The sequence below is a fragment of the Dermacentor albipictus genome, chromosome 10 (assembly GCF_038994185.2).
Source record: "Dermacentor albipictus isolate Rhodes 1998 colony chromosome 10, USDA_Dalb.pri_finalv2, whole genome shotgun sequence".
Classification (NCBI taxonomy): Eukaryota; Metazoa; Arthropoda; class Arachnida; order Ixodida; family Ixodidae; genus Dermacentor; species Dermacentor albipictus.
In genome coordinates, this window is record NC_091830.1 from 50283864 (window position 1) to 50350716 (window position 66853).

The 66853-nt window shown below is 46.0% G+C and overlaps 2 protein-coding genes and 1 pseudogene across 6 annotated transcripts; all 3 read left to right on the top strand.

Moving 5' to 3' along the window:
* The first annotated feature begins 5288 nt into the window (after nt 1-5288).
* LOC139050948 (zinc finger and SCAN domain-containing protein 22-like) lies at nt 5289-36748 on the top strand. Of its 2 annotated transcripts, none has more exons than XM_070527837.1 (8): nt 5289-5446; nt 7551-7658; nt 12693-12797; nt 24171-24229; nt 25053-25103; nt 26199-26244; nt 29522-29684; nt 34326-36748. In XM_070527837.1, exons 1-8 carry the CDS (start codon nt 5398-5400, stop codon nt 34789-34791), a joined length of 1047 nt encoding a protein of 348 aa, XP_070383938.1. In that variant the 5' UTR covers nt 5289-5397; the 3' UTR covers nt 34792-36748. The 2 variants fall into 2 exon arrangements, with proteins under 2 accessions (XP_070383938.1, XP_070383939.1); XM_070527838.1 differs by lacking the exon at nt 5289-5446 and adding an exon at nt 5550-6035.
* On the top strand, nt 14839-22698 carry LOC139050803 (uncharacterized; annotated as a pseudogene).
* Nucleotides 36749-44273: 7525 nt separating the features above from the next.
* Nucleotides 44274-62535, top strand: LOC139050386 (uncharacterized). 4 transcript variants are annotated; one of them, XM_070526646.1, is made up of 7 exons: nt 44274-44817; nt 53205-53309; nt 56605-56645; nt 58466-58519; nt 59129-59182; nt 61667-61775; nt 62395-62535. In XM_070526646.1, the coding sequence occupies exons 1-7, from the start codon at nt 44508-44510 to the stop codon at nt 62517-62519; spliced, it is 798 nt and encodes a 265-aa protein (XP_070382747.1). In that variant the 5' UTR covers nt 44274-44507; the 3' UTR covers nt 62520-62535. The 4 variants fall into 4 exon arrangements, with proteins under 4 accessions (XP_070382747.1, XP_070382750.1, XP_070382748.1 ...); XM_070526649.1 differs by lacking the exon at nt 44274-44817 and adding an exon at nt 45553-45913; XM_070526647.1 differs by lacking the exon at nt 44274-44817 and adding an exon at nt 47134-47534.
* Nucleotides 62536-66853: the final 4318 nt, after the last annotated feature.

Consider the following 66853-nt stretch of genomic DNA (forward strand, 5'->3'; position numbering starts at 1 on the left):
ATAAAACAAACAAACATTTTTTTTTAGCTCAGTTCGTTTTTCAGTTCATTTTGGAACCACTTAATAGAAACATTAGCTTAATAGAGACTTCTAGCGTCTCAAGACTGAGTAGCGTAGCCAGAAATGACAGATGATCGGACATTACTTAGCCATATGACTGCTCAAAGTGCGCGCACGCTTGATGTTCCATCTGTTGTGAACTTGTGCAAGAAACACAGATTGAAAAATGGAGTGTTAAGTGAAGAAAACAGCACACTTACTTACAGAAAAGAAAAACGCGCAAATTTGCAACTCAGATGCATATGTTCAAAACTCCATACATGTAACAAGCAAGTGTAAAAAATTTGACATAGAAAAGAAAGGCATTCTAGTCAAAACCGGCTTCCACACTCACAAATATTTTGTCAAAGATTTAGTCAAGTTTTCTAGCATGCTGCACCACAAATGAAACGCCACATTGTAAAGTGATGCATAGTACTGCTCTTGTAGCTCTTGTACCATAATTCCTTCTAAGTACGGACAACTCAAGAATGGAAATCTGTGGTCCAATAGCGTTTGAGTTGGCGTGAGTGAACTTTTATACATAATGAGGCAGTGAAAGTGCTTTTATTTTTCAGTTTCTTGTCAGTTTCCTTTTTTCGTCTTTCTAGTTGCATGCAAACGTTTTCTTCTTAAAATACTCATTCTAATTGTTATGCACCGCGTAGCCTGTTCTCACGTGTATGTATAATCTACATCTATGCATTGCTTTATGATGTGTGCCCGTGTTTTTCAACGAATACATGGCATAGGCAGTCTTACAGTTGCGTGCAGCATGCACAAAAGATGTAAACAGCTTCAAATGTCTTTTGCCAACATTTCTGTGCTTGTGATATAAGGAAATGGATGTATTCAAAATATAAACACTACAGAGAAGGGCTGTCGGCTGCTGTGCATGCAATATTTGAAGGTCTTTTTTTTTTGTTACAACTTTTTTTGTTATTCAGTGCTGGACACAAGTTTCCTGGCTGAATGAGAGTGCTTTCATTGTCCTCATGTGAATAGATTTATGCTGTAGCAATTTGTATGTTTTTACTTCAAATGAATTGCATATATTTGCTGACACAATGAAAACAGAGTACCAGTTGCTTCTTCTTGAATAAATTAATAATCTTCAAGTCGTGTTGAAGTCATGGATTGATTGTGGTGGGTAGATTAGTCTCCTATATGTCCAAAGCATGACTTCTGCTTAAAGTCGTCGCAAGCTAGAAAAGAAGGGACATGTAGGACAGGGTCCGCACACCTGTCATGGAAATACATGCCAGCTCCCATGACATGTCTCGTTTATAATTGGCTAGTTGCAGGCAACCCCCATTAATGGCAAAAAAAAAAAAGATATGTCGTATTTCAAATTGAAAGAAAATTTAGTTTTGGCATGTTTAAATGTAGGCATAACAGCCAGCAGAGCATGACCTGGAATTGTCACGCTTGCATCCAGATATGTGGGAGCCATAGGGTCCTCGTAACAGGGGCAACTATGCCATAATCTTGACCGGTATGGTGTAATAATCTTTTTACTCAATTCCTTTCTGGTCACGATCAGCTGAACCACTAAAGTGCGAAGAGGTACGGTCCCCATTCGAGTAAAATATTTACATTATTCTAGCCTTGGTCACACGTGTGGTGCATCATACGGTTTGTTGGTGCTTTTAACCTATTTCCTCTGTTGCTAAATTTGAAGCACCTTGAAGTGTTCATATCTTTCTTTTTTTTCTTCTTCTTCTTTTTAAAGATCAAAGCCACTGCAAATGATCTTGACAAGATGAACACCTAATTCTTTCAGTGATTCAAAGCTCTGACATAACCAAATTTTGACATGGCAACGTTCAACTGACTAAAGTACCGAGATACTTGATGCTTGTCTCCACTCCCCGGCTACATGGGCAGCATGATTCCTCATTTAAGGATGTAATTTTGTTATTAATGTTCTCAGGCAATCCTAGCAAATGAGTACTATTTAATGCAACGAAGTGGGAGCCAAGTTACACATTGTGTTGCTTGTCCTTAACACAAAATTGTCAGCGTAAACTTGGGATCAGTACCGTCCATCAAAACAAGGCAACGTGGGCTGAATTCTCAGCACGCTTGCAATTTGGCATTTTGCGGTTGCATGAATATTGGGGACAGCATGAGCACAAATTGTACCTACTGCCTGTATTTCCTGAAGGTGATTGAACAATGACCACTGTTGTTGCACTGAACCCGTAGTGGCACCCAGGTGCATACAAACTAATAAATTTTACATCTAGTTTTACCCACGGCTGCTTGACTAAAGCGCAACTGAGCAGTCATGCTAGTGGATGGCATATTTAAAATAAATAAATGCATGAATATGTGGTTGGCATAGGCTTCCTGCAGCAGCTAGGACTACTTTTCAGTGAATTCTTGTATGAAAAAGAAATGGGGCAAGAGGAACCAGGATTGAAACGATTCACCTTGACAGCCTAAAAATTAAAAGAAGGCATTGATAAAAGCAGTGCCTATGATTATTGCACTTATTGCCTGTGCCTATATGTTTCAACACACCCATTCTGCTTGCTTTCCTATTGTCGCTCTGTTTGTTTTTCCTAGTGACAGCATGGTGGCACTAGCCTATTACCCTCTCCATACAGTTTGGACGGACAAGACACCCTATCGCTCGCCTCGATAATGACTACGGCACCCTGCAACCACTCGTTACCCATTCCTTTTTATGCGATTGGTATTCTCAGGGTACTTCACGCACTTTCCTGGGTCTGACTGTCTGTCAGTCTGTTGCACGTGTAATGCGAAGACGTGAGATCATTCCCCACCTGCGGCAAGTTGTTTATTCATTCACTTTCATTTCCATTAATTTATTGTTTCCTTAATTCAGTTAGTAAGTACAAGTAATCTCCCCTGTGTTGTCCTTCGTGTTATTGTTGGCCCCTTATGTGTCTGTCTGTGTCTTGAACTGTTTTCTCACTAACTTGGGTTGCGGTCTAATGGGTAGTGCATTGGGCTGCTGCGCTGAGGGAATGAGATTTTAAACCAGCCATCGGACCAACTTGGGTCACTGGGTTTGGAAACTTGGAACACTAGGGTGTCAAAATTAATCCAGAGTCCACCACACAGCGTGCCTCATATTCCGATTATGGTTTTGGCACATACAGCTCCATAATTACCGTTCAACACTCCTGCCATGATGCAGTCTGAGGCAATGACAAAGCTCAATCCTCTCGGAGATTATGAATGATGGTGCACAACAACACCTTAAACAAACGCGTCTCCCTGAGTGCTCTGCGTACTATGCAGACACACAGCAGTGGTCCACAGTAGCGCAATTCACAATGCGTAATGCAAAGACTTGTGTTCCTGCCCCACCTGCTGGATGTTTATTTGTCATATCATAAGAAGCCAACAAGCAAAGACACCAAGGACGGCATAGAAGAAATTACTAGTACTTATTAATTGAATTAAAGAAATGATCAATTAATTGAAATCAATATGGATGGAAAAACAACTGACTGCAGGTGGGGTGGTCAATATATATATATATATATATATATATATATATATATATATATATATATAGAGAGAGAGAGAGAGAGAGAGAGAGAGGCAAAAGTGAAGGCGGGGGAGGAGTGGTAGTTGTCGGCGAAAGCAGGGCCATGAGAACTTTACGGCGTCGTAAGAAGTGTGGGAAGGAACTTGTGTTGCTTCATGCCGGAGAGTCCGACGTAAAGTGCTCTGCTGACAGCAAAAGCCCGACCTGAAATTCAGTTGAAATACAGGCTGAAGTGACAAAGCAAAACATGACAATATTGACAAGAGTTTGCATAAGCCATGGCTCAAATCAAACGAGTACATAGTTACTGAGAAACTCCAAACGTCTATGTTAAATAAAGGCATAAAGAAACAAACTAATACATATCAGCTGGAGCATAATCGCTTCAAAAAGTTTTCAGTTTCCCAGTGACCAACTTTCCATGCCGGGGAGCTGCATCAGGCACATTAGCTTCTCTGCTGATTGTAGAAACACGCTCTGATGGCAGTTGCATGGTGATGGGCTCAGTCATCTGATCAGGTGTGTTACGTGAGCTTCCAAAGCACTTGATGCCGATACAGGGTACGAATATAGTTCATTATCATGTGAAGGTAGACTAGCCAGAGGAGCTGTTGAAGAATTGTGTTTCCTCTCCTCTGTGCTGCTGAAACTCCTCATCTTGGCTGTGCCTTCGGTCGGATAGGAGACAAAGCTTGGTAAACTGCCCTTACATGAGCATGTGCATGTTGCGGATCCTGACAAAAGTTGATTTGAAGAAAATGAGGGCTTCACTGGGCTGAGTAACTTGAAATTGAGTTCAGCTATTTGTTGTTGCAACAGCTTCTAGCCATTGCTCCTGTAGCTGTCGGTGGTTATGTCATGAATTAAGGACCCTCCTGGTTCTTTGCTTCACTGGCTAGAGGAACAAAATGGCATACAGAAGCATGTATATTGGCCAGTAAAAAGTAAGGAGTCATCACTGTTGCAGCAAAGAGATGGACCTTCAACTGCCACCATGAGCAACATGCAGATAAACTTATCTGCAAGTTGAATGAGGTGTGAATTACGGGCCAGGCAAAGAGACATACAATGACAACTTCTCTCACCATTAATTTTTTATTGCACATGATAGCTAATTATTATTGTATTGTTGCAAGAACACCAGACACCTTTCGTGGTTATGTAGGGTCCGTGCATCTATGTTCCAACATTTTCAAGTTCGCATTATGGCAGGAGAATATACTTCATTGAAATAAAGCATGTGCAAACTTCATACTTATTTTGTTATATCCGATAATTCGTTATATCCGTGTTGTGTTCGTTATACCGAGATTCGACTGTTTTCAAGTTTTCCAGGTTATAGCTGGCGCTCCGTTGTTCTCCAACCTAGTTTTAATTGCTTGCGGAGCAATGCGCAAATGTGTTGACGACCTCTGTGAATGTGGCTCCAAGTAGGAGACTGTGTTAACACAGCAACTTCCACTAGAATGTTATTTAATCTTCAGCGCAGTGAGTACATATTTTGGTGGAGCTTAGAAATAAATGTAACCTATTGGATGTGCAGCTATTTCCATAATACAGAATTTCATTTCTACAGATTCCCAATCTGAACAGCGCCATTGGCGCTGACTTGACAAGAACTAGGAGGAGGAGTACATTTTAATGAAGAAAAAGGGGGAGAGGTCGGCAAGAACTAGGGAAATCTAGGGAAAGGCCGTTACTAGGCGCATGACCGTGTACGCGCGTGTCCGAAGGTGGTGGCTATGGTGGTGGGCTAGTGGATTTCGCTTCGGAGGTTGGCAGCACTGCGCGGTAGGGAAATAAATAAAGAATCATGAAAGAATAGAGAAGGCATGGACGAGGCAGACTATAACAGAGGTGACGAAGAATATGATGGTGACTGTAAGTCATTTTACGTTCTGTGACCCACTTCATATGTCTGACACATAGCTTCCTACCTACCAGCAGGTGTTGCGTTTACAGTCATGAGCACTCGGCGTGCTCAATTTGCGTGCGCGCGCGCTCTGTCGTCTGTGCTCTTGTCGCAACGGTTTGATTTACTCTTTAGCTAAACGTAATGTATTCATCAAGTGACGCAAGCAGACAGATAAAGCGACTGATAAGAGCTTCGCTGTCTGCGACTGGGAGTGCTTTGTGGGCACAAGAGAAGACAGCTTCTGCAGTCGCTTCTCGTAGTGCATACATCATGTTAGTGGCAATCCGCTTGAGCATGTTTGGGGAGGCCGTCGTGCTCGTAATTGTTTCCGAACACGGCAAGATTCTTCAATCTAGTAGGCAAACGTGAAGCTGTGTCGGTATTGTTCGCTGGACTTCATTCTGCGAGACTTCGGTACACGGTGCTGCTGCCTGGCCAGTGCGCGGAAACGTCACGTGAAAAAAAAAGTACAGCGGTGCAGTTCGTTTCAAACGGTGCAGCCCTGCCCTGCACGACCGACGATGACGGATGGTCAAAGCACGGCCGCGGTCAAATGTAGGGAAACTCGGGCGCCTTGGCTAGTGATCACGATGACGTATGCGCGATGCGTGCTCCTTATTGGACCCGCCGTAGTGCTCTGTGCACAGAATTTGAAACCGAGACGAAATCTCGCATGATAGCGGGTGTCAATGTTGCGGAGCGGGATCCACGTCTCTTGAGAGACAGTGCATTTGTTTCAGAAGAACTTCACATTGGCCTAGTTGGTATTTGCTGCATATCATATTGACCGCAAGTAAGACGGGGACAGAGGGAGAAAACACATAAACGGCACCGCCCGTGCTGTTTATGTGTTTTCTCCCTCTGTCCCCGTCTTATTTGCAGTCAATATGATATGCAGTGCATTTGTAGCCACAGGGAGTCTGCTTTCCGGAAAGCATTATTTTCTACGAGGATGTCGCTTGAAAACCACCTTTGCGATTGTCCATTGGGGCTGCAGCGTCAGAGCGCTGCGTCACGTCATGCTTGGTGAGGACCATGATGATGAAAGGGTTGTTGTTTAAATCGAATATTCAAAGGTCATCGACCGTGCTGGAATCCACTGCAGTTTCACAGTAATGCGTGGAGCATGAGATGACAATATGGACGTGCTAGGATGTACAGCTTATTGCAAGAAAAAAAAAATGTTGCAAAGGTGAGCCAGCTATGGCAGGCTGGCCTTGGCTTTCTTGTGATAAGCTGTTATGACAAGAGGAGACAAAGCAATACTGTGACGCGATTTCAGTTGTTCAAAGCTTCTGAAAAGGAGCATGGGCAATCTATCCCTGCATGCTGCAAAGTTGTCATCACAGGGTTGGAAGAAGACTGTTAAAATTGTTAAACAAAAGGGTAGCTAGCTTCTCGAGAATATACCCTCTCTGATAACTCTGAAAATTGTTAAGAAGCTTGACAGGGAAAACAAGAAAATTGAGATATAACGCAACAAAGCAAGTTTCTGATATGTCTAATATACACACTTTCCCATAAAATGAAAAAGGTTTGTAACAGGCACGGTGCGCTAATGGTATGTTCTGCGTTCAAGGAAATGAATGCATGTCAGGCTTAAGAAACTAAGCAAGCATGCAGCGCTGAGCCAGAACAGGCCTGCAGCATATTGTGCATGCAAGTTTGTTGAATGCCATGAGGATTGCTTACAGCAACTCTCTGTCCCCCAGAAGATACTACATATAAGGCAGATAGAGAGATGTACAAATGCAAGATCGAAAAAGCATTACAGTGACTGTGGAAAGAGTTGCAACTGAGAAAATGCGGCTATATGGCTTTTCCATTGTGTCTCTGCTCTGAAGTTAGAGAAAACCACTTATAAAAGATGTAAATGACTCGATGCAATTGATTATCGTTGCGGCTTTGACACTGGCCCCTGCAGGTGAAGGTGAATGTGCGAGTGGACATGTTATTATATACTATTACCAGCAAAAGGAATTGACCTTATGTGACGAATGTCTGGAAGTGGTAGACGTCGATGACAATGTGCTATGACAATGTTGTATGCAAATTTATCCTCTCTTGTAGGTCCTGGCCTGATTACTGGGGTCATCGGGCTCTTGTCACCAAAGCGCGAGCCTGAGGAAATCGTTTGTGCTGTCGACTGCTCAGGCGGCTTTCTGCCAACCCAGATTGGTAAGTACCCACTTAATTCAGTGGTCGTCGTGTTTCAACATCTGTGTTGCCCGAAATTTCTTGATTTTAGACATCTGTTTAATACCGAGCCCGTAGAGAGAAATAGTGTCATTGCCACTGCGTATGCACAAGCTGCAAACCACATGTTGGTTTCTTTTTGGGAGGGGGGGGGGGGGGGGGTCATGCTTTCAGGCCAATGAGGGTTCTAGGCTTCAGTTTGGGGGCAGCAGTGGCACATCGGTGCTTTCGGCAAGCAGGGCATTGTGAATCCCACGTGTTACACATGCAATTTGCTCTAGGGTCTCCAGTGTGCGTCCATACAAAAATGATTTGTACCGGGGGTTACTCTCTGTCGAATGGCCTGAGCTACTCTGTCAACCTCGGGCACACTTGGTGCTGCTCTACGAAAACGTTCATGCGTTGTACAGCCATACTGTATCAAGCTTTCGTCTATATGTTGGGTTTGCAAATTGAGCCCGTGCTGGACTCTGAACTAGTATCCAGGTGGCAGGAACTCTTCTCGGAAGTGCATCGCGAATTCTTTGTACGTTGGAAAGGGAGACTGGAGCTTCCATCAACTTCCTGCACCTTCCTGCAAGACAGCTGGCAGGGGTATCGCTAACCTGGCGTTGAGAATGGCTAAATTTCTTTCTTTTTCTGGCAAATTCCTTGTAGTGGTCTTTGTTTAGAGGCTTTCACAATACATATGAAAGCTAGAAATGTGGCCAGGGCATAATTAGTTTTTCTTTATATAGGTTGTTCATTGCAGAGCTGATCCAGCCCTCATTTCATAGGAAACTCCAGCGGTCTTGATGAACACTGATTGTAGTTGCAATTACCGCCATACTTGTGAAAGTATTGGCTTGCAGCTGCTCTTTAATGTTCTTCAACTCACTTGTCTCGCCTTCTGTTTCAATATCTAACATTCTTTCCTCATTGGTGTGACTTACATGCAAGCAGAAATAGGCAACAGAAATGCTTCTTGTCTGCTTGGTGAGAGAAAATGTCTCAGTACCCTTGTCGTGCTCCCCATGTCGACCAATTATTGGATTCCTGCCTGGCTCCAGTCTTGTGTTGATTTAGTGCAACCACTATAAAAGGCTGTGTAAAATGTTTACACAATAATTCTGTTTATGTAATCTGTCTGTGCTTTTCTTTTTGTCATTTAGTGCGAAGTGTCCATTTTCCTTTTTATTATGCTTTATGTATTTATGTATTCTACTGGTGCTAACATATGTAGCAGAAACTTGGAGACTTACAAAGAAGCTCAAAAACAAGTTAAGGACTGCATAAAGTGCGATTGAACGAAAATGTTAGGCTTAAAATTCATCATCATCACCATCATCCTGTTTTATGTTCACTGCAGGACGAAGGCCTCTCCCTGCAATCCCCAATTACCCCTGTCCTGGCGTAACAATAAGAGATAGGAAGAGAGCGGTGTGGATCAGGTAGCAAATGGGGATAACCGATATTCTAATTCACTCTAAGAGAAAAAACTGGAGCTTGGCAGGTCATGCGATGTGTAGGTTAGATAACCGGTGGACCATTAGGGTTACAGAATGGATGCCAAGAGAAGGGAAGTGCAGTCGGGGACGGCAAAAGACTTAAGTGTGTTGATGAAATTAAGAAATTTGCAGGCGCTAGTTGTAATCGGTTGGCGCTGAACAGGGTAATTGGAAATTGCAGGGAGAGGCCTTCATCCTGCAGTGGACATATTATAAGCTGATGATGACGATGTAAACCACGTGCTTTAATTCAGCTGCTGTGAAACTGTCCTGTGTACTACGTGGCCAGGTTCCCTACAAGCTGCAACCTGCAGCTCTTCTGCTTGGTCATTTCTACAACTTTGGTGTGGAATAAAATTCAGTACACATCATCATCCTGCAACATTTTATTTACTTATAGCATATCTGCTATTATTGAACCCTTTAAAAAAATATTGCAGTGGAATGCAACCTGGCAACATTTAAGATTTTATTGTAAAATACCCAATTATTTCTATAAGTTGCCGATGGTTGTTCTGTTGATGCCAGTAATTTTGACTTTTCATTTGTATTGAATTTAGGCCAAAACTAACCTCTGTAGGAGGCCAATATGCTGTGTTTATTCGTGTCTAAGCCGACCCCATAAATTTGGAAATTCACAGAAAAAATTTTGCTCCAATGCAAGCCACATGAGATGCAGTAAACAGCCACAAAGACAAATAAGCATTTATTACAAGTATATGGCGGCAGCCGCAGAATTGTCCCAGTTCGCTTGCCGTTCGCGTTGCTAAGCTCATCGTTTTCATTGTTATCAATGAGCTCTTCATCGCTGTCTCCTTAAAGGGACACTAAAGGTTACCAGAAACTCAAGTTAAAGTGGTAGAGCAATGTTCTAGAACGTCTAAGGCATCAATATAATCGCGAACAGAGCTTTAGTAACCGAGAAATTGATGTAAATGCATGACACGATTTGAGACCCCTCAGCGACATTCCGGTACTAGCCCGATGACGAAAGCACTCCTCATAATTTTTGTTACTAATACTCAACTATCGTATTAAAAATATCATTTCATTCGATTATAAGATGGAAAAAATGCTACTCGTCTACGTCTATTCGATTCTAAGAAAAAATAACATTTTGACGTTACCCTTCAGTAATATGGGTGTTGGAAAGGTTTCGTTTTCGCTCGACTCTGCGCCGCGCACGCATTGGAGTTTCAGTAGTTTCGTTATCGCGTCGTGCTGTGAGGGTTCTGCTGGCTCGCGAAACTTTCATTTGGAACAAGCAGCGAGAATGCCACGTCCATGTGATGTCGTGGGAAGCCCTCGTTGCTTTACCGCTCCGGAGAGCCGTGGCCGCCGTCGTAGTACGCAACGACGGCGGCAGTGCGAGCCCTCAGCAGCAGGTCGCGCTCGTCTGTGCTCAAATCGCTGAAGTTAAGCCCACCATCGCGAGCCAATCTGTCGGTGTCAGGGTCCATTGCGACGAGCGTCGAAGTTGGCGTCATAGAATGAAGTACCAGCTTATGGGCATCTTGCGCTGGAGTTTCAGGTATAGTAGCGGCGCCTGGTGGCGGTGCGGGAAACGACATCTGGGTCGTGCCAGCTTGGGTCGTATTGAGCCCTGGCTGTGGCGAAGCACGTTTCTAGGCCGCGTTTTGCGTCGATTCGCACTTTTTTTATGCCCTGTTGCGAGTGCGAAAAGGCTCGTCACTTCTCGCAGACCACGCTGCGAGCTCGCCGCAGCCTATAGTTTAACGAAAACGGACTCTCCGTGTGCCGTGGGACGTAATGCTGGGAGCAGAAGGAATCGGTGATGCAAATCCGGAGAGACCTAGCCCAGCCTCGAAAAGGCGTCACCGTCATTACTTCTGCGTCATGGGCTGCCATGAACAAGAAGGCCTGAATCACAACATCAGATTCTACCGTTTTCCTTCAAGGCCTCACGAAGTGGAGCGTCGGGCGCGCTGCATAGCTGCAGTTCGTCGTACTGAGTAAGCGAAACTTCGTGCCATGCTGACTGCTTCGCCTGTCTTGAAGCTTGCTTGATTATCTGCGTTCGAAATTTCGGTCTTTTGCACCTACAGTACCGACAGCAGACCGACATAGCAGCAGGCATGGCTGGTAATTCACGATTCGAGACCCGGCCACAGCGACAATTAACAATTCAACCAATGCGAAGTGGTGAAGTGTGTGCAAATGAGCACAAATGTTCGGGCTCATTCGACGACAATTCACTACTACTCTACGAGCAGCACAGGTTAAGAGAGTTAAATGCGCTCATCCTTGATCTCACGCCAGCACGTTGAAGCAGCGCAGCAAGGCAATATTGATTGCAGCACATCGATATTCGGTGCGCTGTCATTAAAAGCTACATCAAGCGAGCAGCGCACGAGCTCGCGCTGCAGCGCGATTCGCACGTACGCGCGAGCTCACATGCATTGCATCAGTTTAGCGGCATGCAGTCAACAAAGATTGCAGGAGGCCCGCCGTTCGGCGGCATGTCGAAAGACCGCTGCCGTCGCGGCGCGTACGATCGTGCGCTCGAGCAGTTCGTACATCATGAGAACAAGGTTAGGGGACACAAACAAGCGCTTGCGTCTTGCCAACAAGGCCATACATCAACACTTGTCATAGCCACTCGATATCAGACATACTGGCAGCCGTGGCGCTACTAAAATAGCAGCTGAACCTTTTACTGCCATTACTTGAATATTTCATGTAGAACATCTTGAACATTTCCGTTTTTCTATGATGCAAATCATTTTAGCTGTGAATATAGAGCAGCGTGCTTTTTCGCAGCATCTCTACAGAACAAAGTCAGCTGATTCTTTTTCAATAAACAGTGTATGTATGAGTAATAAAACACTTTATAGCATATTTCACCAAATTTAAGTCTTTTATTTTTTTGCTTTAAGAGCAAAATTTTTGATGTTTTAAGATTGGCAGGTCTCCTAATGGTTCCTAGGTTTTGCCTTAACATACAGTGTATGACCTGAATTCTGATGGGGTCTGCTGTGGATTAAGATTATGTATTTTATTCCTGGCCACATTGCGCCTGGGAATTGTGGGTGAAGTTAGTGTGAGCATGTATTAATGCGAAAAAAAAAAATTTGTCATCCTACTTTCACTTTTGAACGCTGGCCCACTGCTCACACCAACGTGCTTATGTGGAAGAGAAATGTAAGGTGACATTGTCGGCAAAATTTCGTGGTTGATCGCAGTTAAAAAATATTGCCTTCTCTCCAGAAGAGTGTTGTATTGCAAGAAAATGTGTATTCAGTGTTTGCAAGACAGTATCTGTATAAAATATGTACCCACCCCATATACAATTCTCCTTTCATTCAGGGTCCTTAAGAGAGTAAAGTAAAATGGCAATAAACAAAAAGGCTCCTGCATGAAACTGACGACCACGAACGGAACAGACACATAGGTAGGGCAATCCAACCTGCATGTGTGTGTTCCTTTTGTGGCCGTCTGCTTTGCTTTAAAAAAAAACCTCCTCGTTTACTGTGATGTGTCTGCAAGTTTGTTTCATTTGTTGGTGCAGACTTGAGCGAGGGTGATGTCGGGCCCTGCTCTCCCAAGTGTAAAATGGAGGAGGTCGACCTTGCAGCCGAGGGCTCCTGCGACCCTTCACTGTTTGCCCCTTCTCGTAAGTACTGCTTGAGCCAAGCCTCAGAAGCCTCATAGCAAAAAAATGGCATGCTAATTGTTTCTGCTAATCACATCGACAAGCCTCTGTCGCAGCAGTTCAACATAGCTGTACCCCCTATGGCTGGGTGTAGCATTTACAAACACTTATTCTTTCCTTCTTGGAATTGCCAATAAATGAATTTGCGGTACTTGTGGGTTTGAAGAAACTATCAAACAACTCTTGTTCACTTGCCCTCAATGTGACATCTAACAGATCTATTTACGGACTGCACTAAGCCGACTGGACTTGGAACATTTTATGGAAAGAAAATACTAGTGCCCTGACCAAACCTGTCAATGGCACAGAAAACTATTTATGTTCTATTGCAGTTTTTTACAGTAAAGGTTAATAAGATGCTTTACAACTAACGACAATGCATGCAATTTCGTTAACTTTCACACTATGCAACATGTAATCTCATGGAATGTTTATGTTTATTCCCACAAAAGTCACAACATTATTGTCAATGCAGTTTGTACGCTTATTTTTATGCGCTACATTGCTCAGGAGCTGTGCTAGAACACAAATTTCAAATTGGACGGTTATATAGTGTGAAACGTGTATGCAATGATGTCGCAAGGATGGACACAATGTATGATGCTTGTCGAGGGAGCAATGGTAATGACAGGTGTATGCGCAGAAAAGTACGACACATATCAAGCAACATTAAGGAATTCTGTACTTACTGGGGGACACGCCTATTCTGCTTGATTGGCCGAGGACAGTCGCACCTCCTTGGCACATACTGAATGGCTAAATTAAAGAAAATGAAATAAATGAAGGAATCTGTCACCTAAAATTCACCATTCCATTAACAGACAGGGTGTCTACCAACCGGGAAAACCGGGAAAACCGGGAATTCTCAGGGAATTTGTATAGTCTGGAAAAACTCAGGGAATTTGTGCCTTTCTCAGGGAAAAGTCGCAGTAATGCTGGCTCGAGTAACAGACAGGACGCACTTTATACGATTCGTACGAAGCGCGTTTTCTCCACAGCCATCACCGGGCTCCCGCACTGTACTTTCTAGAGAACGTGCCAGGAAAGCGGCAAAAAGCGCAGCGCTTCAAATTTCTAAGCGAGTCAAAATTAGGCGGACACTTCCCGGCGCCGCGTACTGCAGAGAACGGGCTTCGTAAGGCTCGCAATCAAGTTTTTCGACGGTCGGCGGCGTCCCCCCCCCCCCTCCGCTTGTTGTTTCCCAGCCGAGAAAGCTCCAGCGAGGCGGCAGAAAGCGTTGCGAGCGAGACTGTAAACTCGCGGACAACTTTCTACGGGGGCGGAGCTTCTGCCCATGTGTTACCGCGCCAACTAGTCCGTCAGCGCTTGACAGTGCTTTCGGTTGCTCGGAGAAGACGCTGAATCGACGCTGCTTCCACGAGCGGCGGTTCCCTTTTGTCCAGACGGGGAAGGGAAAAGCCGCAAAATAAGCAACCTTTTACGTTCAGTGGTGTGTTTTGTTTTATTTAACTGTTTTTAATAAGATGTGTGTTTTCTCTTCCCCAGCTTAAACTAACGTGGATGAAAACGCGGGACTCTTCAGAAGGGCTCACTTGCGCGCGCTTTGCCTCCGTAGCTTTCCCTGCAGAGCCACAGAAAGTTGTCGCTACGCTTCCGCTTTCCAGTATGAGTCTTAAACGGACTTTTCCTGCGCAATGCTTTGATGGAAGCGTCCATTTCTACCTTGAGGGGTGGCACGCGCGGGACGCAGGCGGCAAAGCAGAGGGCGACTATAGCTTCGCGCCCTGCCATAACGCTGCCGCGAGCGGCCGACGCTGGCAGAGATACAAAGTATGGAATCGTGTCGCATTTTTTAAGTTTTAGTGACCCCGTTCTGACCCGACTTGGTTTAGTTACAGCAGTGGTGCAGCGGGCAAGCTTTGTTCGGTATGAGCGCATCCAAGTGTACTTTCGTCCAGGACTGGACGAATCCGAAACATTGTGAGTTTGCCACCTGGGTTAGGCCCGTTGAAAATAACGCGAACGCGGCGTACTGTACGCTATGCAGAAAGCAGCTTTCGCTGAGCAACATGGGAAGAAGAGCGCTGACAAGTCAAGCTGTAAGTAAGAAGCACCGACTTGCTGCAAACGGAGCCAGGACACCTTCTGTAGCTTCGTTTCTTCCGCCGCCAGCAAGTGAACCGTCGGGCGCTGTTGTGACCAAAGCTGGGCCAGTGGCGTCAGGTTCTGCGCTGCCTTCATCTTCTTCAACCACAGCTACGGACATCCAACCCGAGCGTGCGGCAAAGGATATTTTTCAACGTGACACAGAAGTGATAAATGCTGAGGTGATGTGGTGTCTCAATGCTGTCATGACGCACACATCATTCCGTGCTGCCGCGGCATCAGCTTCTCTGTTCCCGTTGATGTTCCCATCATCAGCTACTGCCAAGAAAGTGCAGCTAGGCAAAGATAAGGTGGGATATACTATTGTCTATGGCCTCGCACCTTTCTTTAGAGAGAGCCTCGTGTCGGAATTGAACCAAGCCTCCTACCTCGTCTTAGCGTTTGACGAATCGTTAAACAAAGTTGCACAGAAGGAGCAAATGGACGTGTTGGTTCGCTTTTGGTCGGATGCAGAGGGAAGCGTGAAAACACGCTACCTGACGTCATGCTTTCTTGGGCGCACGCGAGCTGAAGAATTGGTGTCCGCATTTAAAAGTGCCACTGATGGACTCACGTTCGAAAATTCTTCAGATATCAATGGACGGGCCAAACGTCAACATGAAGTTTCTCCGTGAGATCAAGCAAGAACTGTGTGAATCCAATGACGGCCGCCAAATTCTCGACGTTGGAAGCTGTGGCCTTCATGTGGTGAACGGCGCGTTCAAAACCGGACACGCGGCAACAGGATGGCAACTTGTGGAATTTCTCCGGGCTATGTACAATTTATTTAAATGCGTACCTGCCCGACGTGCTGAATACGCACGCATTACCGGGAGCAACGTTTACCCTTTGAAGTTTTGCTCTGTGCGATGGCTTGAAAATGTTCGAGTAATTTCGAGGGCTCTTGAGGTCCTGCCTTACCTAAAGGTGTACGTTGAGTCGTGTCGAAACGAGATTAAGCGACCGACCAGCGCCAGTTACGGCGTCGTCGAAACATCCATCCAAGATCTTCTGTTGTCTGCAAAGCTAACTTTTATGCTTTGTATCGCGGAAGAATTGCAGCCGTTCCTGGCTCAGTTCCAGACGGATTCGCCTATGCTTCCATTTCTTGGTACAGCATTGGAAAATCTTCTGCGATCACTAATGAGTAGAATAGTGAAGAAAGAAGTGATGATGGCAGTGGACAGTCCGTTGAAGTTGATAAAGGTTGACATGGACCAGCATGCGAACGTTCTTGCGACGCCCAAGATCGACCTTGGCTTTGCTACGAAGAATGCGCTCCGAAAGGCCCCCAAACTTTCAGATGGTACTATTTTTGAGTTCAGAAGGGACTGCACCGCTTTCATAAAGAACTGCGCCAAAAAAATCGCGGAAAGGTCGCCGTTGAAATTTAAGCTGACGAGGAGATCGTCCTCTCTGAATCCCGCGTGCGCCCTGATTCCGGAGCTTGGGGAAAGGCGTTTCACTGATGCACTCGAAGTTGCGATGGAACACCAATGGATGACCGGAGCAGAAGCTGATCGGGCAATGCGGTCCTACAAGCATGTGTGCTCCTTAGCCTCGGCGCAAGCAGCGTTGAAAAATTTTAACAGGAGCACGGATCGGCTGGATACCCTTTGGGCAGGCATCTGTGGTTCACACAAGGAACTACTCACTTTTGCCAAGATGATTCTATCTCTTTCGCACGGAAATGCATCTGTGGAGCGGGGGATTTTCTGTTAACAAGGGCTGTCTTGTCGAAAATCAGAAGGAACAATCTCTGGTCGCCCAACGAATCGTCTTTGACTCCGTGTCATCGGCTGGAGGAGTTGCCAGCGTAGAAGTGACTAAGAGAATGCGTCAAATGGTCCGTGGGGCGAACGCACGCTGGAAGGAGGAGCTAGAAAGAACGAAAACAGAAAGGGCCGACGCACTCAAGAACGAACGAGAAAGGAAGCGTGTCGCCGCATCTTTGAAGCAGCTCGAGCTAAAAAAACAGAAAGTGTTGGCTGACGCCGAGATGCAGGTGTCCCTGATTCAAACTGAAATAAACTCTCTAAAACAGTGAAACGCAACACTGGGGCGTTGTGCGCGAGCTGAGCGTATATCAGGACGGTTGACGTTGACTTTGTAGCTGGTGAGAGAGAATCACTTGTGAGAAAGTTCGGGCCTCCAACCAAGATGGTTGCTATCACTTAATAAAAATAGCTCACTTTGAAAAATATTTGCTTCTGTGTGCGCCTCCTTTTTATTCGTATTTGACAATATTCGACTCAATTTGCAAAGGGCTTTACCATTTTTTTATCGAGAATATTTTACTTGCTCTGCATTTTACTAACCCTTCTGTTTTCTTTTTAAATGAAGTAAACATTACACCTTACTATTCAAACTAGATTAAGTGTTTTTATAATTGCAGTAGCAATTATATAGACACTCCAGGTGCGTTTTTACCGTCGCCATCGCCGTGAGTCTCCGTATAAAGTCCAAGGGCGATAAAATCGTCGGCGTGCCCCGCATGCTGTATGTGCGGGTGAAAGCCTACGCGGGTGAGCCGTAGACAGCGGCTCAATCTCGCGCACTCGACGGAGGAAAGCGGCGAGGAAGTGCACCGTCGCGGGCAAGGCACCAGGGGAATGGACGAGACGCTCATTTGAGGGATCGACTTCCGTTTGTGTTCAGGCGCCAGTAAGAGCGGGCGTGAGAGAGAAGGTCTGGGTGCTTCTGCTCCTTGAATATATGACTCTGCCTAGGCACTACGGAGGAGGTTTCTTAGCGCATATGTGTAGGCGTTTGTCCCTAGGCGTGCCGGCATTGCGGAGTCGAGTTTGTTAACGCACGGACGCTGGCTGCCGGCGCGGTAAAATAGGTGTAGCAGCGGGCACTGACGCCCGATGTGGCGACCGCTGTCTCGGACATGCTGTCTCGCGGCTGCGGCGCTCGTGCTCAGTCAGTTGAGCGCAAGTGGCTGAAAGGCCGCCGGTGACGAGGACTGACTCAGCGCCGCAGGCGCGAGAATGTCTGTCCGATGTACCTTCAGAGGCAAAGTTCTGACTGGTGTTGCAAAAGTCGTACGTGGGGCGCGGGTGTGCTCGGGCTTAGCGTCACAAGTTGACGGCTGGAGGTAATTATGTTTATTCAATCGTCTGCTTTACTAATTGTAACAGCGTGTCATTATTTCGCATTATTGGCGACACTTCCAGGATACCAACGCTAGAACCCGGACTGGTCCGTGGGTTGGGGCTCACTGACGCCTGCGCGTACCTGGGGTGTATAACATGGGATGTCCTCTATCGCGGACAGCCACTTTTTTATGCGAACAACCCTTGGCACGCTTCGGCCTCCGCGGCACCAACCCACGGGGCGCCTTGCTTCCAGCTTGGATCCCCCAGCTACCCATTGGGTGCCCTGGAGATCCTACGCTGTCTGCTTTATTATCACCTAAGGAGCTCTCCTGAGTCCTCCGTTTGCCGGTTACATGTGCGCTCCTGGAGAAGTGCTTGTCAAAAAATCCCATCTATCGTCGCGACGAAAAAAGCGACCCGCGACTTATACAACCTTGCCCCTTCAGAAACAGCGATCACCATTGGTATGGGGCGTCCGTGCCCACTGCTTCACCGCGCGGGCAGCCCGCGGACTCCGCACTCCGCAAAGCCGGCATGTCTAGGGACAAACGAATACAACACGCGCCAAGAAACCTCATCCGTAGTGCCTGGGCAGAGTCGTATTTTCTAGGAGCAAAAACCCCCAGATTGTCTCTCTCACGCCCGCTGTTACTCGCGCCTGCGCACAAACGGATGGCGATCCCTCAGTCTCGTGGGTAACGGTGGTGGCGGTGAGGGGAAGGGGGCGTTCTACTTCGGGCGGCTGCGCACGCATGACCGGGCCGCTGTATCTTGAAAGCCATCTGCGACGGGGACAGGGTCCGCCGTGCGCTGTTTACCACGCTTAGTTCGCGTTGAAGCGAGAGGCAGCACGAAAGTCAATTCGCTCATTGCTGCTGCCGCGCTTCCTCACTCCACCGTTGTGACAGCGATTTTCCGTGGTCATCAAGTGAGATGTGCTCACAGTTGCTTCTGCATGCGTGACACCATGCTTGTTAATTTAGTTAGTAAGTAAATGTTACAAACTTATATGGCCAATAAAACTACTAGCCTTACTTCGTATAGCTGTCCACTAGTTTGCTATCGCGATCGATGCTTCGCCTTTCGGGTGAAGCTGCAACTTTCTTTTAACATGCTTATTAGAGAGTGGGTGCAGCGGTGGCGTAGAGGTAGAACACCCGCCTCGCGTGCAAGAGGTCCGTGGTTCGAATCCCGGTGCCGGCAATTTTCCACCGGATTAGAAAAAAAAAAAGAATCCGCGTGTTGATAAAATTGCACAAACAGGCCTGGAGTGTGGCCTGATCCCGGTGACCAGAACCGGTAACGCACTCCCTCACCAGAGCAGGATTGGCCACCCTGGTGCAGTACCTGGCCACAACCTCCTATGAACACAACAATCAAACCCCGGCCCTCAGTCCCCAGCAGCTGCGAAGCAACTGACCACGGTGGCGGTCAGACCTGCGACGCTGCAGAGGGTGCTAAGAATCACTGGCTCCGGACAGGCCGCCATTGGAATATGAACCTGGCAACGTTTAATGCTAGAACGTTATCTAGTGAGGCGAGTCTAGCAGTGCTATTGGAGGAATTAGAGGGCAGTAAATGGGATATAATAGGGCTCAGTGAAGTTAGGAGGCCAAAAGAAGCATATACAGTGCTAAATAGCGGGCATGTCCTTTGCTACCGGGGCTTAGCGGAGAGAGGAGAACTAGGAGTCGGATTCCTGGTTAATAAGAATATAGCTGGTAACATACAGGAATTCTATAGCATTAACGAGAGGGTAGCAGGTCTTGTTGTGAAACTTAATAAGAGGTACAATATGAAGATTGTACAGGTCTACGCTCCTACATCAAGTCATGATGACCAGGAAGTCGAAAGCTTCTATGAAGACGTGGAATCGGCACTGGGTGGAGTGAAAACTAAATACACTATACTAATGGGCGACTTTAATGCCAAGGTAGGCAAGAAGCAGGCTGGAGACAAGGCAGTGGGGGAATATGGCATAGGCATTAGGAATAGCAGGGGAGAGTTATTAGTAGAGTTTGCGGAACAGAATAATATGAGGATAATGAATACCTTCTTCCGCAAGCGGGATAGCCGAAAATGGACGTGGAGGAGCCCGAACGGCGAGACTAGAAATGAAATAGACTTCATACTCTGCGCTAACCCTGGCATCATACAAGATGTGGACGTGCTCGGCAAGGTGCGCTGCAGTGACCACAGGATGGTAAGAACTCGAATTAACCTAGACCTGAGGAGGGAACGGAAGAAACTGGTACATAAGAAGCCGATCAATGAGTTAGCAGTAAGAGGGAAAATAGAGGAATTCCAGATCAAGCTACAGAACAGGTATTCAGCTTTAACTCAGGAAGAGGACCTTAGTGTTGAAGCAATGAACGACAATCTTGTGGACATCATTAAGGAGTGTGCAATGGAAGTCGGTGGTAACTCCGTTAGGCAGGATACCAGCAAACTATCACAGGAGACGAAAGATCTGATCAAGATACGCCAATATATGAAAGCATCTAACCCTACAGCTAGAATAGAACTGGCAGAACTTTCGAAGTTAATCAACAAGCGTAAGACAGCTGACATAAGGAAGTATAATATGGATAGAATTGAACATGCTCTCAGGAACGGAGGAAGCCTAAAAACAGTGAAGAAGAAACTAGGAATTGGCAAGAATTAGATGTATGCGTTAAGAGACAAAGCCGGCAACATCATTACTAATATGGATGAGATAGTTGAAGTGGCTGAGGAGTTCTAAAGAGATTTATACAGTACCAGTGGCACCCACGACGATAATGGAAGAGAAAATAGTCTAGAGGAATTTGAAATCCCGAAGGTAACGCCGGAAGAAGTAAAGAAAGCCTTAGGAGATATACAAAGGGGGAAGGCAGCTGGGGAGGATCAGGTAACAGCAGATTTGTTGAAGGATGGTGGACAGATTGTTCTAGAGAAGCTGGCCACCCTGTATACGCAATGCCTCATGACCTCGAGCGTACCGGAATCTTGGAAGAACGCTAACATAATCCTATTCCATAAGAAAGGGGACGCCAAAGACTTGAAAAATTATAGACCGATCAGCTTACTGTCCGTTGCCTACAAAGTATTTACTAAAGTAATTGCAAATAGAATCAGCAACACCCTAGACTTCTGTCAACCAAAGGACCAGGCAGGATTCCGTAAAGGCTGCTCAACAATAGACCATATTCACACTATCAATCAAGTGATAGAGAAATGTGCAGAATATAACCAACCCTTATATATAGCTTTCATTGATTACGAGAAGGCGTTTGATTCAGTCGAAACCTCAGCAGTCGTGGAGGCATTACGGAATCAGGGTGTAGATGAGCCATATGTAAAAATATTGGAAGATATCTATAGTGGCTCCACAGCCACCGTAGTCCTCCATAAAGCAAGCAACAAAATTACAATAAAGAAAGGCGTCAGGCAGGGAGATACGATATCTCCAATGCTATTCACAGCGTGTTTACAGGAGGTATTCAGAGACCTGGATTGGGAAGAATTGGGGATAAAAGTTGATGGAGAATACCTTAGTAACTTGCGATTCGCTGATGATATTGCCTTGTTTAGTAACTCAGGGGACGAATTGCAATGCATGCTCACTGACCTGGAGAGGCAAAGCAGACGAGTGGGTCTAAAAATTAATCTGCAGAAAACTAAAGTAATGCTTAACAGTCTCGGGAGACAACAGCAATTTACAATAGGCAGCGAGACACTGGAAGTCGTAAGGGAATACATCTACTTAGGACAGGTATTGACGGCGGATCCGGATCATGAGACGGAAATAATCAGAAGAATAAGAATGGGCTGGGGTGCGTTTGGCAGGCATTCCCAAATCATGAACAGCAGGTTGCCATTATCCCTCAAGAGAAAAGTATATAATAGCTGTGTCTTACCAGTACTCACTTATGGGGCAGAAACCTGGAGGCTTACGAAAAGGGTACTACTCAAATTAAGGACGACACAACGAGCTATGGAAAGAAGAATGGTAGGTGTAACGTTAAGGGATAAGAAAAGAGCAGATTGGGTGAGGGAACAAACGCGAGTTAATGACATCTTAGTTGAAATCAAGAAAAAGAAATGGGCATGGGTAGGACATGTAATGAGGAGGGAAGATAACCGATGGTCATTAAGGGTTACGGACTGGATCCCAAGGGAAGGGAAGCGTAGCAGGGGGCGGCAGAAAGTTAGGTGGGCGGATGAGATTAAGAAGTTTGCAGGGACGGCATGGCCACAATTAGTACATGACCGGGGTTGTTGGAGAAATATGGGAGAGGCCTTTGCCCTGCAGTGGGCGTAACCAGGCTGCTGCTGCTGCTGCTGATGATGATGATGATTAGAGAGTGACTGCATCGGGCGACGTGGTGTCAGCCCGTCTCGACATAAAACAAAGTTCAGTGCCACTCAGGGAATTTAGCAAAACCAATCAGGGAAAACCTGGAAAACTCAGGGAATTTGGAAATGTCAACTTGGTAGACACCCTGACAGATCAATGTGCTTTAGAGATGCTTGTGAGCTGACATTATATGTTCAGGCTCTGTGTTTTTTTTTTCCCCTGCAGAACAGGGGTGCACGCATACTTGGTCAGCATACGAGCATATGTAAGCCACTCATGTAGCGTTGCTGCCACCATGTTGTGGCAGACGCACTGATAGAAGAAAACAACAGACAACTGTCCAAGCCCATGAAAGAACATAAAAATACAAAACTTTGCTGCGCTTCACGGCTTTCATGATGATATGAGTACTTTGTTCTTTCACACGTCTTACCTGGTGCCATCATGAGGCACATAATGCAAAAACTAGGCAATGTGAAGAAGTCAGCATCAGAAGCATCATAATGTGAAGGAAGAAGTTAAGGGAACAAAATGGGACCAGTCTGTACATTAAGCGAGCCATTTTGAGCTTACAAGTTCAGTGTATACAATGCAGCTGATGATCGTGTCTGCTAAGCATTACATCCTTACGCAGTGTGGGAAGAGTTTAAATTTCAAACCCAATGGTGTTTGCCCTTCTCCTCGCGGGCACCGCACTCCTATTTGGAGATTTGATGTCAATTGCACTTGCGCCTATGTGCATGGCGGTGCTGGGACGTCACTCATTGTGACACATGTCTTCGAGAGTTGTTCAAGGCGACATCAGTTATTTGCTTAATCTGTTGCTTCACTAAACCAATTAAAGTTTAAAGAAATAATAAACCATACAAAACAAATGCCTGCATGTTTTTGTATTACTTCATACCATAGCAAGGGAGATGCACTTCTGTTTCATCTGCGTGTTCCACGTCGTGCAGTTTGCTCGCCTGGAGAACGAAACTGTGTCATTTGTTGCAGTGTTCCAGTGCCGCAGTCATGCTCGTTCATCTTCTCGTGCCTGCTTCAGTGCTCTTGATTGTGGCGCTGACTTATACTGCTACTAATCAGGTGTTCTCGTGCGGAACGTTCAAAATCATCTGCTGTGTGATATGAGACAAATGCAACAGCTTGTGCATGAGACCTTCACAGGAAGTACACCATTCGTGCAAAATGTGAGAGCAAGAGAGAAATTGAGAAGGTGGAGCCTGTGACGTATTTGTCACATGATCCTCTAGCTCCAGTATGGGAGAACACAGCGAAGGAACTCTGCTTACGGAGGCTAGACGGGGAATGCGGAGAGAATGTCTATGTTGGCAGTGACACTGACCTGAAATCATTGGCTTGCAGTACTTGAAACATCTTCATCTCTCCTATTAATAAGCTAATTAGAAAAAAAAATTTCCAGTAGGAAACTTCTTACAGGGCACGTAACAACTTAACAACCATAACAAGCAAAATTTGCTATATGGCGTAGTGAGGGGCCCTTTAAAGAACTAAGAAGGCTGTACCAATTCCCACATATGATGGGGATCCGCCAGTTTATTTATTTTTACTTTTCTTTTTCCGTATAAAAACACTGAATTTATCAAGTTTTTATTTTATTCACTTATTCTCATATTGCAAAGAAAGTTTTTCTCTGCAATTATTGCTGCAGTTAAAGATCATGCTTTGGTGTAGGTACTGCTTAATGCCTCAGCCATCTTGAGGATGAAAAAGATGAATGATTTTTTTTTTCATGATGCCCTTATCAGTAAACCAATCTCTTTCCAGAAACAACAGCTACAGAAAAGCCACAGAAAACACAGAAAGCGGAGTCCAAGGGATGTCAGGTATGATGGCTATCTCAGGCATCAAACTTTTGCTTGAGTCTCCATATTGCGGTTGACAAAAGCATACTTGTGCCTAACAACTTAGTTGAACATTGCAATGGCTGACCGACATATACAAACTAAACAGAATGTGTGTATGGTTTCAGTGCAGAGTATGTTGCACTCAGAAAAATATTATAATGTATGTGTGCCGTAAGGTATGTTTGCAATGGTACGAATGGCATGCTCTTGCACACAGCTTGTGCATGCTTTCTTTAGTTGTGGTTCCCCTTATTAAATTGCAGTGGAGATAAAAATTGCAATATAGATAAAAAAAACAATAATTGCATTTTACATACTGAAATGTTCTTGGAAAAATTTGTTAGTAATGAGTTAGCAGCCCTGATATTCCGTTTAGATTTCTACAAACCTTTTCAATATTTGGGTTGAAGTTAGTGCTTTCAGAAAAATTGCACCCAAAGCTTTAATCTCTTTTACAAAAATTATTTCATTAACAAGGTACAGCTTTTGCATTGAGCAAAACATAATATAACTTGAAGCAGCGCGAAGAAGACGAGGACAGGAATTGAAAACAAACACTACAGGACGAGCGCTGAAATGCCAACTGATAATTGGCAGTTCAGCGCTCATCCTGTTGTGTTTGTTTTCTATTCCTGTCCTCGTCTTCTTCGCACTGCTTCAAGTTATACTCAAGATAACTCGCCCAAATGAAGTTGTTGCTGCTACAGAACTTAGTAATTGTAGTATGAAAAAAGATAGCCTGAGTTTTTTTGGAATATATTTCTGTGATTGTCTTCTCGCCAATTCTGAAAAATCTTTTCAGGCCAGCATAGCTACAGAAAAACCGCAAAAAACAGAATCCAAGGGATGTCAGGTATGGCGGCTATCTTTCACGCACTAAATTTTTGCTTGTGGTGTCTCTATTGAGGATGTACCTTTCCCTTACGAGAGAACCCCTCACCACTTCGTGGTGTCTTTTCAGCTGTGGTGTCCTGTAAAATGGACACTAAAAAGAAAATTAAAATGAACTATATTACTAAATTAATTTGATATAGTACCAGATAAGTATATTAGAATGTTAGTATTAATTGTATTAGTTCCATTATACCATAAAGGCCCAAATACGCGAAACTACGTACAGTCGACTGATTCTTTAGCAGTACGGCACGAGCGTCGCACACCACGAGCGACCTTCTAACGGTCTGAAGTGACAAGATCAGCAACATCTTGCTGATGTTTTGCTGATCTCTCTGGCCATGCTGATTTCGACTGGCCGGCCAGTCGACGCTCGTGTGGTACTGTTAAATGATCAATCGACTGTATACGGAAATGTGTAATGAAAAGCTGTGGCCGAACTGGGAATGTTGCTGGAACTGGCGTTTAAAGAAGCATACTTTTTTTTTTGTCAGGGTAACAAATGTCTTTCGTAGCAGCCTTTATGTATGCCTAGCTGATGCTTGCGATTGGCTTCCATCATGCCTGAGGGAGCTGTTGCAGAAATGTATGATTTTATTTCTTAAGCAATGTTGCCAGGCTGCTGTATGGTTGATCTGCGATATGTAAGAGCAAAAAAAGTTTACCGTCACTTTAGCCTGCGCTAAAGAAAATGAGGGTGAAAGGCTGCATGCCCATGAGACATGCATTAAATTACTTGACATTCTCATTCGAATGCGTTGTCACTCCCTATTGTTTTTACTCACCAAAGTTTGTGGGTTCGAATGCCTTAATTAAGGCTACCTTAATTAACTGTGCCTTAAGTAACACGAACGGTTGTGGGTTCGTCTCCCAACAGAGGTTGCGAGTTCAACTCCCACCAAAGGTCAGAGGTTCGAGTGCCTTAATTCTGTGTTAATTAACTATGTCTTAATTAACTTGCAACGCATGATTCTTGCAATGCATGATTCAAGCTTGAAAGTGGGTGTCATGCTGCCTTTAAACTGATTAAATTTTTGTTGTTGCCTGTGTGCAGACGAACAGAAGCGCCAAGAAAAGGAAAAAGTCTGCCTCTGACGAAGGTAAGCAGGAGTCCTGTACAATGCAGGAAGTGCGATTCAGTTATAGGCGACTTGCAAAACGGTGCACACTCTCTTCTGTAGCCATGGCCAAACCGCTCACTAGAATATCTGGTTGGAAAAACATGCTTATCTCCGCTTTCAACAGATTTCTTTTCCTGCCTTTTTTCCTCCTCACTCGTCTTAATGCGAAGTATCCTAAGTGCATTCTTAGGGTACTTCGGGGACGCAGACTTTCTGCAAGCTATCTATCTATCTATTATACATGTTTCTATGTATGCTTCTTTGTATCTCAACGCTTTCCCACCTACTTGGGTTACTGCGTAGCCCATGGCCAAATGGGTGGCGCGTCAGGCTGCTGTGCGGAGGGAACAGGGTTCAAAACCAACCATCGGCCCAACTAGGCTGTCTGAGTATGCGGCAATATGTACATATGTGCTACTCTTCAGTGAACCTCTTTCACACCGACGTGGGTCACTGTGGATGCGGAATTGAGTACGTACTGCTGTCCACTGAAACTCTTTGATGCCAACTTGGAGCACTGCGTATGTGCCACTCACTCTGTGCTAGTCTTAAATTAACCTCTTTGATGCCAACTTGGGTCAATGGGTATATGCCAAAAGGTGTGTGCCGCTACACAACGACGAGAAAGATCCCTTAAATTTTGCCGATGCTGAGTATAGTCGAAACCCCATAACAAGGGTTCTTCAAGGATGGCAACCCGATGCTTTAGCAGGCTGCTCGAAAAGTGCACTGGGTATGTACTGCTTTTCAATGCACGCCCTTCACACGTACGCTTAAGCAAGCTACGCCATGAATGCACTGCGTATCTGCTGCCTGTCAGTCAACCTCTCGCCAACTTGGGTCACTCATTATGTGCCACCGGGTCTGCGTCAAGCGAGGGAACGATTCTCGGCGTTAGCATGCACCGGCGGGCCACGCTTCTCGTCTTGGAGGCCATGCGCAAACTTCTCGGCAGCATCACTAGGTGGCACAGGGTATCCAGAAAGAAGCGTGAGAAAGGAACCTGGTGGCTGCATGACGCGTCTCTCAGTGTTTGCACGCACCGGTGCATGCATGCATGCATTTGCATGCACATGCATGCAAATGTGCATGCAAATGTGCATGCAGATGTGCATGCAAATGCATTTCAAAGGCCATGTGCAGGCTTTGTAGCACCGCCGCTAGATGGCAGCGAGTGTCCATAGGGAAGCGTGAAAGAGTTGTCCCTCTACAGTATGTGCCTCACACATAACTCGTTTGGATGGTGGCTATACATTGTGTTGTTATACTGATTCAGTATATCAACACAATCCCACAACCTTTGCATTACGCGAAATGGATGGGGAAACGGCGCCACAGTAGCTCAATTGGTAGAGCATCGCACGCGTAATGTGAAGGTTGTGGTATCGTTCCCCACCTGCGGCAAGTTGTTTTTTCGTCTACTTTCATTTCCATTAATTTATCGTTTCTTTATTTCATTAACTAAGTACAAGTAATTTCCCCTATGTTGGTGTCAGTGTTTGTTGGCTTCTCATGATATGACTAATAAAAATCAGGCCCCTCGGTTAACCCCCTTTCTTCTCATCTCCGTATATAGTCTGACGAGCATCACTGTGTTGGGGATCTGCTATCTCTGTTGCCGGAGATCGCTTTGGAGATCGAGGGAATGAGCCGTGTTTCTTCGCACCACTTGGCTCTCGCGAAGTCGCATGAGGTGATGCTGACCACACAAATGTGAAGCCACTCAAACACACACAAAGATGCAATGTCGTCTCTGAGATGTACCTGCTCTATGGCCACACCACGTGCAAAGAGCAACTGAAACTTTAACATACATAAAGGAATAAAAATGGATCCCGCATTAAGTGATTAAGTAATTATGATGATACCTCTGACTGAAATAAGAAATAAACAAGAAAAAGTGCCATCCCCAGAGCGTTTTGTTAGCCAAGGAAGAGTGGGCATGGCCTTTGAGACTCGAGGATGCCACATTCTCTTTATTGAAAGCATGCGAGTTTCGACCTTAGAGGCTATAGAGCATGCCACTGGAAGCCAAGCCAGCGGAAAATCCAACGTGGTGGCACCAAGATTAGGTATCGTAGCTCGGAACGTGCAATTTAGACCAAAAATAGAATTTTGGGGCCTAAATTCGTCCAAAAGATCTGTCGGAAGAATATGTTAGCTCCATGGGAACCCTGACGGTGCATCTATGAAGTACGGCATATCCATCAAGCCTGAATTGTTTAAGTCCAAAAAATCCATCGGCAACTGTGCGGAACTGTGCAATCAGTGTTGTCACGTGGGATTGGCGTGTTGGTTTGCCAAACGGGGTCTAGCCAAGCCAAGTTCCTGGTAAAGCATGCATGCCACTGGCAGACTTCTCCGACATTGTAAGGACCGCATGTGAATTTGTACTTTGCTACTACGACCGCCAGTCTAGCTGGTGCATCTTGTGTCACGTTCGATCACCAATAAGGTCTACAAGGGCGAACATAAGAACTAGCAGCCGCTGACAGACATTTTAGACATGGAAGACACTGCAAGTGGTGCTCCTCTATTAGAGCCGTCAGTCTAGCTCGTGCATCTCATATCAAGCTCAATTGCTGATAAAGTCTACGGGTGCGAATATATTGACTGAAATAGCTGTCGCGCGCTTCCCTGCTGGTCGCACCACTTAAGCAACTGAGCCAGCTAGGCCTAATCACTGTCGCTTTGTTGAGATTGCAGTTTTGCATTTCCGGCATCGTGCGTACAGTTTATACGTCTGAAACACTAAACACTGTGCGGGGTCCAAAGTTTCAGTTATTGCTGTGATACATTGATGCTACCAGTGGTAGCCACGCGGAAGTCCAAATAAACACACAAATCCAAAATATTAGGTGTCTGTATAGTTGGATGGCAAGTGTACTTGAAGTTTTTGCTACCAGAATATTTTCAGGCATGCACAAATATTTGCGTCACTATAACAAATATTGTGTCAAATTCCACATTCATTATTTCGTTATAGAAAGGGAGTAAGTACTTCATTGAATTAGAGCATGACCAACCAAATTTTATATCTACTTCTTCATACTCAGTAATTCGTTATATATCCGTGCTCATTATATTGTGGTTTGAATATATGCACATTTCGGATTATGCGAATATTCGAGTCCCTGAGAAATTCATTATCGAAATACTGCTGTAGGGTACTTTGTTATTTAGAGCACAGGTTTTAAAACCCTAGTTGCAATCAAAATGTGCTGTTGCATGAACACCGCAGCTTTGTTTGCTGCAGGTAAGGACAGTGTTATCACCGAACGTTTGGTGTTCTGCTGCGAGGAATGCGGTGACACATTCTCGGCAGCCAAGCACCTGCACCAACACCGAGAGACCTCACATCGGCCGAAGCCGGAGGGCAAACACCAATGCTCTTACTGCACCTACAGCAGCAACAATAAGTGAGCCCATCTTCTGTTCCTCTTATTGCGATAGCATTTACAAGCACACTTGTGGGGTGTTCATGCCGTCGTGCTGTCCCGCTATTAACAGCGCATGCGCGGCTCTGATGTGGAGGTTTATGCAATCTCCAGGGACGCAGAGTGCATTTAGATGCAACATTGATGATGCATAAGGTTAAGGGATGTGCCTGCTGCACAGAAACTTTGAAAATTGCTCAGCGTGTCGTGATGAAATGCCAAGATGGTGCCACCTGCAAGAACCGTAGGCAACTTCCACCTTCCAGAAGCGCTGAGTTTGAAAGTAAATGGAAGCATTAGCTGGTTAGCAGTTGAAATAAGCAAGAGGCATTTAGAATATTGGGGGAAAGAAAATTTAGCATGCGCGACTGCAGTCGACATCTGCGCATTTCAAAGCGTTTCGCAAGTAGTTGCAGCACAATGCGCCGACGTTCGTCGAGCCATCCAGGCTGTGGTGGCCTGCGATGCACTTTTGTAATTTTCCTATTGCCTAGTGTTTTAAGACGCCAAATGATTGAGCAGTGGTGGAACAGCTGGACCAATTGTGCCAGGAACCTTCCTTTATGCCATCCTGCTAAAAAGAGCGCTTTAGCGAAACATTTTGCCAAACCTGCGCCAAATGAAGCGTAAGAACGAGAGCCCCCTCTTCTGTTGATGCTGCCTTGGCAGTAAAAATGACGCCAAAATTCAAGAAAGTGGCATAATTATTGTCATGAATAAGGCTGCCGGTTGTTGATTCACTGTTTTCATGCTGCTGTACTCCACGCTTGTCCTGTGTTCTTCACTCATCCTTGTCCGTTCGTGCTTTTCTCAACAGTGAACATTCACCAACTCGCCCAGTTTGCCATTTTAGTGTAATTTTGTTTGTGCTGTTCTAGCTGCAGTTTGGTATTCCTCATACTAGATAGTCACTGAGCTCACTCAAGGAGGACGTTGGATAAAAAAAAAAGCCTCCGATAATGTTCGATCGCTTAGCATAGTTGTTGCCTGTGCAACTTTAAAAAATATCTTGTAGTACACCTGCTCAACTGCTGACATATAGTAACTAGGGGTGTGCGAATATTAGAACTTTCAAATATTAGAGAGTTTTAGCAGTGCCAAGTTATTGTACGGTAAAACCATACTGGCCTAGGACTGTCGGTAAGGCTCGGCTTGCCCCATGTTTTGCGAGCCAAGCTGCACCAAGCCAAAACGTAGTGAGAAACTGGCATCAGCCACAGAGTCCACGCTGTGCATGCCCGCATTTCGTGTGCGTTTTTCACCGTGGTAGGACCGCAGCACAATTTAATTCACCGTCTGCAACTCGACGAAGTGGCAGCAAGTATGACAGTTCTTCTAACGACAAGGTAAACTCGAGCTGAACTTAACTAAACATGTAACTGTACTCTTTGCAACAGGCAAGTAACCTACTGAGGCCAAATGAGGAAAAAAGAATATTAAAGAAAGCAGAAATCATCTAATAAATGCCGAAAAGGAAACGTGCCAAAAAAAAAAACGCTCTTCGGGTTGGTGGCGCCATCTGGTGACATAGAGTTTACTTAGAGGGGCACAGTGCTTTTATTTCAGTAACTACATTTTACTTATCTGCTTGTATATAGGCAGCGGTGCAATTTACAACAAACAGTTCTTTTTATATATATTGCTTAGACAAAAACACCTATGTAACTAAAGAGGGTTTCACATGTAAGACAAAGTGTTACAAGATGTCGCTACTGGCCTTGTGACTGAAGTCTACATTTGCCGTAACTCGGCACTTCCGTAAAGAATAATCTATGTATGGACGAGCTGAAGCTTTCTAGTATTTGCCAAAATGACTCTTTCATGCTCAGCGCATAGTTCTTTTATTCTGCAAGGCCTGTTAGCCACTATCATCATTACCATGTTACTGTACGGATCTACCACACATGCAGCTAAAATGTCATCTGTCATCACGGTAGGTTAGTACGGAATGGTAATACCATACTGTATAATGCTTTTACCATACCATAATACGGCCCTGCTGAAACTATTTTTCGAATAGCTTTTGCTGTTTTGCTCGAGTCACCTGAACTTTTACTATTCGAAGTATTCGAAGTTTTGGAAAATAAATACAGTCAACGACTGATTTTCTGGGCGCCTGATTTTTCGGACATGCCCGATAACTTGAACGCCCTTGCGGCACCGCCACATACCCCATAGAGTCAATAGAGAGTTTTAGGACTGCCAAGTTACTGTACGATAAGTGTGGTAATAGAGAGTTTTAGCAGTGCCATATTACAGTACGGTAAGTGCGGTATACGGTACGGTATTACCGTTCCGTACTAACTTATCGCGATGACCGAAGACGTTTTAGCTGCGTGTGCCACTCAATGCACATAGTAATGTGATAAAGATGATAGTGGCTAACATTGGGGCCTTGCAGAATACAACTATGTGTTGAGCACAAATTATTCATTTTGCCGAATACTAGAAAGGTTTAGCTTGTACACACGCAAACATTATTCTTTACAGAAGTGCCGGGTTATGGCAAGCATAGACACCAGTCACATAGTGTTCCTGTATATGCTCCCGCAGGGAGCAGAGTTGCGCATACCTTTTCCGGCGCCGCTCGCACAGCTATTGGCCGAGCGCGAAAAATGACGTCAAATGATCCGCGCCGCTGCGAAGCCAACTTTATGGGCACATCGCCGACTCATGCGAACTCGTCGTTTCCGTCAGTGTCATCGCCATTGTAATCAGCGGACCGTCGATCGTGCGTTGAGAGGCGCAGCTGCGGGTTTCAAGTACGGTATTCGACGATGTGAAGTCGGGGACCTTGGTGAAGTGATACGAAACACATCGTACTGGCACTTGCATTGTGCCAGTACGATGCCAAAAATGTGTTGTCAGATTGCGGTATGCACTGTGTGAATAATTACTCTGCAAGTTTGCCATCTTGATGTGATTAGTGCAATAAAAATAACCTGTTGTTACTCCTAATAGCTTGTTGCCTTTCCATTTTCTTTGAATTCTGCCCCCAAGGTTCCAAGAACCAGCATACTTTGGCCTGCTGCCAGCAGCCGTTCATGCATTCCCTTGTATGAAATAAGTTTGATCTAGAAGTACTTGCATCTTGAATCTTTTTCTACTTGCAGATTTGCTGCTACTATATAGCTGATTAGTCTGCGCTATGAATGAATCGTAAAAGTAAGCTTTGCTTAAAATGTGCGCATGTGAACATTTGAAATGCGCTTAAATCTGTGTCTGCACCGCATGTATCGAAAACGTGCAGCTGTTGTGAACGATGGTTAGTGATAAATGACGCTCTGTTAACGGTCACTGACATAACTGCAGGCACGATAGCGCTCTTGGCGACGGTCATTAATCGGCTGGTTTCGGCAGCCAAAATGCGCTAAGTGTCCAGCTTACGTGTGTGAAGTTTTAAACACTGTTTAAAACATTTCTTGCTTTCTGACAGTGATAAGACAACTTCATATGCATACTGAAAATCATTGCACCGCCTTTTGTAACGTACTGCGCGTTTGCGAGCGAACTTTGGAGCTGTTCGAGCCACGGGAGTATTTTATTTTGTGGAATCGAAGGCGGTCCTACCCCCTATTTGTACGTTCAAGTGTGTGTTTGTATATGCGTGTTTGAATAGGTACATACAACGTTTCGGTTGGTTGGAAGCCCACCCCTTCCGACTGCACGAATGACTCGTTCGAGCGTAGCCTGTATTAAGAAGTGCACTTTGCTAAGCGCCTGCGAACAATTGGCGCTTGTAGCTCGCGACCACTAGAGAAAAAGGAGGAACACCGCGCGGCATTTGGCTCCTGCGCGCACGAGGAGTGGCTTCGCTGCAGAGCTGGATCACGACGGCGGAACTATGCGCAACTCTGCTCCCTGCGGGAGCATATACAGGAACACTACAGTCACAAGGCCGGCAGCGACCTCTTGTGACACTTTGTCCTGCAAAACGTGAAACATATTTTTGTGACATAGGTGTTCTTATCTAATCAATGCATAAAAAAGGGTTCGTTTGTTGTAAATTGCGTCACTGCCGACATTTTACACCAGCAGGTAAGTAGAATATGGTTAGTTACTGCAATAAAAACTCAGCATCACTTCTAAGTAAACTCTGCATCACTAGATGGCGCCACCAGCCTGAACTGTTTCCTTTTTAATGCCACTTTTTATTTTCTGTTTTTCTTTTCGATCAGCAATTTTCAAGCAGCAATTTATTCTCACTCAGGAAAAGAAAATTTCTTCCAGTTTAGCCGCTGGGGACCAGGAGTCACTTGGCATCAGTGTACGAGGCCTGCGAGCTGGATTTGATAATGGGTGGTTGAAATTCGGGTTGCGCACGTTTTGAATGAGCATACAATAGTTCCAGAAAAAAATAGTGCTCGTTATGGGCGAGTAAATACAGTAAACCCAGTCACACTTCTTACTTTCTTATGCTAACCTGATTTGTGCTCTAGTACATTATGTATCCCACTAAAGGGTGTGTTGAGAGCAAACATAAACAGAAGCGCTTGCTGCTTCTTCCTCCGCATTCCACTGCTATTCTGTCATATCTGTGAGTATCTTTACTAACTTTAGATTTCACAGATGTTGCCAGACATGCTAACAAATTCTTTCACATCTCTGCACACCCGTATGCAGGAACCACGTCACGATTCACGAGCGGAAACACACGGGCGAGTGCCCTTTCCCCTGTAACCTGTGCAAGAAGGGCTTCTACCGGGCCGAGGATGCCAAGAGGCACCAGCGCTTGCACACGAAGGAGAAATCATACGCGTGCGATGTGTGTGGCCAGTGCTTCAACGTTCTTTCAAACATGAAACGCCACAGGAAGCTGCACACGGGGGACGCTGAGGTGTACGCCTGCCCCGACTGCGGCAAGGCGTTTGCCCAGAAGGCACACCTCCAGTCGCACATGCGCACACACACCGGCGAGCGGCCCTTCCAGTGCAGCCAGTGCCACCAACGCTTCACCGAGGTCGGCAGCGTGAGGAAGCACGAACGCATGATGCACGCAGGCGAGTACCCGCACCACTGCCCACACTGCGGCAAGGGCCTGGCGAACAACTTCAAGCTGAAGAAGCACGTCCGCGCGTGCCGAGTTTGAGCTGAGAATGTGGTGGACACGAAGGAGCAGACGACGCAGAAGATGCCGAGTTTGAGCTGAGAGTGTGGTGGACGGGAAGGAGCAGACGACGCAGACGACGAAGAAGAAATGAAAGCGGTTGTAAATGCGCAAAGTGTTCTGGCAAGGGGATGAAGTACGGCGGAGCAGTGTCTGGCATTATAAATGCGGCAGTGCAGTGCAAAAAGAAAGACCGAGTCTGACTCAGATGTTCAGTGTTTGCAAGCTTGTGCTTTCACAAGGATTTGACTGGCAGCTTCAAGCCGAAGGTCTCGAACTCTGGACACTACCACTCTTGTGACACCGTGCTCATAGAAGCAAACGGTATTGGAGGGACAGTTTTTGTGCCTACAAACAAAACAAGAAAGATGTGATGTTTATAGAAAGATTCCTATGTGGACTAGGGATCAGATGTGGGTAGACATTTTTAAGGTTAGAGCAAATGTCATTTACAGGCCATTCGAAGCATAGAGCACACGACGGGTTGTCTACAAGAGTAGCAGAAGATTTGATAGATGGATGAGCTTGGTTAGATTTTTGGTACAGGCCTTTAGTCGAGTTTTGAATTGAAAGGGGCATGAAAGGGAGAATTGTGCCTCCACCATTAGGAACCTGGGCTTTTGGCGTGAGGACGTCACACCCAGGCCCTCATTATTCCTTAAGCTGCCAAGAGATTGAAGCTCTCAACATTGGCCCCGAGGCACCACATGGAGGTGGGAATGGCATCGAGGCCAATGATCTGGCCTCTGGAGGGTCAAGCATTGCTCTCGGTGCCATCTACAACGCATGTACTAGTGCTCATAGCTGCGCTGTTATTGCCGGACCTTATTGTGATTTGATTATAAGCATTTACTGACGAGATACTAACCGTCAGAAATGCTCTGGGAATTTGTGAAGTTGCTTTTACTGCTGTAACTTAAACCTTGAATTACTGAAATTCCTCTTTTAATGTTTAATGCAAGTTCAACCTCGTTATGTTGAGGCTTGACTGTACTGCTCATGGTAATGATTTTTTAGAGCACGCTTCTTGTCAGTGATTTATCTTTTTTTTAATGATCACATTTTGCAAGTGTTAGGTCTACTGCAAGTCTTGCAATACATTTTATTTGTTTGTTTGTTGACTGCTGTGTACTTGAGCACAAAATTCAGTGAAACAAGAGAGGCCAAACCAAACACACTCTTAAAAACTGGCCCGTCATGATATACCCATGTGACCAGGTGAAAATATTGCTACTGGTTTTCAAGTGGTACTACTGGTTTTCAAGTGGTGTGAACTTATCCGATGTGGTTTCAGTTGAAGAGAGGGGTCTGTTGCTGGTTTCGACTGGTCCCAGTAGATTGGCTGTTGGCCTTCAACTGAAATTTTGCTGGTTTTCAAGTGGTACTATTTGTTTTCAAGTGGGATGAACTGGTCTGATGTGACCCAGTTGAAAAGCAAGTGGTCTGTTAGTGGTTTCAACTGGTCCCAATAGAAGGCTATGGGTATTCAGTTAAAGTTGTGCTGGATTTGAATTGGTTCCAGTGGTATCTACTGGTCTTCAAATGGAACTGCACTAGCTTTAGTACAGTGGCAGTTGGAAGCTACTATATTGCACAGCCGGCTTTGACTGATTCCTTTCTCAGCGCTGTACATTAGAAATCTCAGATGAAGTGAACTGTGGTTGGTTTCAGTTAGATTTTAGGTAAAGCTGGCAATCATCATGCGCCATTTGGGACAGTGTCTTGAAAGATTGTGTGCTAATATGAACATTTCCCAATTTACGCAAGGACCTAGGGTATGTGTTGCCATATGTGTTTGGCTGGAATGCAAATCACATTACAATTATCAAGCCAAACACTCTGGTTACACTTGCAGTCTGCAAGTACAACCAGCGAGAAGCATGCTGGGTGGCGTCTGCTTCCAGCTAGGCCCATCTACGTGCGACACGATTCAATTACAGTCGAGTCCACTTATAACAATGTTCAAGTGCCATGAAAATTTCATTGTTATAACCGATGATTGTTATAAACGGGTTGCACGAAAAAAAGCATAACTGCAAAGAGAGGTCACAGACGGCAAGTGACATGCCAGCTCCGCCGAGGCATCGTTCTGGTGGTCCCGAAAGGGGCCTTGTAAAAAATACGAGAAGGTTGCCGCGGCTGCCTCTCAGCTTGAAAATCCCTTAGCCCCTCCCCCCCAAAAGAAAACAAAGAAAACATGAATACCTAAGAGCATTTAATGAGGACAAAATAGCTTGCACTTCTCACTTCTTTGCTGAAACAAACCCGTAATCAGCGAGTTTTGACTGCTTCGCGGCAATCTTGTTGATGTTTTTCTGGAGGGCATCCAAATGTTGAACATGTCCAAGCGAAAGGTTTTTTGCAATAATGAAGTCCCGCAGGTAATCGATCATTCTTGAGGTCTCCTGTTGAGACACAACATGTACAGGTTCCGGTTTATCTTCGTCGTCGCTGCTGTCATCGTCTTCCACGCCGATGACTGCTGCAACGATCGCCTCGTCAGTCAATTCTTCGTTTGTCGCGACTGCATCGTCGGCGTGCAAGAATTCTTGAAGCCTTTCCGCGTCGCCGTCATCACCACGCACCGTAGACCAAAGTTCTGTAATGGCTCAATCGGCAGTAGCTTCACGATACTCCGCATCACTGATATCCCCGGCAAAGTCCGCTTTTCGGACTTTTTCGGACTCGCGTCGTCACGTGAGCTTTTCGCCGCCCCTGTGTGGGCGGCTCCGCATACTTGCGCGCACTTTTGGCGGAGTAGTTTGGCCGGCGTGGTCGCTGCATTTGTGCGTTTTTTTTCTGTGACGGTTGGCTCCAAATGACTAAATTTAATTGTTATAACCGACAATCTTGTATGATAGCATTGTTATAAGCGGTTTATTTTACCATAGAACACACTGCAAAGGTGACGGTGCTGCGGCTGTCCATTGCTATATCCGATATATTGTTAAATGCGGTATTGTTATAAGTGGGTTTGACTGTATTATCAAAAGATGTCCACAATCCAGAGAAAAATGCTTTGAATTGAATAGCATTTATTTCATATCATTGAGACTTGAGCAGAACATGGCCACATGATACATACAGCATCATACTAGCAGCTAAACATAAGGACAGAAGGACATGCAATATCAAGAATATATATATATATGTATTCATAAAGAGTATCACAATAACAGCCTAAAAGTATTATCGTACTAGCATATTGGCCGGTGAGCTGGCATGTTACTTTATTACGCATCGGGCAGGGAAAGCACATGTGGAAGGGCATGTGGCTATTGCGATGAGTCCTGGCCAAGGCGTAGCTGTCCTCGCTCTCCGAGAAGCAGAGGATGTGAGAATAAAAAGGGTTTCTGAACTGCGGCCGCAGAAGAACACATGGGTGGCTGTGATGAGCCACGACTATGGCGGCGTTCTTTCTCCCTACCCTAGAGGAGTTGATTTCATTCAAGATAAGAAGCCACTTTTACTACAAACATTTCAGTGCTCAAACAAACATCATAATGCTACAAACATAATAGCGGCTCGAAACAGTGTAAATAGATTTTCATAAAACAGACGTGCCATCACAAAGCTAGATGGGAAATGTCATGGTTAAAAGGAATTTCCTTTCTACTTGCAACAACAGTGGTCCAATCGGAAGGCAAGCAGTTGAGTTCGCTGACACTTTCATTAATACCTGAGGCGGATGTGTACCATATAAGTAAGATAGGACTTGCAAATTGCCCAGGCATGGTGAGAGAATGAAAGCCCGATTCTAATGTCGCTTTTGAGGTCATTAAAAGAGTGACCAGGAAAGTCGCCAACACACACGTACATATATGCTCATCTGTACATACACATACTATATTAAGGCCCCATATTCAAGCGAAGCAGGTTAGCCATAATCTAGGTACATAAAAATATGTAAATATAATTAATATACTCCCTGAAACAGATATAGGGAAGAAAAAGGAAAGCTGAAGAACTGCACAAGAAGTTACACTATCAAAAATTCATTGCAAAAACATTTCGTGCAGCTTTTTCTCCTTAGGCAAAGTAAGATTTCGAGACCACTTTCTTTAAACATTTACCACTGTAAGCAAACAAACTTTACCATCTACTGGCAATATTTTGTACTGCACCTAATAACATTCCCAAGTTCGAGTTGACTTACGTTGTCAATTTAGATGTGCAGCTGTAAGGAATGCAATCTCATGATTGCTATATAATTCTTAATTTAGCTACTCTATACAAATGACGAAGGTAAAGTTGAACAAATGTAACATCTCCCAGCCATAAAGTTGTAAATGTACAATGTGTTTTTCTACTTAGCTATTGCACAGTCGTCGTTGAAGAATACGTACATTGTGCAAAATGTTTAATTCAAACAATTAAAATGGTCAGGGACAAAACATGAAGCTGTCCTAACATTTTAAGCGTGTAGCAAATGCTATACATGAATGTTTACATTTGGTTGTTGAAAGGGAGCAGGTGCCAGTTTTTGTGGAACCTAATTCACTGCAATGCAAAGCGCAGTGCTACCTATGGCAACCAATCCATCAGCAGCGGTAACGCCAGAATGCCGGGAAAAACATTTTACAGGAATTTTTCAATCTGTCGAGGTCATGACTTTTAAACGAAACTGTGCCATGGACATGCTTCTATTAATATAAGCCACATTCTTTTCATTGCCACCATCATTTCCCAACACATATTAGTTAGCAACCATAAAAACCCTGCTTGAATTTCTAAACAAAAGTTTTGTGCTAATTGTGAGCTTGCTCCTGAAAAGCTCCCTATAGTACTAAAATGAAAACAAAAATTTTCTAAGAAGGTGTCTACGTTTAAATTTATACATGCACTACTCCCAAGTCAGCTTGCCAACAGTGTTTTCTGCGCTAGCCTTACAAACAATATTTTCCCGCCGCACTCCATGTAAGTGCATGGGCTAACATCTGTTGATAATTCAAGTAAAATTTCCTGCTCTACTCCTAGATTACATGATTTGTATTATAGGCACACTCGGAAGAGAACCTACGAGACAAATATTTTTATGTATCCACTCACATCTTTGAACGAAACAATGTGTTTGATTTTGAGGCATTTTCCTTGACCTGTCACAAAAGCAGTGCTGTCTGTTTTGTTTGGCCTTGAGTACTGCTCACTGTGGAACATGTTCCCGGCTACAATGACTCGGTCACGTTCCACAACAGGGCCACAGATAACGTTGCAAAGATGTTTGCGAACAAAACTGAGCAATGGCTCCGGCACACCTCATGGCTTGCTCACAAGGAGAACGGCATCGTTATTGCAGTGACTAGGCTTTGCCAAAAATCACAAAGTATGTGGACTGGCTTGTGCACTCAAACTCTTATAGTTGCTACAGCCGTCATCATGCATTCAACAATTTGAATAGGCACACCTCTGGCTGACATCACTAGCCCTTTGAGGTGACCAATGTGGGCCTCAAAACTGAAGCAAGAGTGTGCCCAAAGGCGATTTTGCAGGACAGCATTCTTTGGGATGTGCAGTAGCTTATGCACATTGTTTGTTGTATGCTTTTCGCCATATAAGAAGTACACGTCAACTACAAGCCGTACAAGGCAGTTTGTACTAGCAGTAATATTGTCTTTGCTCACTGTGTCTTACAGCAGCAGGGCAATGGCTTGTACGAAAAGTGAAAAATGCTTAAAAAAATGGCTGTGGCTTAGCTAAGGTTAAGCCCAGAATGCGAAGCATACTAGCCTTTATTTTAGTTGTTGAACCACTGTTTAGCCTGGTGAACTGCTGTTGCTTGGCTATATTAGGTTCGGCTAGACGAAGAAACAACTCATGCGTTACTCTGCTTCGCCTTCAAGAGTGGAACGCGACAGCGTTCCCGTCGACCCCCAAGGGGTGTAAGACAATGGGCTACGGCGCAGCGACTACGCGCCCCGCATCGGACGCGGTGAGCGTCGAGCAACACAGCGTTCGGCGCGGTTACGAAATGTGCGCCTGAGCAAGCGACGTACGCCTGAGCCTTAGAAACAGCTCGTTTCTAAAGCAACACCGCATTCACTAGAGGCGCTTTTGTACCGCTTTGAAGCATCGTACTCGTGGCTCAATGGTAGCGTCTCCATCTCACACTCCGGAGACCCTGGTTCGATTCCCACCCAGCCCATCTTGCAAGAGTTGAGCCAAAGCCACCTAGAAACAAGCGCAGCTGCTTATATACCGCCGCGACGCCGCGAGCGACGGCGCGAGTTGGAGCACCGTTTCTCCTCTGTCGTGACGTCACGGTATCACGTGGTATGGCATGGGGTCAAAGGTCATTGAAGGCGACACCGCCGCGCCTGAGCAGCTGGGTTGAGCTCTCGTAATATGCTTCGCATAAAATTGTGCTGGCAAAAGCCCCTCAAGGCGTAGTAATGCCTTGAGGGGCTTTGGTACATGTCACGCAAAGTCTTTTATTGCATAGTCTATGTTTTGATTATGTCATTCCCCTCTGCGTTGCACTGACACTTTCTTGCTTGGTTTACTCAGAAATCTGTTTACACTGTGCTGGGTTTTGCCAGTGGTAGTTTGTACAGCCTGCTGTTTTCAATACTTTGTGACACGTTATGGACTCCTTGGAATCAAAGTCCTTTGTTTTCATCGACTGCAACCCACATGCTTTGAAGTAGTAACTCCTTTTTTTTTCTTTTTCCACGTTTCAACCTTCCTCCTGTTGCAGTAGGCAGTCAATCCATGAGGGCTGCGTGCAAAAATGTTCATCTTAAATGCCCATTCTGGTGGTGTTGCACTTGTTTTTCTGTTCTCATATGTATATATACAGTTATATTCAACGCTTTCTGCGTTGCTTGAGGACACTTTTTGTGCTTTGTTGAATGGCTAGTACCAGCACTGTTGCATATACATATGTGCAGCGTGCACAGAAAGGCTGTGAAGACCGAAAAATGCCCATTGTCCACATTTTAGTGGTTGTAATAAACAAATTTGAGAACTATAAGCACTCCAGAAAAAGATTGTAATTTCATGTGTACACAATATTTGGAGTCTCTTGCTCTATGTACAGATGTTTGCTGGCTTGAATGAGTGTGTGTTTTCATTGTCCACATGTTAATAGATACCTGGTGAAACAATTTGTATCGCTTTTTATTCAAATAAATGAGATATCTTTCTTTACACGAGTGAAACAAAGTGGTCCCCCCCCCCCCCCCTCGGCATGGTACTTCTGGCGTTTCACCTCGTTCTCTGCTTCTCGTCAGTGCGGTGTCACCATGCATGATGGATTGTGGCGAGAGTCGCTGAACAACGTGTTGGCACTGCTATAAGGTTCCTGCGTAGAATCGACTTGCGTTAGTGCATCTGAATATGTACGTCTCGGTTTACATATAAAACCACACATCGTATGTAACGTACGTGTGCGGTTTAGTTAGAATATGAGCTATGGGTAGGCCATGCAAAGTAAGAACTCCCGAGGAGCAACGGGAATACGATGCACATAAAAAGGAGCAATATAGGTTCTCGAAGCAACGCCATAGGCAAAACCCTTCGAACCAAAAGGCCGAGCATTGAGCGAGAGTCAAAGAAGCGGACCGCAAAAGACGCGCTCGCTCGAGCTGCGACGAGAGACGAGAAGCGGAGAACGAGGTGAAATGCCGGAAGTGCCACGCCGACAAAATCGCCACGTTCAAGGGACTGACTTTGAAATTCAAGCGCAAGTTCCACGACGCGGAATTCAGATTCTGCTGCACCACCATGTGCGACCACCTGCGGTTTCGCGACGACTTGTCGCGCATCTCCACCATAAAGAATGCCGCAAGGAAACGCAGTGCCCTCGACGTGCTCGCTCGAACGTTCCCTGGAGATGCCATTGTCTGATTTCGAGGTGAGCAGTACCTGCAAGGATTCTCTACTCAGGTAAACTGCCTCTCCTTTCCAAGACTTGCGGACATACTCATACTTACTTATGAGTATGTATGACATGCTCATACATACTTGTAGCATACTCATATCCTCCGATTCTGCTGCACATGCCCCTGCTGAACATTGTCGGAGAACGGCTGGTTGCACTGCGGATCCAGCTCGTGTCGATCCGGCGCCTCTCTCACGGAGTCCGTAATTAAAAAGATTAGACGCCGATCAGACTACAAGTGGACCGTTATGGTTATACACTGCATTTTATGGCATACTCATTTCATTGTTAGACTAGAATAGCTTAAGTGGGTGGTAACAGCTCCGCTGACAATCCACCTTCACAGAGTGGATTGCGCCTTCAAATTTTATGCGAAGCATATTACGAGGGCTCAACCCAGCTCCTCAGGCGCGGCGGTGACCATGAAATCACGTGACACCGTGACGTCACGACAGAGGAGAAGTGGCTTTGGCTCAACTCTTGCAAGACGGGCTGGGTGGGAATCGAACCAGGGTCTGCGGAGTGTGGGACGGAGACGCTACCACTGAGCCACGATTACGATGCTTCAACGCGGTACAAAAGCGCCTCTAGTGAATGCGGTGTTGCCTTAGAAACGAGCTGTTTCTAAGGCGTGCGTCTCTTGCTCAGGCGCACATTTCGTTGCCGCGCCGAACGCTGCTTTGCTCGACGCTCACCGCGTCCAATGCGGGGCGCGTAGTCGCTGCCCTGTAGCCCATTGTCTTACACCCCTTGGCGGGTCGACGGGAACGCTGTCGCGTTCCACTCTTGAAGGCGAAGAAGTAATGCATGAGTTGTTTCTTCGTCTAGCCGAACCAAATATAGCCAAGCAACAGCAGTTCACCAGGCTAAACAGTGGTTCAACAACTAAAATAAAGGCTAGTATGCTTCGCATCCTGGGCTTAACCTTACCTAAGCCACAGCCATTTTTTTTTTAATGTTAACATTACTACAATGTCGACAACATCAGAACATCTCTGTTATTGAAGCTCTGGCTTGACTAATTCTTGCGGTGGCAAGATTCTAGCATGATTTTTATGATTTTGTTAAGTGCCCCTGTAAAGTGTAGTTAATAATTATGTATCATATGTTTTGTGTAATGAGCTGGGAGGAGAATTGCACTTTATGTTGCAAGACTGGTAGCATGAGTTTGGGGTGAATTCCGCCGTTGCATGAATTTTGTGGGCAGGGTGAGCTTAGATTGTAAGTACTGACTGTACCTTAATTTTCTTTTTTTAATTTCGAACAATGACCTTTTGTTGTCATGGCTGCTTGACAAACCAGTCGAGGAATCCCTCCAGCAGGTGGCATGTGGAAAAGAAATAAATGCAGAAAAATGCGTGGCTGTGCTATCGCAAGCACCAGAGACCAGCTGGAGGAAGGCCAGTAAAGTAGTGGCAAGCCGTACACTTAGTCTAACGTTTGCTGGGCTTCCCCCAACTCCGTTGGCCTCTGGTGTTCGCAATAGCAGAGCCACGCATAATTTTTTTCTACTGTGAGAAAGAGGACCACTGAAGCGAGCGCGCGGCTTTTTATCGGGGAGCAATGACGTCACAGCACCTGTGTCCCCGCCGTACTGCTCCTCCCCCGCTAGGCTCGCTATGCTGCGCGATGCTATTTTTCGACTCTGCTTTCGCTCTCTCTCAGCATTCTCTCCCCCAACTCGGCGAAGCTGCGGACGCAATGAGAAACCCAGCGAGGTTCTAACAGCTCCACCGTAAAAACGCCGCCCGCTCGCTTCGGCGGTCCTCTTTCTCGCTGTGAGGAAAAAAAAAAAAAGTGTCGTGGCGTTGGCTGAGCAATGGCGAAGACTACCGTCAGGACTCCCGAGGAAGAAGCCGCTCGACTGGAGCGCCGTCGAGAAGCTCATCGCCAACGGATGCGGCGACGGAGATCCGATCCTGAAGCGAGAGCTAGGGAAGTTGAAGCAAGGCGTCGCAAGAGGCGAGATGATTCTGAAGCTCGACAACGCAGCCGATCCAATTCCGCGAGGTACTACGCAGAACATCGCGAAGACATCCTGAGCGCTAGCAAACGGAAGAGGCTGGAAGATCCTGGGTTGCGTGTGCTCAGGAACTTTCGCAAGATTCAACGACTCGGGCGATTTAAACGTGAGCCAAACCTCACTTACTTTTGCTGGGCTTCCCCCAGCTCCGCTGGTCTCTTGTGTTTGCGATAGCGGATCCACGCCGTAATTTTTATACTCTGCTTTCGCTCTCTCTCAGATCTCTCTCCCCCAGCTCGGCGAAGCTGCGGACGTCAAGAGAAACCCAGCGAGGTTCTAACAGCTCCACTGTAAAAATTGCGCAGATCCCGCTCACGTGGGAATCGAAGTTACGAAGCATTCCGCAGCTAGCTGGCTATGGCATCGGCCTTGCAGCGGTGCGTCTCAACCGGCTCTTTGACTCTCTCGATTCCTTCAAGCAGGCGCTCATCGTGTATGCTGAGGGCCAGAATTACGAGGGCTTGCCTAGCTGCTCGAACTTTGCGAGCACGTTCCTCTTCCTCTACGCTAAGTATCCCAGTAGTACGCCAGACTCGAGCTGCTCAGTTAAACCCCTGAAGACCGCTACGTCCGAGTTGACGCATTTCTCGACCAAGCTAGGGTTTCCCCACAGCTTGTTTGTGAGCATCAGGAGCTGGTTGAGGCGCACAGGGTGGGAAACTTGCTTTTGAATCGCTGTTCGTATCGTCTTTTCGTACAGAGCATGTACAGCGGAAAGTGTTGCGCACCAGCGGGCTCGGCGTGCCCAAGAAAAAGAGGCGAGAATCGTGTCCTATGTGATCGTTCGTATCATCGGATGACGGAAGCTTGAGTCAACGTTCCTCACGTTCCTCGAGTGGCGTTGATGCTGATGATGACGATGGTGTTCTGTGACCACGCCGCCTATACGCGAACATGAGTATATAACCAGTGCTCAAGTTGGTAGGCACCGCCAGCCCCAGCGACGTAAGAGGCTAGGTAGACAGATCACACACTCAAAACGCTCGAAGTTCGCAAAGAGTGCTCTGCATTATTATGCGGATGCTGCTTTCCAATTAGAAATCGGAGTCGAAACTAGTTACTTTGGCAGCCTAACGGCCATGAACATCAATGATGGTAGCGCTCATGCAAAAGAAGAATGGCAGCGCCTTTAATTTTGCTTCTGTTGATGCTCCTGGACGAAGACGAAGATGACACAAGTAGCGAGGAGTACGACGTTGACGGTAATGCTTGTTGTTTTACAGTCATTCACACTCGGTGCCCTAGTTCGTGTGTGCGCGTGCCCAGAGACATCGTTGTTGTCACCACGGTTTGTTTCTCCTTAGCTAACGGTTATGTATGCGTTAAGTGATGCAAACAGACAAAGAAAATGAATAGTGAGAACATTTTGCTGTCTGTAGTGTCGTTGGGAGTGAGTTGTAGGCGCCAGCGAGCACAGCCACTTCAATCACTTCCCGTAGTACGTATTCGTAATCGTAGAGCAATTGGCATTCGGCTTTTGCCTGTTTCGGGAGGCCGTTGTGCTCAGCATTGTTTCTGAACGCGGAAATATTCTCCATACTTAAACTTCAAGCGTGACGTTGCGCTAGAATTGTTCGCCGGATTTCATTCTGCCAGGTTTCGGTATTCGGCGAGCTGCTTGACCACTGCGCGCAAGCAAATCGTCGCGCGAGAATGAGTGCAGCCATAGCTTCGGTAAAGTACGTTTGACATGGCACGACGATGATGGATGGTCAAACCACGGCCTTGGTCAAACGTATAGGAAACCCAACGGAAGATCTCCGCAATTGGAATGCACTGTAACGTTTCGTTTCCACAACACTGGCGCATACCCACCATGGAGGATTGGCCAAGAAGCAGGCGGTTTTATGCACTGTACAAAGACAACGTGAACGAAGCACTTCACCGACGACGTGCCGTGCACCTGACAGACAGAGGTTTCCGTCGCACATTTCAAATGCGCAACCGCGTCATCTTGAAACGATTCAGCAGGCGTTTCGCGAGAATGTTGTCACGGCGTTTGTGCTGTGTGCCGTGTGTAGCATCGTTAATTTACCGAACAATATTTGTGGTAGAACGAGTTTACGGGGAGGATCGTCATTGCCTGCGTGGTATTATTCTTTGCAGTAGCTTGTTTCTCATATACGACGGCCTTGGTTTCTAGGGGCAGAGGATGAGCCTAATAAGTAATTCCAAAGAATGCTACGCACGATATAGCAATTCCTCAGTAGGGAGCTTCTGCCCCCCCCCCCTCTTTTTTTCTTCGTCTAATTACTTGGGCAGGTGCCCAAGGTCATTTTAAGGCGAAAGCTTTAGATCTCTGTTCCAAGGTCGCGTTGTGAGGTACATAAAAACGGAGCGCGCCGGGGAAGGGAAATAGCAGCGCCGGAGGAGGGTTCTGAGAAAGGGCAACGGAAAGCAGTCGGATAGTTGAGGGAAATGTCAGCGGCGGCGCTGGCGAGGAGGAGAAAAATTGTCAATGGCGGCGCCCGTAGAACGTTCTGGAAACGGCGGCAGCGTGCTCGCCCGCCTTGTATATGTCGCCGCGTGGGCTCGGAGCTTCGTTACACAGCGCTATGGGTGACGACGCACCAGGCCCTATTCGCGGTCGGGGAAGACCGAAGAAGTACGCCACGGCGGAAGAGGCCAGAGCAGCTCGGAATGCCGCCCGTCGTAACCGCCGTCGGGAGGAGGATGAAGCTGCGGCAGCGGCCCGACGAGAGCAACATGCGGCCCTAATGCGACGCAGGCGTTCTGGGAACGCAGAATTGGCGGAGAGGGAGGCCGCTGCTGCACGTGCAAGGCGAGCGGCAAAGCTCGGCAACAGATCAACACAACGTCCAAGTAGGCTTTCGCCTTCACATTCTGAGAAAGTTCTAAGCATCCTCCGTAACTTTCTGATCCGTTCCGTTCGTCCTTACGTTTCGGAGGAGGAGGATGAAACAGCTCTATTACCCTTCCGTTTTGTGTCCCCAAAAATAGAGTTACTGTATATGCTACCACAGGTAGCAGTAGCATATACAGTAACTCTACCCAAAAAGGACCCGTAGCGCCACCTAGGCTCGAATAGATGAATTTATGGGAATACACAAACCAGAGGCCTGCATATTTCGCTTGAAGCGTTCGAAAATAAATTTTGCGCTTACCGCTGCACTCTTCTTACTCAGATATTGCAGAAAGAATGCATTTTGGATTCAATGACGTTTACTGTAACAGTTCGCACAGTTAATTGCGTGTATTTTAAGAAAAATGTTTATGCTTGCGCCGTCGCGGCAGCCGCATCCCGATAAAGAAGGCAACTTTGCACTTTTTACAGCAGAGCTGTTATACGATCGGTTCTGGCGGTTTGTGTGCGTAGGCAAATAAGATGGCGGCCATCTCAGAGCTAAAACAGCTAAAGCATGAAGCAAAGAGGTATCGCCCTGTATGCTCCAGCTGCGTTTAATGGCGAGAAGTGTCAAAATGGTTGATGCATGGTAGCGTTTGCGTAGCCGGAGCTCCGCACCTGCGCCTAACGCCCTGTGTGTCAAAACGGGGTGATTGATGGCAGCTCACCGCCATCAGCACATGGAGGAAGGAAAAAATATAGGAGGGAGCATTAGGTCGCGCAGCCAGCCTTGGCAAGCGAACGATCCGTGAAGCCAGTGGTGGCCCAGCACGTGACCTCTTGGGTCGATATCGCGGAGTAAGAATCGATATTTGCCGAGACGTCTGGTTCCCAGTAGCTATGCCAGTAGTTTTTATTCGGGCGAGCTTGTTCGACAGCTCTACCGGGGCACTGCCTGCAGAGCGGGAACTCTAAAACCATCCGTGCGCTTTGACGTGAGATCACGTGCTGGGCCGACCGGTTTGGCTTCAATCGCGTTGCGGTGTGTTCCCTCCTATCTTTTCCCTTCCTCCGTGGTCGGCACAAAAGAGTGTGGCAGTAGGTTTTGCGCAGCCCTGTATAGTAGTGTATCAAACAGTGTTGTGATAATAAAATTAATCGTAATAACAAGAGTAAAACAGGAGTAGACACTGTTTAGTATGCGTTGCGATTCGGCGTCACTACCTCAGTTCCCTACCACCCGTGCAATGGGCAGGCCGCGCGCGGTGAGAACTCCAGAAGAACAGCGCGCCTATGAAGAACGTCGTCGTGAACAGAAGCGGGAATGCGCGCGGCGATGGCGGGCGGCACGCAATACGGACGAAGATCGCGCCGCAAACGCCAAGCGTATGCGGATCGCCCGTTGGCGCCGAAGTGTCCAAGTCGTTCAGTTCAACGAAATTCGTTGTGGTATGTGTCTTTCATTTTCAATCAACATATTTATTATCAGCATATTTATCACCGTATATACAGCTCCGCTGGTGGAATGTCTGAATTTTTTTTTTCTTATAAACCAGGCACTTGACTGTGCTGTCACTCTAAAACTTCCATGTAGAAAGGAAAACTTAAGAGTTATTGTGTAGGCTCCCGTTAGCTCCCTAAAGGGAGCCTATGCAGTAACTCTAAAACGTCTGTGCGCTTACCGCCACCTATCTGTGGGCGCACGAACTTCCGGCGCAATATTTCTTCAGAAAGCCGCCAGGTGGCGACGCACATCTACCCTGACGCTCAAAACGACGTTGTCTTGCTCCGTGGCCCGCAGCAATTTTCTCGACGCTTGATCGGCGCACCCATTCATTGCCTGGAGTGCGTAGATTACAAAAATTCTGTGGGCATGGCGCGCCCTAAGAAACTGTTCAGTGACGAGGAACGGAGACGTCGGAATACAGAGAGAAAGCGTATGCGAAACGCAGCCCTTACGGAGGCGCCGCTAGAACACAGGCGTGAACTTGCTCGGGCAAGGTATGCGCGGAAAACGCAAGCAGCGAGAGAATTGCGTCTGCAACAACAGAGAGCAGCAGCTTCCGAAGAGGACGCACTGGACCGCAGGCGAGCGCGTCGGCGGGCAAATTATGCGAGGAAAAAAGCGCTACAGCAACAGAGACCCCTTACGAGGGAGGAATTGGAACGGAAGCGATCGCGCGATCGGCTATATTATGCGAGGAAGAAAGCGCTACAACTACTGAGACCCCTTACGAAGGAGGAGTTGGAGCGCAAGCGGGCGCGTGATCGGTTATATTATGCGACGAAGAAAGAGCTACAGATACTGAGACCCCTTACGAGGAAGGAGTTGGAACGCAAACGAGCGCGTGCGCGGGTGTATTATGCGACGAAGAAAGCGCTACAACACCCGAGACCCCTCACGAAGGATTTGGAACGCGAAGGAGCGCGTCATCGGCCAATTTATGCGTTAAAGAAAGCGGTACGGCAACAGAGAGCGCTTACGGTGCAGGAGCTACAACCCGAGCTGGAGTGTGCGTTTGTCTTTCATTTCCCAAACACAAGATTGGTGGTAAAAACAAGTTTACTGGGAAGATCGTTATAGTGTGCGAGGTAATCTTTGGAATGCCTTATCTCTTAAAGTACGGCAGTCTTGCTTTCAAGGGCAGAGTGTAACTAATGATTCCAAAGAAATGCTACGCACAATATGACTTTTTCCCAATGAGTAATATGACACTTTCCCGTCTGTGCTCATGTTTTAAGGCAAAAGCCTTTAATGGCTCATCGTCAAGGCCATCTGCCGTTAGCAGAAACTGTCACAGCTTTCCCGCCTCCTGATTGGTCTCCTCTGTCGTGACGTCAGCGTCGCTAGGCGCAAGCGTGCGCCTCCTGATTGGCTCGCGTGCGTGACGTCACTGTCGTCAAGTGCGGGTGTCGGGGTTGTTCGGCGCCGCGCGGGATGACTCATCATATCGGCACGCATGGCGGCCGTATGTTCGACGGTGCGCCCCGACGTCACTGTCGTCAGGTGCTTGAGGTGGCCTCCTGATTGGGTGCTGTGTGGCCTGACGTCACTGTCGCAAGTGGTGACCGTCTGATTGGGTGTGGTGTGGCGGTGGCGGCAGTTTACTTTGTGGTATCGTGTGGGAAGGATGCCTCGTCTCACCAAACCAGTGTCTCCCAACACGCGACCTGCGGCAGCCGCTGAACGCAAGCGGCGCTCAAGAGAGATGAGCGTATATGTCGCATGCATCAGGGCGGCGAGTCGGATTGGCCACCACAGAGTCCAGGGATGCAACAGGCAAACGCAAGAGAGGCAATGCATTTGAAGCGACTCGCTGCATCTCCGGGTACCAAAGCAAATGAAGCTTGGAAGCACCGTGACCGCCATCTTGCCGCGGCAAGCCGAGCAAGTGCAAAACAGTGTACAAGTTGTGTGCTTCCGTGGTGTTTCTGACGCAACAAATCGCCATTGGCAATGGTGTTGGATAGCGTTCAAAGACCCCTTACTGCTTTTCATGTTTCCCTTCATCTGCAGCTTACGTAACCGTAACATTTACTGGTAAATGCTGGCTGCGAACGCTATGCACGAAGGCGAGCTTTCTGGTAGAAATGCGGCCTCTTGCATGAGTTGATCTCCTGTTGTTGCTTTGCACTTTCGACATTTCAATCTGAGAAGAGTTAATGTAAAGGACATGCACTGTCGGTGTTTTTTTCCGTAACATTTGCTTGTGGCCTGCTGTTCTCAAAATTCCAAGGAAATAACTTTGGAAAAAAATTGACAAGGTATGAGCAACTTTCGTGGTAAAAAAGTGGTTGGGTATGCGTGGTTTGGAATTTGGTTCGAAATTGTTTTTTGCCGGAGCTACGTCCAATGCCGACGCAGGATGCCGGATTTTCTGCGACACGGGCTCCTTTACGCCATCGCGTTAAATTATTAAGGTGAAAGCCCTTGGTGAAACTGCTCTGTGACAAAAAATCCCCCCCCCCTCGGCACCGCGTGCTGCGAAGGAGCCAAAAACGTGCGTGTGCGTGCACATCAAGGAGGATTATATATATCCTTCTTGGTGCGCATCCTGTTCCTCCTCTCGGCGCTACGTTCGCAGAGAAACGGGTGTTGCCCAGATAAGCAGGCGCGCGTGCTCTGCGCATTCACTTCGGCGCTTCGCCATGCTCTTTCACGGTATAGTGTACTCTACTCATGGTTGCATAATCAAGCGTCTTTCCTTTCATTAAATCACTATCATCATCATTGATGTCGCCGCGGCGGTTAGGAGGCGGGCGATGGAGGAGCGTGCACGCTTTTCCGGCTCGCGCGGCCGGCCGGCCGCGCAAGTACGTCACTGTGGAAGAAGCGCGTGCTGCCGCATCTGCACGATGCCGAAGATGGGCGATCCCGAACTGCGGAAGCGAGACGCGGGACAACGACGGGTGCGACGAGCAGAAGAGGCCCAGACACGAAAGCGAGAAAACGGGGCTCAAAAATGTGCTGCAGGCCTTTGCCTTCTTGTGTTACAAGAGTGTGACACCTGCCCAACATTTAACTGCGAAGCTGTTCTTGCTCGGTGTAAAATGGACCGCATATCACGAAACTCCACCGGCGCCCACTGACTGCACTGCACGCAGCTGGCACTAAGCTACACCCACCGACGAAGAGACACGGACACTGCGTGCAGCCGGTTTCGCGGCTGCGCCGTGATAACGGTTAAGAATGCGCATGCACTTAACCTTGAAAAAGGATTTGAAAGCGTGTGCTTGGCGGTGCTCCGGTGCTCGGTCAGTCCTTTGTTCTATGAGTTAACGCCATGGGACAGCCTAGGAAAGTCCGTACTGCCGAAGAAGAGGCTGCGCGTTGCAAAGCTAGACTTGCTGCGATGCGGGAGAAACAGCAGCAACGACGAGCTGATCCGACCTACTTGGCCAGAGAGGCCGAAGCCAAGAGGCGGCGACTGCGTGAAGACCCAGAATATGCCTGTTGAGAGAGAGCCAGGATCGCTGCGAAGCATCGACGATTACTCCAAGACCCTGCAGTACGGGAAGCCGAGTACGAGCGACGCCGAGCTCACGCTTCAACTGTGGGTGCCAACGCTCGGTTTCAGCATGAGTTCCTCTCATCGGTGTTTGGACATTCCTACCGAGTGCGTAATTGACTGTGCTTTGATTCGAATCTATAGACGCTCAACACGGTTCAGTCTGTCAAGAAACGGGCACAAGGCACGTGTGAACTGCGAGACGTCTTCCCGGAGGTCAGCGACCATGACGAGGTGTGGCTGTGTAGGACCTGTCGAGAAACGGTCTGACACGGGATGGTGCCGCAGTTCAGCGTTTCAATCTAGCATCAGCTAAGTTACAACCTTAGCAGCAGCAGCCTAGTTACAACCTAACAGTAGCTGGAATAGCCCCAAATCGACCAGCTTCACTATTTCAAACTTCGCACGACCGAGTGCAAGCTTGCCCGTTTTTTTTTCTTTGTGTGTTGTGTAGCAAAAAAAAAAAGGTGTATGCTGTGTCTGCAGAACATGAGTAGATTCTTGCATGAAAAATAACGCCCCAAGCATAATACACATATAGAAAGGACAGTCCTGTCTGTGTTTCTTTTGTGCTTGCCCACTTCGCACAAGAATCGACTTGTTTACTGGCATGCGTGAACTAGTCCAGCAACATGTTATTTTGAAGTGTCTGAAAGTTTGGTGCATTTATTGGTGCAGGCTCGAGTGACAGTGATGTCGGGCCTTACTCTCCCATGCGTGAGGTGGATGAACCGGGCTCGGCAGCCGAGGGCTCAGATGGCTCTTCACTTGTCGGCCCTTCCAGTAAGTGCCTGCTTGATCCAACACATAAGGAGCACCATAGAGGAGTATGACATGCGCCCTCTGGGCTTGTTAACCACATTGCCAACTAGTCAACAAGCCAACTAGGCTCACCCATGGCCATTAGACATTGCTCTAATGCCTATGGCTGGGTACGGCATTTACAAATGCTTATTCTTTAAGGCATTGTGTGGCCAGTGCACCAACATGCCACACTTGTGGCTCTGAAGAAACTGTTGGACACCCTTCGTGCACTTGTGTGGCATATACAGTCAACAGCCTTTCTGGCGCTGCCCCAGCCTTTCTATGTTTGCAAAATGTCAACATACCTCTCGGCTGTCTAATTTGACACACCTGATGTCAAGTTACACAAAAGCTATTGGAGTTGATAGTAGCACCAAAAGTAGTTGCTCAATAATATCTCCCTTGAATAAAAATTGTTTTCTCTGCGAGCTATGGTACTGTGGCTGAAGACCATTCTGGAATGCGTTTGTTGCGGAAATCTGCTGCGCATTTATTATCGTGATGCGCCTTTGATCACGCCTTACATACTTTTATTTTGTGTTGGCTTTAGGCCTGCTCTTTGCCGTCACTACTACGTGACAATACCTTCGTGGTGCAGGCGTTCTCTCCCCTTGATTTTTATTTATTTTAAACATAAGGGACATATAAAAACTGCCAGCAGCGACAACACTTGTGTGGGGGGTGAAATGCAAAAATGCTGGTGTGTCTATATGTATGTGCACATTAAGGAATGCTAGGTGGTCATAATTAATGCAGAATGCTGCACTGTGGTGTCAGATTGGCTATCCTACCAAACTTGGTCGTTATTTGGCATGTGTTCAAGGCTTCGAAGGTGCAGCAATGTCGTGTGGTGGCGAAGACCGACATTATATTATGCTTGCCAGTGAGAAAATTATATACGTACTGAGTGTTTTGGTTTCCCCTGCCGCTTGTGGTTGTCGCATCTGTGATATGATAACTTCGCTTGACACAGCATGCACATCGGACAGGTAAGAGGAATGTTCTCGCTATGAAGGCTCTCTGTGGTGTCCTTAAAAAAATATGACTGGTATTTTCCTTTCAAGTCATACTAGGACAATCATAAATAAAGTAATTACCTTCCCTAGGTCCCCTCAAAAGTCTATTGCTGAGAGGCTTTGTGGCTCTCTCATTGTCATGGAGGGTTAAGGCATTCTCCATGTCAGTTTCTTCCGAGGTCAAGGAAGTGAACTTGTCACTCGATGCGCTAGCTGTCGCTTGGATATGTGTATGTTTGTTTGCCACGCCTTTCATTGCCACGAATGTGCAGAGCATTTCATTTATCCTGCAGCACACATGCTGATGTGTCATAATTCCGTTGCAATAAGGATTCGCTTCCCTCCCCTCTAACTGTGCTGCGAGCTCTTGTTGTTTTTCTAATCACATAATTACTTTCTATAACTGGCTATATATTCTTGCATATTTACAATTTTCTTTGGAAGCCCTTTTATAACCCAATTACTACGGGGAGAGTGTTCCACTTCTCCTTCCATTTGGAATCCTTGTCTAAAACAGATACTACTGGGTCTCACCAAGGTACAGTAGGATCCGCTTAAACGAAATTCAGAGAGACAGAAGAAAGTGTTTCGTTTATCCGAAGTATCGTTTTAGGGTATAACACAGAAATCGGGAATGATCGTTGCAAAGCATCATGCATTTAAATATTACTGTGGCAAACGAACTGATGTCAGTGTGCTCTGCTTTGAATATCATTGCTTGCATGTAAGCGATTAATGCCCTTTTGGGTGCAGCCTCTACTGCCTCCTCTTTCAAAATAGGGCAACCGGTATCAAAACTGGCACTGCACGAATGCTTGAACCACAGGAACAGGATGTGTCCCATTTGATCTTGTTGATATGTACGCGTGCGCTTCCACTCCTTCACAAAAGCTGCTGCTCCGGATCGTGTCTGTCTTCTCTTCTTATTTGTTACTTGTGTGGGACAATGAGAAATTCAGATTACACAACATCGCCGCACTTCATGTCTTTCATGACATCCAATTTGTAGCCAATGTGAGTGCATTAGCCTCTTGAGCTTTTTGACTGTGCCATCATAAGGCCTGCAACACGAAAATTAAGTGATGTGAACGCCGCCTAGCAGCCATTTACGACACAGCTCCACAAGTGCTGAATGTATTATATTTTCTTGACTGTTTAGTGTCACCATTTTACATGGCTGTCGGACCAATGGTTCATTACATGTGCATTAGTTTTGGTTCCAGTTCCGTTTAACCGGAGTTCCCAAAAATTGCTCCACTGAAGCGAAGTCTGTTAACATTGTGGCTATGGGTAGCAAACAAAGTTGGTAGTAACCTCATTGCATTTATCTGGCATTTTCATTCAGGCCAATTTTGTTTATGCGGAGTCTGCTGTAGTTACGACAAAGCTCTTAGCAAGTGTGCAAATCCTTAATCAGTTGCCTTCAGGTTGTCCCTTAGCAGATGACAGTCAGCCAAAGTCATTCATCAGGCCCAGCTAGGGTTTTATGTCACTTCTGGCAAGCTCTGTTAGCGGCGCGCTTAAAGTGAAGCGTTCTTTGCTGCTTCCCCGCACTTTGCAAATGCCGCCTGCAGCTGATGTTTTGCTGATTACACAACTTGCGCGAATGGTTGTGTGCCTCTGGGTGTGTGACCGAATAGACAACTTGGAATGCCAGGTACATACACGCAACTGGGCATGAGGCAGTGCGAATGTTCTTGGCCTGTACCCCTGAATGAATATGTGAAACTTGATCGCTGCTTGAATAGACAAGCAGAACAAGAGGTGAAAAGTTATGAAGTCCACAACAGAAAATTGAAGTCAGCTGCAGAGAAGGGAAGAAGTCAGTGTTAAAAGAAGCTGAGTGGGAAAGAAGGAAGTTGAGTGAACAAATTGGACTGATCCGTGCATTGAGCGAGCAGTATTAAGCTACATAGAAGTGAAGAAGTGATGTGAAGCCATTTCGGTAACCATTGAAAGAAAGCTTCATTTATAGCCAATTCTAACATATGCATGGTATCTGATTTGTTTTTTCTTTCAGTGTAGAAAAGGTAAAACTTAGCAAGTCATTTCTTATGCAACCATTCGCATCTTGTATGCACAGTTTTGCTGTCCACTTTTTCTTTAGCTGCGCTATTGCCACAAATTTTGCTGCAGTTGGCTTTCAAGCTCATGCTGTGGCATTGGTAATGCTAAGTGCCTCAGCTATGTTAAGGATGAAAAAGATAAAGTGCTTTTTTTGATGACGCTTTTATCAATAAACCCTTCTATCTTTCCAGAAGCAACAGTTACGGAAAGGCCACAGTCCAAGGGATGTCAGGTATGATGGCTATCTCATGCATGAAATTCTTGCAAGTTCACTTGTCGGTACGGTACGTTGGCTCCGGCTTTTACCTTGTTCTCGATTCGCTCATCATCTTGAATTTCCATCTCCCGCCTTCTCTGTGTTTTCCCTGCTTCAATCTCCGTATCACAGTTGACAAAAGCCTACTCATCCCTAACAACTTAGTTCAGTCGTCGTTACATGTTGTGATACCCGACAGATCTATACTAGCTAAACAGAAAGCGTGTATTTGTTTCAACAGGGAGTACCGTATGTACTCGTGTAATGGCAGCAGGTTCTTTTCCAAGATTTGGGGTGAAAATTGTGGGTGCGGCCATTACAGGAAGAAAAAAAAATTTTCTTTTCCATAATTATGTACATTGGTACTTGCCTTTATTGAACTACAGTACTCGCTTGTACTGGCTCTGGCTATTCTTGGCTATTCCCGTAACGCGTCATGTGCCGGCTGGAATAAATGGTGATGCCCCACACACCAGCAATGGCGGCGTCTCTGAGGCTGTGCTTTTGCTATCTGGGGGCGCTAAAGACTTGGGATGGCTTCCTTGTTTTGCCATTAAAAAAAAGCTTGGGAATTCTTGCACCACACAACAGGTAGCACTGCCCACCTTCTCAAAAACCAAGGGTGTGGTTTATGCACAGGTAATTTTTAAATATATTTTTGGGGGGGATTCTTTTTTGCAAAGTTCTGGGTACGGCTTTTACACAGGTGCAGCCATTATGCGAGTATATACGGTACTTTGTACCAGGAAAAGTAATGGAGGATATGGGTGTATAAGGTGTATTTGCAATAGCATGAGTGGCACACTTTGGCACATGGGTCAGCTTTTGCATGTTTTCTGTAGGTGTGGTCTCCAAAATAAAGGGGCCTTACAACGCTTTTCTAACCATTACTAGCCTTACTATTAAAGGACGTCGCCTCTCAAATCTGCCGCCACAAATATTTTTCAAATCCTTCAGTTGCAAGTGGAGTTAGAGGTAGTTATCGAACCTATGTGCGAGTTTCTCTCTCCTTTCGTCTGTGTTATAGCATGCCGGAAGCACGGTATCTGCGCTGCACAGCATGCCGGTGCGATACCACAGGCCGTGCTCAGCAGACGCAGCTACGCACAACTGGTGCGTGTAGATCGAAAGTGCAAGGATTAACTTTTGGTCTTTTTGAGATTGCAGACGTGTTTCTTTCACTTACTTAATTCAGTATTCGAAACTTTAATATTACTGAGAGTGTTCTGGCGATTACGAAATCGGCCAATAAACTGCGTGTGGGCTTGGCTGCCTGCGATGTAGCTACGTGACGACATTGCAAAGGAGAGAGCAAGTCATGTGTCGCTCTTTTTGACATGAGATTGTAAATTACCTGCTGCATGCAGTGCAATAACATTTAGCTTGCAGGTCGTAGGAGCTTTGTCTGCAGATAGGCGGTGTTTTTTGGTTATGTTCGGAAGTTCTTTTAAGGCCCCTTTAAGTGACAGTAGTATAATATAGATAAAAAGCAAGAATTACAAATATTATGCATTGAATGGTTGCTGGCAAAATATGGTAAGGACATTTTTGTAGTCCTGATATTGTGTTTAGTTTACTACAAACATATTCAATATGTTGGGTCGAAGTTGCAAAATAAATTACGCCAGCAGTCTTAATCTGCATTTACAAAATTTATTGCTTCGTTAGCAAGGTATGTATAGCTTTTGTGGGGAAAAGAACATAGTACTTCTAGTACAAAAAAAAGATAGTTTGAGCTTGCTTGGAAAATCAATTCCGAGGCTATTTGGAGACCAATAAATTTTTTTTTCTTTCAGGCCAATCTTTTATCTACAGGAAAATCACAGAAAACGGCGTCCAAGGGATGTCAGGTATGATGGCTATCTCACGAATGAAATTTTTGCTCGAATCTCCTTATGGCAGTTGAGAACAGTGTACTCATCCCTAGCAACTTGGTGAAGCCGTTGCGTGTTGTGTTAGCTTACTGATATATGCAAGCTAAACAGAATCTGTATATGGTTTATGGTGTATGGTATATGGTGTATATGGTATATGGTGTATACGGGGGAGTACTTTATACTTCGAAAAGTAAGGGAGCGTATGCGCACCGTACTGTGTACTATTTGCATAGTACGAAGGGCATGCTTTTGGCTTAAAGTCGCCTTGTGTGTGCTTTCTTTCGTTGCGGTTCCCCATGTTAAATACCAGTTGTAAGAAAACAAGAATTTTATCTTGCACATTGAATGGTTGTTGGCAAATTCTGTTGGTGACGATGTAGTAGTCCTGATATTCTATTTAGTTTCCTACAAACATATTCAATATGTCTGGTCCAAATTTAGCTGTCAGAAGAAAAGTCGCTTACAAAATTGATATCTTCATAACCATAGCATACCTTTGGTGTTTAACAGACCGCAGTACTTTAGTAAGAGAAAAGATAGGTTGACATTTCTCTGAATTAATTTTGACATTGTTATTTGCAGGCCGATTTTTTATCTACAGAGAAACCACAGAAAACGGTGTCCAAGGGATGTCAGGTACGGTTCCTCTCCACACATGAAATGTTTGCTTGAGTCTCTCTGTACAGCGGTTAACAAGAGCGCAATCACTCAGATGGGCGCTTGTGCGTTATTACGAAATTAATGAAAATGAGTTCTGGAAAAATGCTATCTCACTCTTTAAATTTCGCCACCCCTGGGACAAGTTCGTGGATTGCTTCCATGCCAAGTTCCTTCCACTGGAGTGTGAGCTATTAAATACATGTGCTGCACCAAGCCAGGAAGGCCCTTCAGAGACCCGAGCCATTTCTGCTTAACTGCAAATGTCTGAGTTTGCGCTAGAATAGGCGGAATATAGTTACGTCTAGATGGCACTCGATGTACTGCTGAGATATCTGGCGATTTAAGATGTGTTATGTTTAGCTTGCCAGCTAGGTCACATGAGGAGGAGGGCAAGTTTTCACCAGATTTGACTGGAAGACCGTGAATGTCGAAGTTACATCTTCTGCTATATTGTTCAAGATCCTTTATCTCCCAAGTCATCCTGTCAATCAATTGTCTGGGAAACAACTGTTGAGGAGAGCGATTCAACCTGTGAACATACGCCACTAAGCTCAGCCTGATTGGTGGTCACTGTAGAAAGAACCGAGTAATACTACAATGAAAGAAAGTCAGTAGAGGACTGTAGGTCCCTGACAACTGAAGCAACATTTTCACTAGTTTCCTTGACCTACAATAGTTCTTTAATGTTCACCATCAGTGCTGAAAGAGTTGTGCAGACAGTTGCTGCGAGAACTAATCATCGACTGGGTCGGATGGTGCGTCAGGTTGCTTAACCAAATCAACCTTGCATGAAGGATGCTTCCACGTTTTGTATTTTACTGTACTCATCTTCGTAAAGGCACTATCCCTAACTAACGAGCCATTTTTCCCCAGGTGAAGTCTGCCCCCACAGGTACAAGTCATAAATCTGCCCTCTAGTGGCACGGGCTTTGAGCTAGTAGTACATAAAGAAGGCACGGTGCAGTCAGTGGCAAAACCTGAATAGTGAGAGATTACAGCAGGCCTAACCTACTTTCACCTGCCAAATGCAAAGCAACGGTTTAGTCTAGGACAAGGGTTTGCCGCTGACTGCAACAATCCACGAAGTTGATGGCCTTTAAATAACCCCTGATCGGCACCAGGGGGACATCTTTGACGGCTACAGAGCCAATGAAGTCAGAGATGGCATTCTATGATGAAGCTGCAGCTGTTCCTTGCTCCGCATGCGTAAATGAGCCGCCAGAACAGTTGCGAAGGTCATAGTTGTTGGAGGTACGAGCGGCTTTTCCTGCTGACACTGTCGCACGGCCTGCAGGACCTGCCAAATGCGAAACAAAAGGTTTAGTCCAGGACAAAGGTTTGCCGTTGACTGTCAAAGAGGACAAAACAAAAAACAAAAAAACATTTATGCAGATTCAAATGCACATCTCAGAATGAATCTATGTTAAGATTTTCATGAAGAGGGGAATAAAATGCCATAAATTTGCCCGTTGTGTTCCTGCGTCTTTGAGGTAAAGGAAACTGTTGCGTGTACCTGTGCTCTGACACGCCGCATGCTATGCAACGTGACACACGCAGTGATCATCTTTTAAGAGCTAGCTGGCATTGGAAAGACAGAACTATACGTGCGATTGTGGCCTAATGGTTAGAGCATCAGGCTACTGTGCTGAGCGACCGAGGTTTGATTTCACCATTGTGCATGTAATTCAATTTCCTCTTTTTTTTCTTTAAGTATAAGCTATGTGGCTAGACAGCAGCAGCAGCCACAGTCGGCAAATTCCGGGAATGTTCGTTAAGGAAGCTTCACTTTAAGAACTGGGCTCTCGGCACACATTCCAACTGGAAATTTCTATTTGAAGTCACTGTCTCAAAGCCCCTTCCAACGACAGTGACCGAAGTTTTGGCGAGGTAAATGTGACGTTGGGAAGTTAGGGGCCACCGTTATGTAGTCTGCTCTGACACAGCCAAAATTACGTCGGACATCTAGTGCCACACCTTCTGGCACCCAAAGGTACAGGAAAGGTGTCGCCGTTGAATTGTTTGTATTCTTTCACTCGTGAAATAAGAGCACCACCATTTGGAGAACGCCTGCAGTAACTATACCTCACGCTGACCAACGACACCTGCGAAAAACTAGATGATGCATGGTGACCAAGAGGTATTTCTGGCTCCTGAAATCGTTTCTGGTTCTTGCAATGCACCAAAGCATGGCCTTCGAGATCGGCTTCCGTTACTCCCGTGAAGCCTGTTGCTGCGGGTGCGATTTCATTCTGTCACCAGTTTGTGTTGCCAGACTGGCATGTGCAGTTTACCTGCAATGTAAAAAAAAAAAAAAAAAATCCTACCATATCAAATGTACTCTAATTTTGCAAACTTACTGGGGCACGTGTCTGGTTTAACGTGCAATGCATTATTCAAGCTCGCAAATCGGTGTCATGTCCCCTTTAAGATGATTAAATTTTTGTTTTTGCCTATACCCAGACGACCGGAATCACCAGGAGCCAAACACAGAAAACTCATGCAGATGAAATTGAGCAGGAGTCCCGTGCAGCGTTCCTGCAGCCAGAAAAGCACTCTGGGAGCAGGAAACGTGAGTGTGGGTTGTTTAAGACTGTTGAATAACAGCGCGTAAGAAACAAGGCACAAACATAGCAGAGACATACGCGGCATTATTTGATGATCGTGAATAACCAACTAGCCCAAATTTCAGCTCCTGTGTCATTTAATGGATTGTTTGGTGTACTAACCTTTGGTATTCGAGGCACCAAATAAACGGACAGCAGGTCTAGATGCTCAGCAACTGAAGACCATTTGTAGAGATGGCCTTAAGAGAACATACAGCAGGCACAGCTTTCTTGCGATGTCGGTGGTCTTTCTTCCTTTCTTTTTTCGACAACATCCCAATATTTAAAGGACTACCGACACAGATTTTCCAAGATGTAGAAACCCTACCACACGCTTATAGCATGTGAAAGGATGGCGCTCATGAAGTATGAAGTCTCTGCTGTGCCTAGCTTGCTGCTGTGTGTATCCCCCAAAAGGGGTGTGCTCCAGACAAACGTAAACAAAACTTTGTGCTGTTTCCTTGCCCCCCGCTCTCACCCCTCCCCTTGCTTTGTCATGTCTGTGGATATCTTTCTAATATTTAGATTCACAGCTTAGTAGATGTGCTAACATGTTCTTTCACATCTCTCCTCACCCACATGCAGGGCCCATGCCGCAAGATGAGAGCACATCCAGAAGAGCTTCTGGGCCGACGACGTCGAGCAACATATGTGCGTACACACCAAAGAGAAGCCGTTTGAGTCCGACTGATGCTTCAGCATCTCGTTGAACCTGAACTGTCACAAGAAGCTGCACTCGGAGGACATCGAGATGCATGTCTGCGTCAACTGTGGCAAGAGATTTGCCCAGAAGGTGCACCTTCAATCGCACATGCGGAGGCATACGGGCGAGCAGCCCTGTCAGTGCAACCAGCGCCACCAGTGCGTCACCAAACTTGGCAGCGTCAAGAACCGCGAGTCCATGGTGCTCATGGACGAGTACCCGCACTGCTGCCCACGCTTCATCAAGGGCCTGTCCAACAACTTCAAGCTGAAGAAGCACATGCACATGTGCTACTTTCTCAAAATCGTGAACAGGGAGGAACGGACGATGCAGACGACACAGTGAGGACAAAGTGTAGCGCGCAGTGTCTGGCGTCGTGAGTGCGGAAGTGCGAAGCAAAAGGACTGAAAGACTAAAGCCAGCTGTCGAGTATCTGCAAGCTTATGCACACTTGGGTGCATTAGCTCGCACTTTGGCAAGGACTTGGCCATCAGCTTCGAGCTGAAAGTCTTGAACGCTGAAAACCACCAGCCTTGCGACAGTGATATGTAATATAGAAGCAAACAACATTTGAGGGTTCATGCTTGTACCTTGTACCACTGCCAGAGCTGGCAAAACTGTATTGGAGAGGGACTGAATTGAAGAACTGGCATGCCTGCATCATCTACGGGCCTGGCGAAGGTGCTCTGCTGGAACCAGGGAAATTGCAAGCATGATGGATTACAAGGAGACCCTCACGAATAGCATAGACAGTGGTGACAGAGCCATGCTCGTGCGGAACATCCAGCATAGCTTAGAATTCTGAAGTGAAAGCTAATGACAACGCTTGTTAAAGGCGGCAACTTGATGAAAGACCTCAACTGAAGAAGTACCTGCAGATCTGGCTTTAATTACATAATTGTTCTAAGGCAGTCGCCTAAATGAATTAGGCATGATGGAGAGCATATGAAAGTGGGAGGGGGTTTTTGAAAATATTTAAGGAAATGCACCATGGCACCACGTTTGTGTTGCACAGTGTGTCCAGCCTAGACACCAGCAATTCCAGAAGTGCATGTATGTGATCTGAATGTTCAAATGAACTTGGTAAAGAAGCACTTGCAGTAGAAGAAACACGATGTGGAAATAAACTTCACGACAGTGCATTGTAAGAACAATAATAAAAAGAATCTGGCAGGAACTGTCGAAGTTGTTCTAAAGATGGGGAGGAGTGAAATCGCGGAGTAATCCTTGAGCAAGGAGAGCCTGAATTGAGCTTTTACAGGTTATGAAATTAAGCACAGTGATCAAATAAATGAAGAAGCCAGAAGCAGACATGGAGTAGCTTGTTGACCTGGCTATTGTGTAAACAAGCGTTGAACAGGCAAGATGTGTAATTCAAATTGCATCTTGAAATGCAGAGTAATCGCAAGGTTGCTAACGGTCTGTACACTCGATTTCTGTGAATCCATCTACTGCTTAAGCTGGCAATTCGCTGTACGAGAGGTATTGTTGGCCTAAAACACTATTTGTAGATGGGCATGGCAGCTAGTGGTTTTAGCAGTGACAAGTTACCTTACGAAAAGTGTGGCATGCAGTACAGTATTACTGTTCTGTACTAACCTACCGCAAAGACCAAAGACGTTTTAGCTGCGCATGTTTGAACTTTATTAGAGAAAGTACGGTCATACAGAATAACCTGTTGATTAAATGTGTGTGACTTGATGCACATGGTAATGTAATGATGATGATAGTGGCTAACATTCAGGTCTTGCAGAATACAAGAACTACGTGCTGAAGGCGAAATATTCACTAGAAAGCTTTACCTTGTCCATAAACACATTTACTAAAGTGCTGGGTTACAGCAAACATGGACACCAATCACAAAGCCAGTAGTGACACCTTTTGACACTTTTCATACTACACGTGAAACTTTTTTTTTACATAGGTGTTTTTGTCTAATTAATATAGAAAAAAGGACTGTTTGTTGTAAATTGCACAGCTGCTGAAATTACACCAGCAGATAAGTAAAGCATAGTTACTACACAAGCTCTGCATACCCTCTAAGTTAACTCTGCATCTAGATGGCGCCACCAACCCGAAGTGTTTTATTTTTTCTTGTGTTTTTTTATTTTAGCTCATTCTTGCTTTTTTTGCATATTCTTTTCTCATTCGACCTGAGTATATTACTCACCTGTTACGAAGGGTACAGCCACAAGTTCAGTTCAGCTTAAGTTTATGCTTCCAGTTAGGTCTGTCATGCTCGCTGCCACTTCGTCGCCTCACAGAAGGTGAATTAAAGTTAACTCGTGCCCTGGTCCTACCATGGTGAAAAAACTCGTGCAAGACATGGACATGCACGGCTTAGATTCTGGACGACGCCAGTTTCTCGCTATGGTCTTGCTTGGTGCAGCTCAGCTCGCAAAACACAGTGCGAGCTGAGCCACGCCAACACCTTACCATCTAGCATGCCATACGGGAAGTCTTTCCATACAGTAATACAGAGATTTAGCTTTTTCAGTATTCGGATAAACGCAGGCGAACTGGGCAGAACTGGGCATTGGGGCAGAAGGGCGTAGGCGTAAACGTGAGCGGCCTGCATAGTGCAGCCGCTCACGTTTACGCCTCCGTTTACACCTCATGTTTAAGCTTTTGTCTGTTTCAGCTCTGCGCCACTAGGTGGCTGCGCTATGCAGGCCACTCACATTTACGCCTCCGCCCCGCCGCCCGAACACCCAGTCTGCCTGCATTTACCTGAATACCGGACAAGCTAAAGCTCTCTAATATCTGCGCATGCGCAATCCTTGGCTGGTATGGCACTAGAGCACTTACCATATGGTAATTTGACACTCCTAAAACTTTCTATTGCCAACGTCTTAAGGGTCCTACGACTATGCCCTCGAGACTTCATCCTGTGTTGCCTCCTCATTCTCCCTTTGAGTATGATGGTGTCAACCTTCTGGGCCCATTTCCACAATTCCACAGTGCCAACCAAAGAATAGCCGTATTTGTTGACCATCAGAAGTGCTATGCAGGAAATGCAGCAGTACCTGCTGCAACAATCTTTGCATTTAAGCTTTGCTTCCTAATTCTGCCACCATGGTCCTTCAGGTGTCATCGTCGGCAATCAGGGACATCGGTTAACTTGTCACTGACGTCAAGGAACTCTTCAGTCTGTCTGCCTGTCAGTTTCGCCATGCGATTCCATATCACCCTCAGACCAGTGGCCTCGTTGGACGCATGAACAAGAGTCTCACAAACATGCTATCCATCTATGATGGTTCTAACACAATAACTGGGATGAAGTGCTACCTTATATAACTTACATATACAACACCGCGAAGCGTGAAACTACCGGATATCCTCCATTCTATCTTCTCTACGCATGCTCCCCTTGCAGTTGTCTTGATGCTATTCCTTTTACACTGGATGTGGATGCTGCGTTTGCAGTGTTGCTATGCCGCACAGTATAGACCTGTCGTATTGCCCACTTATACACTCTAGCAAGCCAACGGCGTTCAAAAACATGCTATGACACTTGCCATCAACACATTTGTTACACTTTCTTTCTCTTTTGTTACCGTGCTTACAGAAATCGATCAATTTGATCGACAGTTTTTCTACGCTTTGTTGTACATTTATGTTGGAATTAGCAACATCATGCACCCTCTGAAATGATGGCTGAACTTGAGCTACTTCTCAGATTTTACCATTTTCGGCAAATGGGAAAGTCTGAAAAAAAACTTCTGACTGGAGATATCATCGAGATTAGCCTCCTGTGCTCGAAGCACTTCTTCATCACAAAGACTCCGAATTTGCGCTTTAGTTGACTCGGCAAGATTATATTTAAAGGACAGCAGCCGCAAAGACACACAAGCTTCCTTCTGGTTGTCATTTTTCTATCAGACATGTACGTTGTTTTAATGGTGTCTGAAATACTGGTATATGCTCATGAGTGCATATATCATTTTGATAATTGTGTTGATTAATATCAAATGCAAGTTCATTTTAGCCACCGTAAGCGCTTTGAGAGGGTATGCACAAATTATTGTGAGCAGTCCTTATCCCGTCGTGCAGAGTTTTAACCCATACAAGAGCACGCAGTCGATTACAGATCGACCTTCGTCCAAAGCTTGACCAGCTGTCTAAGCTCTTGCATATTGAACACCGCCTGCTGCTTATTCATTCCTGTACCATACTGTGCAACATTCCACATTACTGTACAGCACTGTACACTGTACAGGAACTAAACAATGCTCGGGGAGGCTCCAGTGCCAATGGAACCCACACTAGACCTTTGCTTGCACAGAAAACCTGATTGAATGAAATAATAAAGTATGAGGAGGCTTCTGCATGCTCCCTGAG

What these genes read in the sequence shown, in the direction of transcription:
- LOC139050386 (XM_070526646.1), top strand. Translation starts at nt 44,508, where the DNA reads ATGGCGAAGACTACCGTCAGGACTCCCGAGGAAGAAGCCGCTCGACTG. An exon ending in ACGACTCGGGCGATTTAAAC is followed by an intron (nt 44,818 to 53,204) that starts GTGAGCCAAACC and finishes TTATTGGTGCAG; the next exon opens with GCTCGAGTGACAGTGATGTC. An exon ending in TTCACTTGTCGGCCCTTCCA is followed by an intron (nt 53,310 to 56,604) that starts GTAAGTGCCTGC and finishes CTATCTTTCCAG; the next exon opens with AAGCAACAGTTACGGAAAGG.
- LOC139050948 (XM_070527837.1), top strand. Translation starts at nt 5,398, where the DNA reads ATGGACGAGGCAGACTATAACAGAGGTGACGAAGAATATGATGGTGAC. An exon ending in CGAAGAATATGATGGTGACT is followed by an intron (nt 5,447 to 7,550) that starts GTAAGTCATTTT and finishes CCTCTCTTGTAG; the next exon opens with GTCCTGGCCTGATTACTGGG. An exon ending in CAGAATCCAAGGGATGTCAG is followed by an intron (nt 25,104 to 26,198) that starts GTATGGCGGCTA and finishes GCCTGTGTGCAG; the next exon opens with ACGAACAGAAGCGCCAAGAA.